The 72,089-nt window shown below is 42.6% G+C and overlaps 5 protein-coding genes and 1 long non-coding RNA gene across 7 annotated transcripts; 5 read left to right on the top strand and 1 right to left on the bottom strand.

Moving 5' to 3' along the window:
• Positions 1-5,257: 5,257 nt before the first annotated feature.
• On the top strand, positions 5,258-8,963 carry LOC131129481 (uncharacterized). The gene is given in 3 exon segments (XM_058073098.1): positions 5,258-7,189; positions 7,191-7,276; positions 7,463-8,963. Coding segments are annotated over 3 exon segments (3,519 nt in total).
• Positions 8,964-26,218: 17,255 nt separating this feature from the next.
• Positions 26,219-32,788, bottom strand: LOC131129888 (uncharacterized). The gene is made up of 6 exons (XR_009129914.1): positions 32,691-32,788; positions 31,456-31,562; positions 30,066-31,367; positions 27,197-27,291; positions 26,706-26,990; positions 26,219-26,529 (listed from the first exon to the last, which is right to left on the bottom strand). It is a non-coding gene; the product is annotated as an uncharacterized LOC131129888 (long non-coding RNA).
• A 355-nt stretch (positions 32,789-33,143) lies between these two features.
• Positions 33,144-38,486, top strand: LOC131129887 (uncharacterized). Of its 2 annotated transcripts, none has more exons than XM_058073825.1 (3): positions 33,144-33,982; positions 34,087-34,197; positions 35,790-37,543. In XM_058073825.1, the coding sequence occupies exon 3, from the start codon at positions 35,790-35,792 to the stop codon at positions 37,107-37,109; it is 1,320 nt and encodes a 439-aa protein (XP_057929808.1). In that variant the 5' UTR covers positions 33,144-33,982; positions 34,087-34,197; the 3' UTR covers positions 37,110-37,543. The 2 variants fall into 2 exon arrangements, with proteins under 2 accessions (XP_057929808.1, XP_057929809.1); XM_058073826.1 differs by having other exon boundaries at positions 33,238-33,982; positions 35,790-38,486.
• A 55-nt stretch (positions 38,487-38,541) lies between these two features.
• On the top strand, positions 38,542-40,279 carry LOC131129886 (uncharacterized). The gene has a single exon (XM_058073824.1). It carries the CDS (start codon positions 38,542-38,544, stop codon positions 40,183-40,185), a length of 1,644 nt encoding a protein of 547 aa, XP_057929807.1. The 3' UTR covers positions 40,186-40,279.
• A 430-nt stretch (positions 40,280-40,709) lies between these two features.
• Positions 40,710-45,084, top strand: LOC131129885 (uncharacterized). Its single transcript, XM_058073822.1, has 3 exons — positions 40,710-44,037; positions 44,071-44,248; positions 44,724-45,084. Exon 1 carries the CDS (start codon positions 41,130-41,132, stop codon positions 43,038-43,040), a length of 1,911 nt encoding a protein of 636 aa, XP_057929805.1. The 5' UTR covers positions 40,710-41,129; the 3' UTR covers positions 43,041-44,037; positions 44,071-44,248; positions 44,724-45,084.
• Positions 45,085-60,516: 15,432 nt separating this feature from the next.
• LOC131129811 (uncharacterized) lies at positions 60,517-63,581 on the top strand. Its single transcript, XM_058073694.1, has 2 exons — positions 60,517-60,888; positions 62,488-63,581. The coding sequence occupies exons 1-2, from the start codon at positions 60,724-60,726 to the stop codon at positions 63,343-63,345; spliced, it is 1,023 nt and encodes a 340-aa protein (XP_057929677.1). The 5' UTR covers positions 60,517-60,723; the 3' UTR covers positions 63,346-63,581.
• Positions 63,582-72,089: the final 8,508 nt, after the last annotated feature.

Raw genomic sequence — 72,089 nt, forward strand, 5'->3', positions numbered from 1 at the left:
TGAAAACTCAAAAACTGACCAACCAGCCACACTCCACACAGAAAGTATCAAATCAGGCATAGACCTTCAAGATGAGGAAATGACCAGACCGGTACAAGACACTGTTTCACTTTCCACTCTTTCTTTAAAACAACCTAAATATTCGTTGATTTCTCTTTTAGAGAATATTCCTCAAACAGTACATGATTTACTTCTAGAACAGATCAGTTTGAAATATAACATACAAAATGTTAAGATAAGAGCGGATGTGGAAATGACCTGCTGGGGACCGGAGGGGATCGATGCAATAAAAATTGCACTCAACACGGGTGAGACAAACACATCGGATAAGACTGATGGTTCTTTGAACAATTTAAAAAATGAAAAAAAATCTGATTCTTTGAACAAGACTGATAAAAATAATAAATCTGAAACAAATGAGAGCGACGAGCCAGAAATATCCATTACAATGTTAAAACCACCTATTTACTCACTTTCCCTCCACACCGATCATATAGAATTAGGAAAACAGAAACTTTTGACTGTTATAGAGAAAATAAAAAATAAGTTTTCTCAATTCAAAGGAAGTAACTTTGAAATGATCAATATTAAGTGTTATGGAATAAAGGATAGGAAATTGGATGAATCATCTGAGGAGGAGGATATGGAGAAATGAAATAAAATAATATATTTTGAATATTTTTAAAAAATAGAATATATTTTTCATCATTTTAAAAAAATAGGCTAATATTTTTTAATTCATTTTAAATAATATATTTTGAATATTTTTGAAATAATTCAAACATTTCAATCATTTAGTATTTCAATATTTTCCTCAGTGATATTTATAACAGTTTCCTCCATTCTCCATACATTAAACTTTTTAATTTTCACAATTTGCTGTTCATAAATATTTAAATCATAAATATTATTTTTAGAGATACATCCTTTTATCAATTTATTCGTGTCAATTTCTTCTAATAATAACAGACAACTATCAATGAAATATTTTGTATTTTTTATTTTTAGGAATATTCTCTCTTTTTTATAACAAACAGCTGTCTGTTTCTCAATTTCTGTTAAGGTTATTGTGCTTATTGGTAAATTTAAATTGGATTGTTTGGTTGAAGGGGTTACTGTAAGGATTATTTCCTCTTTTTCATCACTTGATGTGCTGGAAATATCATTTGAAATATTTTTATTTTTTAAATTATTATTTTTTAACTTATTATTTTTTAAAATATTTTCATACTTGTTCTTATTATACTTTTTTAATTTTTTTTTACTTAAATTATCATTTGTCTCTCTTTCTAAAGAAGATTGTTCATCATTTTCAAAAACAGACGAGCCACTGTAAGAAATTTCCAATTCATGATTTGATTTATTTTTTTCTTCATTTTTTTCTTCATTATTTTCTGATAGATCCTCTAATAATTCAATTATACCATCTGAGAGCAGTGGATCAGTATTAGATTCTTTCAATTTGTTTGATTTATTTTCAGTACCTGATTCCTCCTGTTGCTCCCGTCCGAAAAGTGAAAGAATCTCTGAGTCTCTTGTCATATGAAAATTGTTTATTTTTTTTTTGTGAATTATTTTTTTTTTTATATAGGGGCCTGTGATTGAAGAAAAGTGTTTTTTTTTCTTTATGCGAACAGTATTTTTGAATAAAAATTGTAAAATTTATTTTCATTAAATTTTCATGAATGTGCTGATTTGTTCGACCTGCTGTTTGAACTGCAGGAGCTTCTGTTCGCCAACCAGCAGATCATCGGTCTGATAACTGGCTTGAACAAGGAAAAGTGGCCTTTTCTTCTTTTTTGAAGTGGCAGTCAAATCAGTTAAATAATTTGAATTGATTGAATTGATTGAATTATTCGTATCAGTCAATTGAGTCGTATCATTTAAATTTGATTCAGTCAAATTATTCGTATCAGTCAAAATATTTGAGTCAGTCAAATTATTCATATCAGTCAATTGAGTTGTATCAGTGAATTGAGTAGATGGTATTGCGCTGATCCGTTCATCGTAATTCTCGTGATTGAATCCATAAACAGGCTGCTCGTCTGTGTTGATAAAGGATATTGTCAGATTATCTTTGTTATATTGATGAATAGTTTGTTTGATTTGTTTGTTGAATTTATATCCCAGTTCTATCAAAAGAATTGCTATATCATCTATGGTTTTTTCTGTTATGTTTGATGGTATAGGGCTCAGCTGGTCATCTGACAGGGTGTCCCGGTCATCATTGGAGGAATATGGCTTGGTGTATGTCCGTGCTGTTTTAAGGATATTACACCTTTTTATCTTGTATGCTGTGATCTGACGGGTTCTGTCATGTATAGGACCGCTTTTCTCGGTTAATTGAATGTTTGACAAATCTATTCTGTCTATTTTTGATTCTGAACAGTGATTTGTATACGATGTATAATTTGTACAGAAAGTATAATCATTTGAATTATTTGAACTATTTGAATTATTTGTATTTGAATCTTCTTCGTCCACACACCTTCTCACAGTATTATCACTGATTATCATTGTCGTTCTCTCCATTTTATAAAATTTCTCATTTCTGATAATGTGATATTTTAAAAAACCAGAACTTTTCAAATAATTTATCAGGTCGTCGGTGGATGTGGTTGAAAAAAGGGAGCATTCGAAAAGTGCCATTTCTTTCAGGGTTGGTGTTTCTCTGTGAAATTATCAATTCAAAATTATTTTCTGTAAGTTTAAAAGTGTTTTTTATTTCAAGATTTGAAAACATTCAACTGTTGAATTTAAAACATTCAACTGCTGATTTTAAAAATTGAATTTTTGATGAAATTCTTTTGAAAAAGATATGAGAAATTAAGGAACAGTAAAATGTCTGTTTTGATGCAAAAAGTGAAAAAAAATTATAATTCATTCCAAAAATTCCCTAAAAATTATAATTCAAAAGTGCAAAAAATTCTGAGGTCTCTCAATAATTTTTCTGATACGTTTCACCAAGGATACCGATACGACCGGTTCATACATTTTCACCATTCGTACATTATTTTTTATAAAAGTTAATTGCTCTGTTTCATTAATTATATTTTCGTAATTGAGAGTATGCCAGTGCTTTTTCTTCTTATCAAAAAAATATATCTTTTTATGGTTGTCGCATTCTAAAAAGAAACATCTCATGCGATATTGACCGAAATGTTTGAATTCTTGTACTTTATTCTTTTTTAAATGCAGATTGAGCAATGTTTTTTTGAAAATGATATCAGGTCTTGTTTCCGGTTCAGCAATCTGATCAACATTGAAAAGATCCTGATATAATTTACCATTAACAAAGGATACTTCTGATAAAATTCGATCTTCTTGGGTTAGAAAAATAATTTTTAGATTTTCTACGAGACGAGCATCTGATAAAAAGTTTTTTATGAAATCACTGACATTGCTGTTTTTTCCTGAAATATTTCCTGCCATGTTTCCTGAAATATTTTCTGAAATATTTTCTGTAATATTTCCTGTGTTTTTTATATTTTTGACGGATTGAAAGAAGAAATTATTGAAAAATGCAGTTATTTGTTCTGTTAGATCTTTCGATTCGAGATTCTGATCACATAATTGTATAAAATCGGAAAAAACATTTAAAATGGTATTTTCATTTGAAAGTATCTGTAACTTATTGAAATATTGTAGAAAATGGTCCGATTGACAGAGCATCTTGAAATAAATGGGTGTTCTTGATAAAAATGGCTGTTTTTTACACCAGAAATCAGTTGTAAGAATTTTGCGGTCTTTTTTTAACAAAGAACATTCTTTTTCGTGATCTATAAATTCTTTCGATTGGATATTTATTTTTTCTTTTAATTCACTGAATTTGTCAAAGAACCCGTCCAGAAAATCTGATTTCATTTCATTTGTGTCATTTTTTCTCATTTTAAGAAATTCAAACAATTCCTCAGCAAAACTTCTTGTTTCCTCGTATGTGACCTGATTATTTTTGTTAATTGCGTCTTTTGTAACAAAACCTGATGAATTTGCTGATTCTGTCAAATTAATGAAAAATAATGTGAAAAACATGGATGTTTTTGAAAAAGGACCCTTAAATAATTAATTGTGTGATTTTTATGGAAATAATTTGCATTTTATGACATTTATAACAAATTATGGCAATAATTTGCATGATTGAAGAAATTTTTCAAAGTATTTGAAAGAATATTTCTTTCTTTGATTTCACACTAAAAATTTTTGGAAATGTTTTATATTGTGTGAGATTTTTTTTCAAAAAAGGAAATTTTATGGGAGGACCTGGCAAATCTAAACAATATTGATATTGATTTCATTTGAAATATGGATTTTTATTAATTAGAATATTTCCTTATTCTATTTTTGATAACAAAATCTCTTTTTTAGTAATTATGATGGTTTTATCATAATAAAATCATTTTTTACTCTTTTGAAATAAAATTTCTATACGAGTGAAATGATTTTTTCATCTCGAATATTGAAGTGTTTCACTGAGGAATGAAACATTACATCATCTCTAAAACACTCACATTGCTTTGTAGGCACTTTCTGACTGATAAATCGACTTTTTTCACTTTGTCAAAAAACGCAGCAATAAAGAATGAATGTACATGAAAAATACGCATTTCAAACCATTATTTAAAAACGAATTGCATAAAATTCAAAAATAAATTATTGGAAAATCATTTTTTGCTCAAAAAATTCAGTTTTTAAAATTGAAGTCGTGTTCGAAAATATTTTTTTAATCGAAAGATGACCAGAATTGATGTTTTTAATCTTGGATCTAATGCAGATTAGACTGAAAATTTAAATTTTTGTAATATTGCTGATACAAACGAGGAAATCGTGATAGTATATTCATTGAATACTCAACACTGATCCAAAATTGTTCAATTTACATTAAAAAAATTACATATTTTCACATTTACCACACAATTGAATGAAAATGTCTAGAAATTTCCCAACTATAAATAAAAATTTTGATTTAGCCCCTTGCCTGGGGGGCAGAAACAGAATGTTGAAAAAAAATTGCTTGTTAATGATTGAAATGATGATTATTGTCGCCCCAGTCTGAATTGTGAAGACGATCTTGGCTGATCGATCATTATCAAGCAAAATCTTTTCTTCGGTTGAATGAATAAATATATTTATTTCAACAATTTGATTTTATCTTTTTCTAGCAAAAAAAACATTCGATTTTTTTTTTCTGTTCAAAATTTTCTGAGTCGATATTTTTTCAGAAACAAAACTACAAATTTCTTAATTTTTATAACCCCAGATGACAACCAGTCCATTTGAAGGAACACATCAGTTCATTTCAAATAATGAAAAAGTGCGAGATGAAGATACCTGGTCGGCTATAGATGCACATTTTAATCAAATGGGGTTGGTACGACAACAGTTGGATTCTTTTAATGAATTTATTAACCGTACGATGCAAGAAATTGTTGATGAGGATAATACTGTGACTGTAAGTTCCATTCCCTCTGCTGGTAGAGAATCTTCTAAAAGTATAACACTTAAATTCGGGAATGTTCACGTTTCCAAGCCACCTACCATTACAGAAGCAGATGGAACTACGCGGCATCTTCTCCCTTTAGAAGCACGGTTAAGAGATCTCACTTATAATTGTTCTGTTTTTTTGGATATTACTCGTACTGTCAAAGATGGAAATAGTTCACAAGATTATTTTCATAAAATGACGCCTATCGGAAACATACCAATTATGTTACGATCCAATTTTTGTTGTTTAGATGGTCTAACTGACAGAAACTTGGCACAAGTTGGTGAGTGTCCTTTTGATTCGGGTGGATATTTTATTGTGAATGGTTCAGAAAAAGTGCTTATTGCACAGGAAAGAATGGCAACAAATGTTATTCATGTCTTTGAAAAAAAAGATGCAAATTTCACATACTATTCTGAAATCAGATCCACTCCGCAAAAAGGTAGTAAAACACCGTCTTCTTTGATCATTAAAATAATGCCTAAAACAGAAACAGAATTTCTCATTCGTTGCAATTTGCCTCAAATTAGACAAGATATTCCTGTCATAATTGTTTATAGAGCACTTGGATTTGTATCTGATAAAGAAATTTTAGAACATCTTATTTACGATCCAAATGATAAAGAAATGTTACAAATGATCAGACCATCAATAGAAGAGGCATTTGTCATACAGGACCAGGTCGTTGCCTTGGATTATATCGGTAAAAGATGCTCACCAATTGGTACAACTAAAGAAAAAAGAATTGCAAACGCAAAGGAGCTGTTAATAAAAGAATTTTTGCCTCATATTGGTGACAAACAATTTTGTGAAATGAGAAAGGCGTATTTCTTCGGTTACATGATTCAAAAATTGCTGAAAGTTGCTATGAAAAGAATCGATCCTGATGATCGTGATCATTATGGTAAGAAGAGGATGGATTTGGCCGGTCCTCTGCTTGCACAATTGTTTAAAATGCTGTTCAAGAAAATGGTGAGTGACACTTCCAAATTTTTACAAAAATGTATCGAAAATAATCGTGATTTTAATATTGCTTTGGCAGTCAAGTCAAATATCATTACACAAGGTTTCAAATATTCATTGGCAACAGGTAATTGGGGAGATCAAACACGTGCTATGCAGTCTAAATCTGGGGTGTCACAAGTTCTGAACCGTTACAATTTCATTTCTACTTTGAGTCATTTACGTAGAGTGAACTCTCCATTAGGCCGTGATGGCAAATTGGCCAAACCTAGACAGTTACACAACTCACATTGGGGAATGATCTGTCCAAGTGAAACACCAGAAGGTCAGGCCTGTGGTCTTGTAAAAAAATTGTCACTTCTGGCTTACATATCTGTTAATCAATCTTTTGAGTCTATCATTGAATTGTTGGACGAGTTTGCATTGAGAGCACTTGAAGAAGTTTCGCCTGCAGACGTTAATAAATCAACAAAAGTATTCGTAAATGGCACTTGGGTTGGAATTATAGACGATCCAAACTCAATTTATAACCTATTTAAAAGTTTTCAAAGACATGGCTCATTTGCAAAAGATGTTTCAATTGTTAGGTCATTCAGAGACAAGGAGATCAAAATATTTTGTGATGCAGGCCGGCCTTGTAGACCACTTTTCACTGTTACAAATAGTAAATTGAACTATTCAAAAAATATTGCAGATGGTTTGAGGAATGGCGGTATATTTTGGAATGATCTCGTTCAACAAGGCTACGTATGTGGAATATTTAGATGTTGAAGAGGAGGATCAGGCAATGATTTGTATGGTGCCCGATCAATTAATTGAACAGTCAAAATCAATGGAAAAAATACAAAAAATTGCAGAGAAACGAGCCAATTTTGACGATCTATTCAAATCTTTGTCCTTTGATACACCTGACAATCAAAAAAATTCCAATACAAACATTGCAGATCAAAAAGATTCCCAACCACAGAGAAAGGGTGGATTTTTGTCATTTTTAGACGGTGCAACTGATACTCATGATTTGGTAACAAATTACACTCATTGTGAAATTCATCCAAGTATGATTCTTGGCATATGTGCCTCAATGATACCATTTCCGGATCATAATCAGTCCCCACGTAACACTTATCAATCTGCAATGAGTAAACAGGCCATGGGCATCTACGCCACGAATTTTCTGCTTCGAATGGACACGTTGTCGAATATTCTCTTCTACCCACAAAAACCTCTTGTAACCACACGTGCAATGGAGTATTCTAAATTTAGAGAATTGCCAGCTGGACAAAATGCAATTGTCGCAATAGCTTGCTATTCTGGATACAATCAAGAAGATTCTATTATTATGAATCAATCTGCAATCGACAGGGGCCTGTTCAGATCGTTCCTTTATCGTACATACACTGATCAAGAAAAAATGAACGGTCCAAATTGTAAAGAGTCTTTCAAAAAACCGGTAAAAGGTGAAGTATTAAGGATGAAGAATCTAAATTATTCTAAACTGGACGATGATGGGCTGGTAAGTCCTGGCATTAGAGTAACAGGTGAGGATATTTTGATTGGTAAGGTCTTGCCTATCATTGATAGAAGTAATAGTAATCAGTTTAGCAATGATGATCAAAACACGTCTTCTACCAATCCAGAAACAGCACACTCACGAGATCTGAATATTCAGTATAAAGATGCCTCTACGGCCATGAGACCTACAGACGAAGGTGTCGTAGATTCTGTGATTGTTTCAAACAAGGAAGGATATAAATTTACAAAAGTCAAAGTAAGATCAACTCGTATTCCTGAATTGGGCGATAAATTCGCTAGTCGACACGGTCAAAAAGGTACAATAGGTATAACATTGCGTCAAGAGGATATGCCATTCACTAAAGAAGGAATTGTGCCAGATATTATCATTAATCCTCACTGTATACCTTCTCGAATGACTATCGGTCACTTAATTGAGTGTTTGCTTGGAAAGGTGTCTGCTTTGGTAGGTGAAGAGGGCGATGGAACACCCTTTTCAGATGTTACTGTTGAACAGATTGCCAATCAACTTGAAGAGCAAGGTTATCAAAGACATGGTCTTGAAACAATGTACAATGGTATGACAGGTCAAGAATTGACTGCTAAAATATTTATAGGACCAACTTATTATCAAAGATTGAAACATATGGTAAAAGATAAGCTACATGCCAGAGCAAGAGGTCCATTGCAAATTTTAACAAGACAGCCAGCTGAAGGACGAGCCAGGGATGGTGGCTTGAGATTTGGAGAAATGGAGCGTGATTGCATTATTTCTCATGGCGCATCACTTTTTTTGAGGGAAAGGCTGTTCGAAGTCTCAGATTTCTTTGAAGCAATCGTTTGTGAAGAATGTGGTCTTTTCTGTTTAGAGGACGGGTGTAAAGCATGTGCAAATAGAACAAACATAGCAAAAGTGGAAATGCCATATGCTTTCAAACTTCTTCTACAAGAATTGATGGGAATGAACATTGCACCACGTTTGCGACTTTCCGATGAAACTTATTGAGAAATTAAATTTGTTCTAATCTATATTATATTTATTTTCTGCATGAATTTTCTGCATGAATTAAACAAAAAAATAAATTTAAAAGAAAAAGCGGTTTTCATTATTTTTTGTAGAACAATCTCTTATGACATCTTACGAAACACTTTTTCCATTTTTTATTATCTCTATAAAGGAAGTTTTTGTCTAAAATATTATTTTTACAAAAAAATTCTGCAATCTTAAACGAATTAAGGCTGAATTTGTACATACGATCTTCTTCAATTTCTCCTTTCATATATTTCTTTTCAACTATTCTACGTATTCTCATCGAAAGAAACGAAACTGTTTGAAAATTCATTTTTATAAAAATTTGGAAAAAAGGACCTGAATGGCCTCCTCCTCTTAAATCTCAATTTTTTGATAAAATATGAATAATACATCAAAATCAGATTATAATTGATAATTGAAGGACAAAATCATATTTATAAAAGAAGAAGGTGTAATTTTTATTTTAAAGCAGTTTGCTTTAAATTGAAAAGTCAATTTTTATCTTCAAGATATTATTTTATAGATTTGTTGACGTGATAAAAATCATTTAAAATCCATTATCATTAAACTGAATTGATTTTTTTCGATAAATGTGGAAATGCTGCGCTTCTCAATTAAAATGTGCCTTTTGCGTCATAAATTTCGTCAAAATGTTGATTTCTTTGAAATTCAGTAATAAAAAATATCTATGAGTCATTTTTTTTGACATTTTCTCGAATCATTTTTGAAATTGAACATTCCATTCTTTTTAAAAATTTTATAATTTTTGGATTATGTTCACAATTCTGAGCTGTCATACTCGATGACTCATTCAAAAATGATAAATTGTTTCAAAGGTAGCTGTCAAAAAATCAAAACAAATGATAAATACAAAAGTAAGAAAATTCCTTTTTTGTACAATGAATTCATTTTGTAATTTTTTAAAAAAACGAAATTACATAGAACTTAATTTTTCAAAAAAGTCTCTTTTGATCTGTCAATCAAAAATATTGATCAAAAAGGTTGTTTTGACAGTTCATTTACTGTATTTGAACAAAAAATCTGTTTTTTCTGCCTTACGATTGACTCTAAGCAATCATTTTGTTGCTTCAAGGAAATTTCTGTTGTAATATGAGAATATTATCCCATTTCTTGAGTATTTTATTGAAAAAATGGGTAAGACTTCAACTTATATGAAAATTTAGCCAAGTTTGTGCAAGTTTTTTCAGAAAATACTGAAATTTATGTTTTCTGAACGAAACTATTCTCACGAGGCGCTCATAAGATAATTTGACAAAAGAATCTAACTAAAATCATGAAAACTTGCCTATAGCATGTATTCTAATTTATACAAAATCATTTTATACTATCTGTCTTGAAACAGGACCAAATTTGTTAAAATTGGATCATTAAAATTCAAAAAACTGAGCTCATACAATTATTAGAGTTAAGCACGTTATTAAACCGTCATTCTAAACAGAATGTTGTATTTTTCGAGAAATCTGAAAACTTTGTTTTGGTTATAGATTGAGGTGTCAGCGAAGTGTCTCTCTAGAATATTTGTGAAAACGAGCGTAGCGAATCTGTCAATGAAAAATATGAACAAAAATGCCTATTCGTGAGAAATTTTTCAATTTACTTATGTTTATAAATGATTGATTCGAAAAAGTGTCAAATATCCTGTGAAATCATAGTTTAAATTAAAAACAACAGACTACACAGCTAATTTATTTCTTATCATTCCGAACAAACGGTTTTTGTCTGCCAATTTCTTTTATATGATAAGTTGATAAAATCATATTACGGAAATATCTCCAGTTCCAATCATTTAATAGCCAATTATCCAATGGCTGCTCTTTTTTCTTCTTAGCATAGGCATTGAATGCTTTTTTGAATAAAAGAGCTATCTCTTTTATAGTCTGTGCCCTTTTCAGTAATCGTCTGTCCAAGTATTTTTTTATCACTTTAGCTATCATGAGAGGAAAAGGTGTTCTCATAAAGTGTCAATTGTGTTTTCTTATATAGTTTTAAAATGATAATCAATATAACAATGACGCAATCTCTTCAATTTAAATCATATAGCTCATAATTTTGACAAAAAATGCTAATCTCGTTTAAAATGTGAAAAAATTGTATAAAATAATTTAAATAAGCTATTTAGAACATGTTTATACTCTAATTTTTAGAAAATTTGAAATTTTTAGGATTAAAAACGTAAAAACAGTTTGATCTTCAAATTTGTTGTATATTAAAAGCTGTCATTTTGGTAGAAATTTGGATTTTCAGGATTTTAAATCACACAGAAAACAATATTTATTGGAAAAAGAGTCGTTAAAATTTGAAAAATAGCATCACAAATTTGACGTTTGATTTCAATCAAGTTTGACGGGCATCAAACCAAATTAAAACTTACGTAATTTTCATTCGATAAATTATTCAAAAACCGTTCATATTATCCGTTTTAAAGCCTCTTGAAAACGGACAAGCCGTTTTAAATCATACAAATTGGAAAAAGTTCTGTCTATAGAAATTAAACATATAATCTCTTCGATTCAATTCAGATTTTAATTATCATCGATTATTGTCGTGCACAAAGTCTAAATTTAACGTTTTAGGAAATGTCATTTTGAAATATTTTGATAATTTTATGAATCATCATGACGTAAATCCGCCTTTTGTTGATAATAATTGCGGCAATCTCATTTCTGAATCGTCTTTTCAACAAATTTGACGTACAAAATTTCGATTTTTTAATTAATTTAGCAGATTCTAAAAAACTAATAGATCAGCACTTTAGAAACAAAATTGATCGAGATATCTATTTTTCAACTTGAATATCAGAGACTTATCAAAAATGATATTGTCGTCAAATCGATATTTCAATTAACAAAGTGATACGTTCATAACGTTAAATATTCTAAAAAAACAATGAAATGACTCAAATAATGAAATCGGTTCATTTTTTGGCAAATTGTAAATTCCTAAAATCTCCTTTAACAATTTCTGTGTATCAGTTGTTTCAAGAACTTTAAATGTCAGACTTTCATGAAAATTGAAACATTTTTTGAATATGAGTTGTTTCAGTTACTGTAAGTTTCAAATTAATATGAAAAATTGAATAATTTCTGAGAATCAGTTGTTTTAGGCACTGACAGCTCAAGAATAAAACAAAATATAATGAATAAGATGTATTTTATCAAAATAAATGTTTCAAATGTCAACAAAAAACGAATATTCTTTCTTGAAATGCGAAAAAGTCGGAAACAATAAGTTTATTGCTAAAACCCTCCATTGAACTGTTGTTTGACTTGAAAACGACAGAAGAAAAAACAATTTCGTTTCAAATTTAAATATAAAAGTGAAAACGAGCAGAAAAATTGTCACCGTCCAATGAGGGTACCACGCCAATGGCGGAACCTTCCCTTCTTAGAACATATGAAAAATCAGTGAAAAAATTGGAAAAGTTATTTTTTTAATATATTTTTTCGTTTTTTCACTCTCCGCGTCCCATCATATCTGAGGGGTTGTTGATTTTTCTTTTTTTATAGTTTATTTTCCCGCCATTTTTCTGGAGGGCTTTTGAATTGCTCACAAACATCATATATCAATAATAAAACGCTATATTTTGATATCATTGTCTCTATTTTCTCAATGAGACTTTGGTAATGACTAAAAAAATATTGAAACAAAAAAGGAAAGTTTTAACTACTTTTTCTTTATTATTTAGAATAATCTCCTCAATCTCGATACGTGTATATTTGATCGAATATTTCCATTTTCATCTTCTAAATCAAACAAATCACCATTCATTTTTATTATTTTGAACTCGTCAGTTGAAATGTGATCGTATAAAGCTTTTTTACGTGTATTTGGATTATTATCATTATCCTCTTTTAGTAAGACACGATCATCCGTATTAAAATGTTCTACATCAAATTTCCATTGCCTTTTTTGAGTCATTATTTCTGCTGCTATTTGAGTGTTCATTGCAGCACTTTCTTTTGCCTTTTCGAGACGATCAGCTTCTTCGGGATTGAATGCTGATAAAGAGTTAATTAAGTTTTCATTAGCCTTTTTCGGGAACGTTGTTCCTAAAAAGAGTAATGAGGGAATTTGTTTGGTTGTGGCATGTTTTGTATTGTTATATTCAAATACTATTTGATTTAGAAAGATTTTCCATTTCCCCAATGTTGCATTTGTTGATCCTGTAGAAGATAACCATCTTTTTATTGATTGGTTGAATCTTTCGACTTGTCCTTGAATCCAAGGACATCGGGCTCGACCATATATTTGCTTTATTTGGTATCTTTGACAAATTGAGTCAAGCGTTCCATTTTTGAACTCTTTTCCGTTATCCGTATGCAGTAATATTGGAGGAGAAAAAGAGGTAAAAATTTCATCAAATGCTTCTGCAACCTCATTTGCTGTTTTTGTTTTCAATGGCTTGACCATTCCAAACTTGGTAAATGAGTCAACAACAACAATGATCCAAGAAAAACCACTGTTTTTCGTTTTATATGCACTTAAATCCACAAGGTCAGCAATAAAGCGGTCTCTTGGGTTTTTGGCGATAATCGGATTGATTGGTGCTTTTGTATTCAGATGACGTTTTGACTGGCAATAAATACATTTTTTTACAATATCATCGGCTTCTGCTCTCGTAACATTATAGACTAACTTTCGAGCCTGCTCAAAAAATCGATCACGTCCAAAGTGTGATCTATTGTGAATTTCAAGTAAAAAAAAGATTTTTCAATTCATTTTCTTCGACACAAAAAAATCTTACTTTAAAACCAACACTGTTTATGATATGTGTTGGTTTTCCTGCTTCAAAAACAAAGAGTTCTGCAAGACTTCTAATTTTAAGTCGTGATTTCTTAGAAGATCCGAAAGGATAGCCGCCAGTCTCTTTATAATTGAGAATTTCGTCCAGCTGAGTCTTATTTAGCGAAATATACCTCATGGGCTTAGCTAGATATCTTCTTTTTATAGTTTTATTTGAAAAAAAATATTTTTTGCTGCAAAAAAATAAATTTATTTTTAAATATATCAAATTCTTTTGCTTTTTTTAATTTTATTTTTATTTTTCTATCATTAATTTTTCTCATATTTTCTGCTTTCTTTTGTTTTATTGCCTTTTTTGTTTAATTGGGTTCCGCCATTGGCGTGGTACCCTCATTGGACGGTGACAAAAATTATGCGAAGAAACAAGAAAATCGTAAATTTTAGATGGCAATCCGACAGAGCTGATTTTTTAGAATGTGATCCGCAAAATTCACATGAAGTCAATGAAAGAACGGTTTCTGTTAAGAATGAGTACCCTCCTCATCACAGCGTTAAGCATTGCCAAGAAAACCATTCTTATCAATTGGAAATCCAAAAAAAAACTGAACATAGCCTTTTACAAAAATCTTCTGTTAGATCATATAGCAATTGAGAGAATGTCTGCTGAATCCAAAGAACAACTGTCAGAATTTCAATCTATATGGGCTCCAATAATTAATCTCTTAAATTAATCTCTTTTTGTAATTCTCGAAGGGCTGAGTGTGCCTGTCTCTGCCCCTGGCGGTCTCGTTCCTCTGGCTTGGGGCATGGTCTTGGTCGCCGGGTTGCCCTGGCGTCTGGGGGGTGAGCGGGTGGGTGCCGTGTATCTCTGTCCCTTCCTGCTGGGCTGACCCCCTGGAGGTTCAGGTGGGGGTTGGTGGGGGGCTGTCCGGATCTGGGGATGGGGCGTGGGTGGGGTGGTGGTGGTCGTCCCGGGGGTGGTGCAGGCCGTCCCTCGGGGTGGTGGGTAGACGGGGAGCCGCATCCTGTGGGTGGTGGGCGCCTGCTGCTGCTGGGGGGGGCCTGTGTGCGTCCGGTGGCGCTGGTTCCTCCGCGGCCTCCCTCGCCCCTGGGGGTGGGCCGGGTTTGCCCTGGGTGCTCTGGCCTGGCTACTGTGTGGGACCGTGGGGTGTGGGCATGGGAGGCTTTGGCCCTGCCCTTGGTGTGGGCACGGGTGGTTATACCCCGCTGCCCTTGCAGAGCCTTCCCTCTTAGGTATGTACATGGCTATATATGTGTGTGTGTAGGTATGCATGTATATATTTATTATTATCATATCTAAAATAGTTAAAAGATCTAAATTATTAGAAAATATATTTTATATAAATTATTATATATTAAGTATCAATAGTAGTATCATTATTATACATACATAACTATCAATAAATATTATTATTACTACTATTATTGTTATTACTATTATTGTTATTATTATTGTTATTGTTATTATTATTATTATTATTATTATTATTACTACTATTATTATTATGGTTACTATTATTATTATTATTATCAATTACTTTACTTTATTTTTATTTATTTATTTATTTATTTATTTATTTTTTTTTTTTTTTTTTATTATTTTTATTCTCAATTTTAATTTTTGTGTATGGTAGGTGTATGGCCCCGGGTGGGGCGCCTGGTAAGCTCATACGGGAGGGGGGGTCTCGTTTGTGCAGCTTGGGCTCTGGGTGGGGAGGTGCGGTGCTGGGGTGGGGCATTACCTGCTTCCCTCCCTTCGGTGGAGGGATGGCTGGGTTGTGGTGGATGTGGGGCGGGCGGGTGGGGGGCTGGCTGTGGGTGCGTGGGTAGCGGGGCGGATAGCGGTGGGGGTGGTGCTCTGCGCGGCGTGGGCCGGGATTAGCGGGGGGCTTGCTTGGGGGGCGGGGTGGTGGGCTCTGGGTCGTGGGGGGGCCTCGACCAAGGGTTGGGGGGTGGGGCTGGCCGGTGGCTCACGGGCGGCCCCTGCTATTTGCCGGTGTCTGGTTGGCCCCTTCTGTCTCCGGTCTGGTGGCGGTCTTCCCGCCTCTGGGGTGTCCTACTTGGCGGGTCCGTGGGTGGATGGGAGATGTGGTGGAGACGGGTCGGCGCTGTGGTGGAGGGTGGGACTGGGGGGGGCATTCACTTTTTGCGGCTGTTGGGGTATCGTCTGCCTGGTGGGCTCTGCTGCCTGGTGTGTGTGTCTCTGTCCCGCCCTGGCACTCTTGGCTCACGAGCCCGGGGGGTGGGGTTGGGCTCTTCCCCATGCGGGTCCCGGTTCTCCTGCGGTCTCTGTGGTGTCACTCCCTGGGCTGCCATGGTGACGGATGTGTTGCCGGGGCGCGGTTCCTGCTGTTCTGGTGGTTGTAAAAGCAGCCTCGGGGCGTGTGGTTTGTCCGCGGCTCCTGGTGGCCCGGGGGTGGCATAGCTGGCTCAATCTCTGGTGGGGCCCTCCGGGGGGGAGCTGGCAGGCCGGACTGGCCGCCACGATGGGCTGGGTGGGGCCCGTGGTTGGTCCTGTGGCCCAGGGCTTGCTCCGGGCGGCTGGCTTGCCCGGCTCGGTTGGCCGGTAGTGCGGGGTGGGCGTGTGTGGGGCCCCGATCCTCCCTGCTGCACTGCACCACCTCACATACATGTAGGACTTTGGGGGGTGGCCTGCAACTGGTTTTGCCGGGGGCGAAGGGTTTCCTTGCGGATGCCCTTTTGTCCTCGGCATTCCTCTGGCTGGTCACCCTTCAATTTTAACCGCACCTTAGACACTCAGTTCTGGGGGGGGTCTGGGCAGGCAGGGGACCCACCTTTGCTCAGCTTCCTTCCACACACACACACACACATACACATACACCACACACATAGGTCAGCCCTATGGGACAGGCCTATTTTTAATTTCACTATCTACACAATACCATCTTCACACACACAGGTGTAGCGGGCTGGACCAGAGAGCCTACTGCCTACCCCCGCGATTGGCCCGCTGGCTGCTGGGGCTTGGCGGCTCGCTCGGGGTGCCCTGGGCTGCAGGATATTTTGGTCTGGTCTGCCTGGCCTTCCTGGGGGTCCCGCTGGAACCAGCTGACGCCGGGGCTTGCCCTGGTGTCATGGTTGGCGCTACCTCCCTGGATCTGTCCTGGGTCGCGGGCGCCAACGTGCCCTTGGGGGGGCGTTCACCGGCCTCCAGGCAGTGGGGTCCGCGCTGCTGGTGGCCTGAAGTCTACGGTGGTGGCTTGGGGTTGTTGCGCTGTGGTGGCTGCTGCGGGGACCGGGCTGTGTGTTGGGAGGGGACCTGATCCTGCTCGTGGGTACGGGGGCCTGGGTGGCGTGTGGGGATGGGGAGCATGCTCCTCGGGGTGGGGCCTGCTGGGGGGGCGGTGCTCTTTCGGGCGTTTGGGTGTCTGCTGCCACTGGTCCTATGCTCTGCCGCATCGCTGTCCCTGTCTTTGCCCATCCCCAGTCTTGCCTTAGGGCTCGTCGGGGATGGTTCTCCGGTACGTGGGCGGAGCGCTGCTGGTTCTGGGGGCGGGGGGGGGCTGGCCCTCCCGGTGGATGGTGCGGTCCTTCGGGGGCCTTGCGCTGGTCTTAACTCCTCGGCTCTGGTGCGTGGCCTCCCCGTGACTTGGAGCTATGGCTCTCCCTCACGGGGGTGAGCTGCCCGGTGGATGTCGGCCGGCGCAGTGGAGCGCCTCACCACTCGCCTGCTCGCCCCCTCCGCTTGCTCATGTGCGGGCCTCCTCCCCTCGCCCGCTCCTTTGTCTGCCAAACTGCAGTAGCCCTGATGCCGTGGTCGAGGGGAGTCTGGGGGTGCTATGCCTTGGCGGTCCGTACCTCCCTGGGCTCGGGGCCTGGTTGTGGGTCTGGGACCCCTGGGTCCCCCACCCTGTGATGCCCCGGACGCCCCACCCGGGGACGTCCACAGCATGTGTGTGTATTGAGTGGATGGGGTGTGCATGTGTCTGAGTTTATTTTATGTATTTATTGTTTTAAATACTTAGATAATTAATGATTAGTTTTATTATAATTATATATATATGTATATATATATGTATATGTGTGGATGTGTATGTGGGTATATGGCCATGTGGATATACGGGGGGGGGGGGGGGCTCTGCGGGGGTCTGGCGTAGGGTGTTCCATCTCAACCGCCCGGTCCTCCATGGGGCAGTGTGCCCGGGCCTCTTCTGTCCTGGCCGGGGCGGTCCTATGTCGGTGGTCGGGCCTGGGGTTACCTGGGGCGGGCCGGGTTCTGCTTCCTGGGGGTGTGTGGGGGGCGGGAGGCGGTGCCTCCGGCCGTGGACGGGCTCCCTTCCGGCCGGCAGGGGCGCCCCTGTGCCCACGGGTGTGTGGCCTTCGATGCCCTTCTGCCCTAGTAGGGTATGGTCTCCCGCTGGTCTCGGGGGTGCGGCTCTCCTCCGGCCTGCTGGCGCCTTGTTGCCGGTTGGGATTGCTCCTCCATGGCCTCTTGCTGGTCTCTTCGGGGAGTTGCTTCGGGGGCGGGTCTTGGGGAGTTGGCCCTGGCTTTGCCCACACCCACGGGGCCGGAGGATCTCTGGCGGTGGGGGCTTGACCTGGCTGCGCGGGGCGGGGTTTGCTGGGTGGTAGAAGGCAGTCTCTCTCCTTTTGTCATTCTCAGTGACAATTACACATTCACACACTCGCATTCACATACACAACACACCTCCATATGGGCACTCACAGCACACGGGTGCTTCTCTACACTATCTACCATCGTATCCCAGATGTTTATATAGTATTGGTATGCTATTATTACAGTAATAATGATGTCAAGCAGTGAGATTTTAATTACTGTAACTGTATGGTTGCAATTGTGTTTACTATCATGGGTCATGTCCTCATTGTTACTATTGCTATTGGTAAGTTGGACTGTTTCATTCCACTGATATCATCTCCAGTGTGACCCTTAGCCATCATTGACATTTAACTGTTCTGTTTGTCACTGTTGTTGTTTTGGGAATTCTTGTTGCTGCTGTTTTTGTCTCTCCCTCTACTCCCCCCCCCCCCCGACCCCACCTTTCTCTTCTCTCTTCTTCTTTTCTGTTCTTCTTCTTGCTCCGGTCCGGTCGTCCCAAATGGCATAACAAAGACATCAAATAACGGCAAATAAAATTTCATGGTACAGGGAAGTTGTAGCCAACACCTTTCCTGACACAGAGCAAATCTGTCTAGCATGTAAGGGCATTTAGATCAACAATACTATCTGCCCCAATGGCTGGACGGGACAAAAAAAAAAAAAAAGAAAACAGAATAAGATAAAATATATGAACACATACGGAAAAGTTCACTTCACACATGTAGTGCAATAATACATAATAACAGAGACAGCAGCTTGATTCAATAATGCATTATTTGGAAGCTAATTACTGTAAATTATTTGGGGTTTGTTAGAGGATTTCCAAAGAACAATGTCTTCGATAAAACACAATTTAATCTCACCAGCTAAACCAGATTGGTGTTACAAAGGCTGGTGCCAGCCGTTGTGGCCCCCAGAGCAGAGACGAAGGCGAAGATGGTAAAAAAAAGGGTTAATGGTAACAGAAGGCACTCACAGAGGAGGAAAAAACACGGTACGACAAAAGACGCCGGTAACCAAAGGTCACCGGGGAACGAGAAGTACAACAGAAGGCACAAAGCAGCAAACAAGGAAAAACTAGGAAAAACTAGGAAGCTCAACTACTCACGGGAAAAGAGTAGGCAGCAGGAAATAAAAGCGCTAAGAAGGCCTAATGGAAGATTGACCCCAGGTGTGCTGGCCGGATGAGCCGGGGGTGGAGTCCTCAGCAGGGCTGCAAGGAGACAGCAGAGGACCAAGCAGAGTGAATCATGACAATTGGTTACTCATTAGCTAATAAGTAAGACTTGTGCTAGCATAGCAGTCATAAAAATGTCTACATTATACCCTGTTGCCACTTAACGTACCTTTTAGAGTGTTCGTCGTAACCTCGTCGAGTGTATCTATAGCCAAACAACTTTTTGCAACTTTTTTCCCCCCTTTATGCTATTTTGTGTCTCGATAGCAAGACGAGCGGCAGTGCTACGCAGGCCTTTACGACTCTTCCCGCTCACCCTTGGATTTGAAAACACAGCACTGCGTATTGGGCTAGTCCAGGGGTGCTCACACTTTTTCAGCATGCGAGCTACTTTTAAAATGACCGAGTCAAAATGATCTACCCACTACAAAAATGCAAAACATCTATTTATTTTCAAATGTATTGAGGATTATTTGTACGTACAATGTATGTTGATGTACCTTACATAACCAAATGAGCCAATATTGCAAAACACACATAATTAACTATTAACATTTTTTGTAATTACCTGAGTTTACTTTGATGACTTGCACTGAATTGAACCAGCCAGGGATGCATAGTCCGGACAGTAGCTGCTGATAGCCAGGTTAGCCAGGCAAACGCACTTCGAAAAAGACATTGTGGAAAAAAAAAGTCCACCTCCCATTCCGTATGGAAGTGATATGTTTTTGCCTTTTTACTTGGTCCAGCTCCTTCACTCATTTTAGTGACCATAAACTTTAGCGAGGGCTTAAAATCTCGCAATTCGCCGACTAGCTTAGCACTTTGCATCGTTGTTTACGCATGAGCGGTGACCTAAAGGTCAAAATTCAGTTGTCATCTGACTGGTTGTCCTGTATGTCAATCAAGTAACGGGGATGGATGATATCGGCTGACATCGTAAGTTCTGCTGCACTTAGAGACGTTGTTTGATTTGATTGGTCGCCCGAAGGGCAACATTCAGTTGTCATCTGAATGGCTGCCCTGTACGTATGTCAATCAAGTGACGGCATTGATGCTGGGATGATATTTTTTTAATGTCACGCCGCGATCGACCAGCGATCGACCAGCGATCGACCAGTACCACCTCTGCGATCGACCGGTAGATCGCGATCGACTTAATGAGCACCCCTGGGCTAGTCCATTGCGAGGGGGTGCGGGTCAACAACATAACTTGGTATTTTGATATAATCGTATGAACAAATTTAAACAGATACATATTACTTATTTAATTAAACTATGTGCGATATGTGCAGACAAGCCGAATAAAAAACACTATTTTATTGAACAAACTAAAATGAAGTTGTCAGACCCACTGTACAAAGCATCATGGGTAAATTAGACGCGGGTGAACCACGGCAGGTGTGGATGCAGTCAGAGTGTTAAGGTGTTCTTTTATTTCAATGAATGATTGGCGTTGCGTTATATGTCTGGTGTTCGTTGCTCCAACACTCACACCCGTTCTCCTGGAGGAATCCCACAGCGGGGTTTAACGTGCATCGTAACAATTCGTGGGCCTACAGACCAACTCTTCGGGAACATCCGGAACAGGTTGCCATGGGTGACGCGGCGACGGCAGAGCGACCAGCTGGGCACGCAGCGACGGGTCCAATGGCTATGGGAGGCCGTATTTGGCACATATGCCCCGAAACAGGGCAAAACACATCAAAAATCTGTACACACAAACACAATTCACACATACACTCACTAATAATGGGTACACACGCACGTTAAAAGCCGTGTACACACACCGACAACAGGCACATACACACAAATAAACACGCACACACAGATATAATATTCACACAGGAGTATTAGTTTGTAGCGTGCGTGTGTGCAAAAAGAAATTGTGTGCGCCCGGAAGCTCAGTTCCGTGTAACCGGAAAGCACCTGAAATTGCTTGTTTACAGGAAGCCACTACTACAGCTACTTCCCATTTTGCCACTTCAAAATAATGTTCTCAACCCTTTACATTTTTATGGGCTTTGCTATAAAAACTTCATACTTGGGAGACAAGGACTCATTGTTCATTATTTTGCGTACATTTACAATCAATAAGAACAAACCAGCTCGCCTGCTTGCTAAATGTAAGTTTTAGCATGTTTGAGTGTATTTTATTCTGAAACGCACAACTGTAAGTCATAGTAAGTGCAGACATTTAATCGCAACAATGGCCGGCGGTAGGCAAACGGAGGTAAACTTGCTATTTGAATTATTCCTCCCCCTCCACACAAGGTTGGAACGACTTGTACATAGTATAGTCCTTTAAATGTGGAGGCACATAAGTTGATTCTACTTGCATTTGGAGTTTTGTTTTTTCAGCCATGTTGAGGAAATATATGACGTTTTCGTTGGAGTTGTGCACTGCATCCAGTCTATCCAACAGAACCCAGTAGCCGGACACTTCACCGAGCTGTGGAGCCATACCAGGACTATTGGTGCTATGACTTCTGTGGCTCGTCGTGCTGAACGCTCAGAGTCAAGAGAGTGTGCTGCACTATTAGAGTCACTCCACAGACACTTGTTGCTTATTTTACAGCAAACGTCAGTTCAAGAAGTCATTATTATGACACCAACAACTCAAAGTGGTGCTCCTGGTCGGCCAAGGTACGACCTGACACTGGACTAGATAAACCAGTGTTTGGATATAGGGCTGAACTGGCAGAGAATTTCTCTATTGTATGTGATAGACCGACGAACCTTATTTCGTCACAGACAACGTCTCAATGCCCTATCACGGGATTACACGCCACTGTCTGATGATTGTTTGATGTCAATCATCAGACATATTTTATCAAACACGCCCAATGCTGGTGAAACATATGTCCGCGGCAGCGTTGGAGGGTCCGCCAAGTACTGCGACACATCGACCCAATCGGACGATGCTTTCATCGCAGTCGAGCGATTCATCGAAGAGTCTACCATGTGCGGGGACCTCATGAGTCATGGTAAGTCTGACAGAAAGTCATGTTGGGTGCAGGGCAGTTTTTTTGCACGTTTTCATTAGATTCGTTAATATTACAATTTTTTGGCCTTCCACTTCCAGAAAATATAGCCTGCAAACTTGCTTGCTGGAAGTTAGCTTCTCCTGCAAACGAAAACAGGGGAAACACACAAATGGTTTATTTTCACATTTCTTCCCATCGCTTTGGAGAATGTATCAGCTTTGAGATCCCTTTATGCAGGATGAAAATATACTTGATTCCTTGTCTGAAGTACACATATTTAGCTTGCACTACATTTATTTACCACAGATCCACCACGCACTACGAACTGAGAGACACGGGACACCTCTACAGTTGTGGTATGAAGGTATGCTCACCACCGTTGGACAGAACAGTACAGCTGGAAGGAATGTGTTTACTACTAATGACGCTTCAGTGACTGACAACGGACCCTTACATGAGCTCCAGCTCAATAACAATGTTGAGGTTCCTGAACATTGACTTTCAGGTCAACCATAGCACCATGGAGGAAGTTAGCCAGACAATGAATCAATTTACTGAGGATGGTAACCATGGCATTCATTTATTTGTAACGCTTGTACATTTCCTTGAAAATAAATAGTAGTGGCCTACATGTGAATGGTTGGCTTTCAGTCTCTGCTAAGATTTTATCTGGCTCAACTATGAATACATTATTTACAAAAAAAAAACAAGGTAAGTGACAATGGGATTAATTAATACACACTAAATAATTAAAAAGAGTAACTGAATTGGTAGTTTTCTCTCAAATGTATTACAAGCGTAAGCGTATTACAAGCGTAATTCTTCAGGTGCACGCATTGTACTCCACACAAAATTAAACTCATTTCAAATTTGTGTAATCATTTTGAGATGTGGTGCAAATAATGAAAAACGGCGGACATGTTCTGATACCAAATTTAAATTTCAATCTTAATGCAATACAACCTTCAACACTCAGATTGTTTCAAGAAATGCAACTCGTACTTTTGAAGTGCAAATACTGATGTAAGAAATGTTATACTCCTGTAAAAATAAAGTGCTAATGCAGAAATGACACCCAAACAGGTGTGTGGCACAGCATGGCTTTGAATATGAACGCAAGACTTTCTCACGATGAATGGTAAGAATTTTTACTCCATTCCAAAACCCTGAGTGTTTTGGATTGCAAAGTCCATGTTTCTTTTGAAATCATCATATGACTTATGGCGAGGTGTTTTGAGACAGTTGATACATGTGTTTGCTATTGGGTATCTCCCTCTCTGGAATCCTAGTGATGGTTCTGGACAAAATCCAATAGGGGGTGCCACATGGCATCCTGTTGCAAATGCCAAGATGTCTCCTGGCTTTGCAGGGCCTTCCTCCTCTGAAAACTAAATACAACTAGTGGTGGGAACCACACTCAAAAACAAGGACAAAAGGCAACATTTTTTGCTGGATACACAAATTCAAATCCTATTGTACCCATAGTTCCAGTCAAGTTTGAGCACAAATTCAAAAGCTGGAAAAATACATCAGGCCAGAACCAATTCCCCTGCAGTTATTCACCTTCAACATCCTGCAAGTAGTCCCTCCAATAGGCTACCACCCTGTTTTCATCTGCCCTGTTGTTACTTCCCACCTCTTACCATCTTATGTCAAACAAGTCTTCCTTAATATCAGCAGTCAGAGTACCAGGGCTGTAGCACGACTGGGCGAAAGGCTTCAGGGTGAGATTTCATTTTATTGAGGACTCCAAGTGTTTTCAGTCAATCAGAAAACCTACACAATAATTTGAGATGAAAACTGAATATTACAAATTATTATCAACAAATACAGGCCAAATTCAGTAAATACATGTTGCAAGAATGAATATTAATTCTAATAGTCCGTTGAATGTGTACTATATAGTCAACAGTTAACCTGTGACAGGATGTACCTTTCCAGGGGACCACGGACACGCTGGACCACTTGAAACATGAGGACATCCTCCAGCAGTTTGTCCTTGTCAGCCAGGCTTGTGAGATGTCTCAAGCAGCCAGCATTGGCTAGGTAATCAGTGAGGGGTTCTGCAAACTGTTGCAGCTCCTTCAGTGTTTTGGCTTCAGAGATCTGGCTCACAGAAGGGAGAGCACATTTTAAGCAGCCCAGGGAACAGGAATAATATAAATTAAAACTGCAAGCGGTGATGAGCGGGCTCGAGCACCCCGGCGCGCTCGGGGGTACGCGCGGGTCGGGGGTACGCGCGGGTCGGGGGTACGCGCAGGTCGGGGGCGCAACTGGACGGGCGTGCGGACGCGCCGTACGAAAAACCGCGGTGATGGGATAAGCGGTAAGGGAGTTACGGCACTTGCAATTTTCCGCCAGGAGGGGGCGACGCTGGCGGCGAGGCGGGTGCGCGGTCACGTCCCGTCCGACGCCCCGAACCGCCGTAAAAAAATTTGCGACGATCTGACCGTGCGGTAGGTACTTGTGGCGGATATACGTTTCCACCTGTGGGTGGCGCTATAGAGTCTATGCGCCCACACGGTAACGGACCGGAGGGTACCCCAAACCGACAGAAAAAATTAGGGGCCGATCCGACCATGCGGAAGGAAGTTACGGCAGATATAAATTTCCACCAGTTGGTGGCGCTGTGTTTTGAACATGGGTTCTGGAGCGTTAGGTGCGTCCTGTCATGATAGACGTCTCCACCGAAAATCATAGTGATACGTGCAACGGGTGGCGAGGGATAATGAATGGAAACTTCTAGGTGGCGCTAGTGTGTCAACTTAGATTGGTGTCACATGGGAGCACCACCAGGGCGCTCAGGCCTGGATTCTGACCCCCCTATAAGTTTTCAACCACATGCGACCTTCTGCAGGCTAATTATGACCCTTTGAGGGTCAATGGCGAGGTTTGAGCATTCGCCGCCAGGCCACGCCCACCACGTGTGCTTTATTCAGATCACCGTCCATCAACAGTATTCACCAGGCTGGCAGTCAGTGACCTTGTGACCTTTATGTCCATCTGATCAATCTCCTGCCAGAAGAAGACTAATTGTTAGGCTAGTTGTTGCCAATAGGGGGGCTGCGCCAAAATCAGGAAGTGACCTATGTGGATCGTCGAGGTGGGGCCATGATCACATGACCAAGTATGATGATCTGACCATGTGAAGCCAACTTATTAACGTTTACAGTCTGCTCAGCATGCAAGGCGACCCGCCACGCCCACATTTCATGGATCAACCAAAACTTCCTATCAATTGAACATACCGCACCCCATGCCACTGGGGGTGCGCGAGAGTTGACGGGCACGCGAATCGACGGGCTCGGATCGAGCCCCCGGCATCGGCGTGTCCGGTAGAAAAAAACAGAGGCGCTCGGAGCGGAATTCACCATGCACCATATTTATCCGGAAGGGGGCGATGTGGAGCGCTCCAGCCGCTTCCTGAGACTTTGTTGTGGGTCTTATAATGAGTAACGTCTTTACGTTAACATCCCTTTCCAGCAAATGGGCATATTCAGGTTCTCTCAGTGTTTTTTAACACCCACGAGTACTTCATGGGTGAAGTTCATATGCAAAGTGAGATGTCTGAGCAATGTATTTGTTGGTGTGTTTTGTTTTGTAAAGTCCACTTAAACCTTATTACGTGTGTCAAAATGAATAAAGACCGGCTTTGTCAAATTAACCAACATGTTGTGGAATACCAGATGATGGATGAAAGCTAAAAAGATTTAAACAAAGTCGCGTACGAACAAAACAAAACATGTTTAATTACGTAACATACAAAAATTCAACAATCCAAAGCACGCACCATAACAACAATTTATTAATAATAATACAGACAAAAACCGTTCACACTCACATTCATACCTATGGACAATTTGGAGTCGCCAATTAACCTAACATGTTTGTGGAAGGGGGGATGTTTATTTGTTTTTTTGTCTTTTTTCCGGACGTGGTTTTTCTGGACGTTTATCCTGTCTTCCGGGTTTTTTTCGTCGTCCGTTTGTGTCGCACAGTCACGGGTGTCTGTTTAGAAGAAATAACACATGAGTGACATCTAGCGGTGAAACACTATAACATCCACCGCATTAACAACTACAATATATCATCAGAATCATACATAATGTTACGCATAAACATGACAATATTGCAACATCAACACAATATATAACTTGTCATCAATGAAATATGAAATATCTCACCATCACAGGGCACATATAGACAACCATGCACTTTAAGGGAGCCAGGCAACAACATTTCGTTGGCAAAGTCTTTGAAAGGTTTCCATAAATCCAGATCCAGCAGTACTTTCTGGAACACCATAAAACTGGATGACAGGGTCTTGGGGAACCGCAGGTCTCGTGCATACGTCAGTCCCATCAGATAGTAGCAGGCCTTGCTAAGATCCCCAAGAGTGCTGTGGACGGTGCTGCTCTCAATCACTATGCCATCTTTTCTTGAATGCTGGTTGATCCATCCCCGGCACCCTGCAGACATTGTAAAGACAGCTGTTAGGAGTTCACGTTCAACTTGCACCTCACAAGAGAAGTAGCACGTACTCTGGCATACAAAAAGCAGCTCCATCTTTGTGTGCAGTAAAGAAAAATAACTGTACTGCAGTTGTGCACTTGAGATTACATTTGCTAAAATGTTAAAACCTTGAAAAGCATGAGAAGTACAGTAGTATACCAACCTCAAAGTCCTGGAATAGGGCACTGGCATGTCCTGCAAGATAGTCAATAAGGCATCGGATGACAACGTCCCTTGTCTGCCCACGTTGGATTCAATCTGCCGGACAGAAAGTGTTTAAAGTAATAAAAAGCAACACTACACATTAAAGCAGTGCTTTGATTTACTAGAAAAACTTAAGTCTCAAACATGTCTATAGAAATTACATGAGAGGGAAGTTTGTAAGTAGTGATGGCAGCAAAAAAAACCTCAGACCTAAAATTTTGCCAGGCGCATGAATATAAGTGGATATTGTGGTGCGGTGTGCAAAGGATGTGAGAGATTGGAAACAGAAAACTAAGGAAGAAAAACCAAAAACTGTTCAAGGGGCTGTATGTAAGATTGTGGCTATTGTGGCTGTTGCTGGAGTGAAATAAAAAAATCTGTATTGCAACTAGCAGCAGGAATGAAGCGGCAGTATCTGTTGTCACAGTGATATCTATTCAGGCTTCTGTGGCTTAAGCGGGTAGGATGGACGGGTATTTAGCTTCTTACTATCAGTCACAGTAACTAAAAGCAGAGGTCATGTCAGTCAGGTGCTCTGCTGGTTATTGTTCCACTTTCACCGCCCCACACTGGTCCAGATTCACGAAAAAGTCGATCAAAACTAATTTTTGAGTGAATTCATTGTAAATCAGCATGAAAATGATCTATAAGCAAAAACATGACCGTATCTCTTCATTTTACCTCAAAAACCGAAAATAACGAATGACTTTAGTTGGCCAACTTTCACAAAAACACTGACTTGTACCAAAACTTTATAAGTCACATCATAAAACACACTGAAAGTTGGTAACTTAACGCCTTCCACTTCACATCATATCACACACTAAAAGTTTATCCCCCGCGACCTGAAAGACAACCACCACCATCACCCAGGGTCTACAGCTCTACCGATGGAGCTCGAAGGAGGGCCAGGACCTCTGGCGGAAACTGGTCCGTGGCCTTGTTCGTCGGAGTCTTCAGCTTCCGCATCCGGAGGGGGCTGATCAAGGGGTCAGAACTCTCAAGAAGACGGTGGAACAGGTCGGTGTTCGACTGAACCCGGGACATCTGGCGCGAATGGTGCTCCCGGATGGCCTTGAAGTCCTTGTTTCTTGCTTCTTGGGCTTCCTCTGACATCGCCCCCAGGGGAAGGAGCATGCCGGCGGAGACAGCGGGAGCATGGATCAGGAGCTTGTGGACCGACTGTGGCATCCTGAACCACCCATATAGGCTGACCAACATCCTGGCCGTCTCAACCGCGTACACGCCGAACCGCTCCTCGTCGAGGTTGAAGTTGGAGGACGCAGCGCGGAGGAGGTGGCTGAAGCGGCGGATCAGGGTGGAATCAAGGCCCAGAATGTCCGCAGACGTTTCGTGCTCCAAGAAGAAGCGGCGGGCAGAGTTCCCATTGTTGGTTGTTCCAGATCCGCCAGGAAGGGGTTGGTCGATTAGGAGCCCCAAACGCTGACGAAACTCGGTCTTGATCCGCTGCTTCTGTTCCTTGACAATCCGCTGCTTCTCCTCTCCACGGGCCTGCCACTCGCAGAACGGGAGTCTGTACGCGATGTGAAGGAGCATCTCCATCGACCGGATCCAGCAGTGGAGGGTGGAGATTCCGTGCTGGGTCCGGTCTCCAGTGGGCCGGGCCAGAACTCCGTCGATATCGTTCATCTCGGTAGGCTTGGCCAGGCAGATGCTGCAGACCTGTTGCGACCGGATGTCCTGGATGGCGTTGTGGACCTTGCCGTCAATCATGGTTAATGCCATGTCGTGGCGGACGGAGATGGTGGCGTCGTTGGTGAGTTGGACGGTTGACGGCGTGAGTGACTCCACCTCCTGCTTGAGTTGGACGTAGGTGGAGGTGGTCAACTCCCTGGACTCCTTTTCGAAGATGAAGCTGATCGGACGACAGAAGAAAGTGGAGTTTGGCTTCGGGTTTGCCCAGATCACTCGGCCATCCTCGGTCCGGAGCCGCAGAGGGACCATACTCGCCAGGAACATGGTAGAGTCGGGAAAGTCGGGAAAATCCAGTTTACTCCTAAAGTTGCAAAAAGTGGCAAAACCTTTTCCAACCAAGTAAAGAGTGATGTCGTAGGTATCACATGATGTTGATTTGAGTCTGTGCTTGGCCCTTCTTCTGTATTATATGACCCATTGAACAAACACTAAATGACTGCTCGACAACATGTGATTCAAACCAAAGGGAATTCTCCCAGTATTGGCTCAAAAGGAGAAACGACCACCTGGTTGGGCAGTTGCCATCCTTGGGTGACTGGAGGTACCACAAAAACTTGGAAACACGCACGTTCACTAGTGAGCACAAGTGCCCAACATTTCACTTGCTGGGAAGCGGTACAAAGAGGAAACTGAAAACCTTACTTTTGAACGCGCACTGCTCCTAATCAGGGGGCTCGGGGACCAAAGTAAAAGCACACCCCAGTTCCTCATGAACTAAAAAAAGGAAAAATACCCCTTTTTTCGAAAATCGGAGAGATCAGTTTTGATCGACTTTTTCGTGATTCTGGACCAGTGTGCGCCCTGACATTGTGTCTGTGCGCTGTGCACCTACAGAAGGCTTGTTGTCACATCTTTATTTCAAATTAACATGTTTTCTTAGTCTCTGATGACAGACATATTGTGCGATATTTTGTGTACTTCGTACATACATAGAGTTCCTTTGAGAAAGACTGGAGGAAAGGATGAGTAATAAATAGGAGAGAGAGTCAGACAAGATAAATGACAGCTGTATGATGTGAACAGAGAATGGAGAGAAATGTGAATGAGACAGGTGGAATGATGACTATTGCAGGTAAGGTACAAATTTAATAGGTGGAGGATGGTTTTAATACCTGAAGTAGAATGTTGGTCTGTGCTTGAATTGTTGCTCTGACAACGCTTTTCCTTGCTGGAAACAAGGACATCAGTTTTGGTGTCCTTTCACCTCCCTTCTGGCACCTTCCTCTCCTGAAAGAGAGATATGAAAGAAGAGACAAAAGAACCAGTGACAACAAAAAGTGAAGTGCATACTTAAGTATAACTGTGAAACATACAGTAGTTGTTTACAGTCCATAATGTGTTTAACACAAAAGATCCAAATACTCACCTGTGAGACATTAAACAAGGTAGGCCACCTGTGCTTCATGTCACTGATGCTCATTTGCAGGGCTCTACATTAAAAACCAAAATGACTTGCCCATAGGGAATCCTTAAGGTGAGAACTACTTGCCCGAACTTGCCCCATGTAAAATGAAAAGACTGCCATAATGATATCATGTATTTTTTTGTGGCATCACATGAGAATCTCAAATAAATACAATAATATAATAAATAATACCTTACACATGGTAGTCGTAGTAAGCAGTGATATTTATAAGTTGTGCACCACAATGAAACATTATTGAATAGACACATTTGTGTACTAGTAAAGTGTTTTTAATCCAGAAAAAAAATGCTCAATGGTCAAACAATAATTTGTGAAGCAAAGGTGAGAAAAATCCACAGAGAAATGGAAGCGCTAGATTTTGTAGCTTGTGCAAAATCAGCACTTGGTATTGGATCTAATGGGTGGTGTTTCATTGTGACCACTTCAAATTGTCACAGCAATGTGATTCACTCACCTGTGCCATCATTTGATTTGCTGCCGCTAATAAAATACTTGTTTAGGAGGCACTGCTTCATCACTTTTTTCGTTTCCTTCAGAATTAGACGATGTTGGCAGCGACGCCATGATGGATGTTTTCATAGTCAAACGATCGCTGATTGGTTGATCGCGAACAACGGGTGTGGGTAAAACGCGGACTGTGGATTACGGACCGCGGTCTAAATAAACGATTCTGATTGGTCCATTGCAAGGATTGCTTTGCAAATTACCACCGGAATTACGCATTCCGTGTTTTACCAACACCCAACAAGAACCGCTTTAAAAAATACCTCTTGGCAGTAGTGCACTTGCCCGACGGGAATATCACTGATTAGATTTACTTGCCCGAATTTTGTTTTAACTTGCCCCGGGCCATCGGTACATCGTTATTGTCGAGCCCTGATTTGTATGTTGTATGTTCCTCTATGTGCAAAAGTTCTCCACATCAAGTCCTTAATGACTGGGCTGTCTCTCTTCTTTAATTGGTGATTAGTTGGTTTTGGTTCAGCTCCTGGAGGATAGCGAGGAAGAATACCACTTCACCACTGTTCCATGTTTTAAGGGAGCAAGGACATCTTAAATGAAGACAGGGTACTTACAGCCACATCCATAAATACTGTGCTTGACTTGGTATTGCTTGAGAAGCTCCCCTTTTGAAGTATCTTCCAATGTGCAGCGCCTACATTGTCAGGCCACGGGCCGCCACCTTAAAAAGGAGCATAAACAGTGTTAGGATGGTTTGTTTTTAAAAGTGCTGTCTAATTTCATGTACATCGTTTTTGGATTGCGTTTTAAATCCACAGTTCTAAAGAAATAATTATAATGCACATTCATTCATGCATTCATTTTCGATTGCTCATCCTCACAAGGGTCGCAAGGGGTGCTGGAGCCTATCTCAGCTGTCTTCGGGCGTGATGCGGGGGCCTCCCTGGACTGGTGGCCAGCCAATCCCAGGGCACATATAGACAAACAACCATTACCACTCACATTCATACCTATGGACAATTTGAAGTGGCCAATTAACTTAGCATGTTTTTGGAATGTGGGAGGAAACCGTAGTACCCGGAGAAAACCCACGCATGCACGGGGAGAACATGCAAACTCCACACAGAGATGGCCGAGGGTGGAATTGAACTGGCATCTTTTAGCTGTGAGGTCTGCACGCTAATCACTCGCCTGCCAAAAATGCACATTGACATTAATTATATCTCCAAATATAATTACAGGAAAACATGCAGTAATTCATAATTCGAATTAATATTTCTTATATAAAACCATGAATAAATAATTTTAATGAATACTGTTGCCCATCTCTGTGTGGAGTTTGCATGTTCTCCCCGTGCATGCGTGGGTTTTCTCCGGGTACTCCGGTTTCCTCCCACATTCCAAAAACATGCAAATTTAATTCTAAGTAGACTCCAGCACCCCGCGCGACCTTCGTGGGGGTGAGCGGTAGAAAACGAATGTTGAATACTCTTGTACTATAATTGTAATGAGCTCCGGAAGTACCTTGGCTGTTCCCACAAGAGCTTCCCATCGGAGCATATCGACATCACGTCATGTTACAAAAACAATGTAGAACTAAGCAAAACACGGCGTACACACATAAAGAGAGCGCGGTTAAAAGCTTAACTTTTCCGGTTCGATGGTCCGTTACCTGTTAAAGTATGTTCGCCCAACGAACCATGTTAGCTGAGCAATTTGGTGGCTAGCAAACATAGCTAAAGTTAGCTTACGCACAACAGAATAGCGGTGACATTAAAAAACAACACCCAGCGCATTTGAAGGAAGACGGGGTCGCTATTAGTTTAAAAATTGCAAGTGCTGTACTTACCGATGTGTTCTCGTCCATATAACTTGCCGTGTTTTGATACCTTCGGGCTGTTGTTGTGTTGCCGGAAACTGTACCATAGACCTATCATAACTCCACCCCTTTGGCCGCGAAGGGGGCACGTCATGACGGTCTACGTCACCAAGCTTAAGCTCTGGACTTAAGCATTTATTTATGTAAGCGATTAAATGATTTTCAGAGATTTTACAAAGTTAGTAAACTTTATTATTGTTATATTTAATAAGGCTCTGGGTCATTTTCTGAGTGTAGTATTTTGTATATCATTCTAATCGGTCAGATCCTTTCGACAACCATTTGTTTACGTTTTATTCTGAAGCAGTGCGTTGCGGTGTGTGGAATGCATTGGAACATTTTGCTCTTTATGGAAAAGTGGTTGGCTCTTAAAAGAGCCGTTGTGGTGAATCTACTGCAGATTTGCAGCGATTTCTCGGCGGAAGTTGAGGTAGAGCGCCTCATTTCCCCTCTCGTTGAGATGGCAACCGTCGGAAAGCAAGTCGTGGACAGAGATGTTGGAATGCGGGATGCGCTTCATGCCGCGTTGTCGGAGGAAGCCGCCAAGGACTCGGTTAATCCTTTTCCTCGCATTGTCCAGTCCACGTCCTGTGGGTGTCGTCTGGTAACGCCAGTTCCAACGAGGCAAGATATCCGAAAACATCACCACTGTGCCGGGTAGCAAGTGGATGATGTAGTCGAGATCCGCAATCATCTTGAGGAGAAGCTGGCAGCAATGTTGGCCGCCGTAGCCAAAACTATTGCCACCAAGGTGTATGAGCAGCAACTGTGGAGGTGTCGCTCCTGTTTGCAACTTCTGGCGTATAAAAGGCACCAGATGCTCCCACCTCCTGCCGCCTTGTCCATGCCAGGTGACTTGGCAAGGGAGCCCGAAATTGGGGTCCCGCCGATATCGCCTGACGTGTCTTTCCAGCCGGGTCACAATGGAGCTGCCGATGAGCCACAACGTTGTCCTCTGAGTCCCGTTCATCGTTATGGCGATAGTCGCACTTCCGCTTATTTATACAGTGAGCACGCAATGCCATTGGCTAGTTTTCCCTCAGTTCGTCCACGTAAACATTGTTTGGTTTAATGCGCCCAATTTCAAATTACATTCATTCCGCCAATAGCTGATCGATTGATAGGTGAGTGAGGCACGATTGGTCAATTTAAAAAATATTGACCCGCCCAACTTTCACATTACATTCAATCAGACGATCGCTGATAGGTTGTTTGTTTGGTGACTTACGATTGGTCATTTATCCAAAGGCGGAGCCTGACAGGTTGGTTTTGTGAGCTACGATTGGTCAGTTCTTCCACGGTGTGGTGCATGGTGCTATAAATGCTGCTTCGCGTGCCCCCCCCCCCTTTCTGCTCGACCGAACAGAAAACTTTTCGAGAGAGAACGCTTTTTGCATTGCCTAAAAAAGACAAAGGACCTACATTCGCCGGAAACTGCAGTTTGCCATTGTGTTGGACTTCATCTGCTGACATAGAGGTGAGTTTTTTTAATAGACTTAGTAAACTGAAATATATTCATTTGTAAGAATGAGCACCGAGCGCGATCCGCAGGAATACACATCCGGTTGGAGCTTAACTCCATTTTGTTTTTTCTGTTTTTTTCTCTATATGTGTAATTTTATGTATTTGTATGTTGTCGTTGGTGCCGCCGCAAGGTAACTGCATGTTTGGGATACACTAACGGTCGGAACTTAACTCCATATAGCTCAAGTTATATTTGGTGGTGCTGCACGTAGGCCGCTTGTTCAGGATACACGAACGGTCGGAGCTTAACGCTGTATAGCTAAAATTGTATTCGTTGTTGCCGCACCTTAAACGAGCCGTTAGCCTAAAGGTAACGATTCTGTGACCTGTGCTAAATGGAGATAGCGTACCATAAAAGCATTATCGCGATTCACCAGCACCTGGGATTTGCTTGTGTGGAGAAGCCACCGCACCGTAGGTTTTCAACTTTTTAGCTTTCTCTGTTTCCAATGATTTTAACCCCGTCACTCATCTAAACCACTACCGCGTTGCACCGGGAGATGCTGTTGTGGAGGAGAAGACGCCCACCTTACGTTTTCTTCATTTTTCTTGTTTGCAATGATTAATCCGTCATTCATCCAAAGGGCCACACCCAAGTGTGCATGTGCCCACTCAAACGCACACAATATGAGGGGGGTGGGGGAAGATGGTGCTCTTGCAGTAAAACACACAGCTGGTGTTTATTTATTTATGTTTTCTGCATAATAGTTGTATTTATTGACAAAGTTTGATTTATCATTTTATCTCTGTGTGGAGTTTGCATTTATTCTGTGTGTGTGTTTCACCGTGTACCCCCTCCCCCACTGGCGACTCCAAATTGTCCATAGGCATTAATGTGACTGTCAATGGTTGTCTCTGTGACCCATGCTTGGCTGGTGAGCAGTGTGTAGTCCACCTCTTGCCAGCTGGGGTAGGCTCCAGCATTCCCACGACCCTTGTGAGGATAAGCAGCACAGAAAATAAATGGATTTATTCATTCATTTTCTACCGCTGCTGCAGGAGCCTATCCCAGTTGTATTCAGGCGAGAGGCGGGTACATCCTGGTTGTCAACCAATCACAGGGCACATAGAGACAACCATTTATACTCACTTTCATTTGACCCCCACCCCACACACACACTCCATATTGTCTGTGGCCATGAATGTGACTGTGAATGGTTGTCTATGTGCCCTGTGTTTTGCTGGTGACCAGGATGTAGTCCACCTCTCGCCTGAATATAGCTGGGGTAGGCTCCAGCATGCCCGCGACCCTTGTGAGGATAGGCAGTACGTAAAATGTATGGATATGTTCATTCATTTTCTACTGCTGCTGCTGGAGTCTATCCCAGTTGTATTCGGGCGAGAGGAGGGGTACATCCTGGTTGTCAGCCAATCACAGGGCACGTATAGACAACCATTCACACCCACTTTCTTGCCTATGGACAATATGGCATCGCAAAAAAAATCCCACGCACACACGGGGTAACCAGAGAGCATGGAAAAGAGCATTTAGAAGCTTAAGTACATGGCGTGTGAACTGACATTGATTTCATTGTTTTCTTTTAGATGCCACGAAAGAAGGGTTTCCGTATGCGACGCACACCCAGGGCTGCCCAAGCTGTTGATTGTGCAGTTGCAACAAAAGGTAGGGACGAAGTATCTTCACTGTCACCAGTGGAGGTACCAACAGGTGGGTTACAAAAGGTGGTCAAAGGGTCATTTCATCAAGGCAATACAAGGTTTAAGTATGCAGGAACACAGTGTATGGCGATTGCCTTTTGTGCCACTGCTTTACACAGTATTAAAAATGTCTTGTTGTGGGATACTGCTGATCTTGACATGGCTGTTGTTGAAGGCGATCAGTTGTATACCACTCTAAGGGAACGTCACGTAATTTGTCACCAATCCCACTTTTTGTGTGCCACAGAATTGCCCAAACAGGAGGTGATTGCTGGACACAAATTTGAGTTTTGTGTGAAGGATGATTATGCTTTAGGTGATGTCAATGTAGTTTCCAGCTATTATATTGAAAACGGGATTCATGTCACTTTGCATGATGCTTTGCACACAATGTTTGGCAAGTACAGCACATGCATTCTTACAGTTTGCCAAAGTAGTTGTGTCATCATTTGTGTTGCTGGTCAGTATTGTCTGGTGGATTCGCACTCGCGCAGCTGTAATGGCATGGTGTGCAGTGATGGAACCAGTGTTGTTCTGTGTTTTGGTGGTCTTGATGCCCTTGCTAATCACATTAGCAATTTGGCTGCAGGGTTTGGAGGAGCAGAGAAACTTTTTGAAATAGCTGGTGTTGTTGTGACTGTTGTGGCTGACAGGAAACGTCACTTGGAGATGACGACTGGTGATGATGGCAAAAAGTTTAAAATGGCTGACATTTCTAGTACATGTGCATCTGATGTTGAGGTCATCAGTGTTGTTACCACACAGCATGCCTTTTGTCCAATGCTTCAAAATGACTCCAAAGATGTGTGCCAACTTTTGAATATAGATTGTGAAGTCAAAACTGTGCCTGTCAATTTGCGTGTTGGACCCTTGGGAGCTCCCTGTAAAAAGGAGAGCATTGTTGCTGATGGCAACTGTTTTTTCCGTGCCATATCACAAGCGGTGAGTGGCACACAGAAAAATCACAGGAGAATTAGACTCCATGTGGTTAAACATATGGAAAAGCACTGTGAAGATTATGAGAAGCTTCTCAGGAGTGAGTACAGTTGTTTGACAGAGTATATTAGTGTTTCCAAAATGAAATATGTCAATAGCTGGGCAACTGAGGTGGAAATTCAGGCTGCAGCGGATAGTTTAGGAATAAATATCTTTACTTTTTACGGTGGTCGTTGGACAACTCGAGTGGTAATCACTACGAGTGTGTGACATGTGTCAATGAGGGTCAGTTAGGAAGTTGCTTTGGCATTTGTCAGAATGGTACATCTCAGGTCAGTCAGTATGGTACCAGGTCACATCGGCATCAAGTAATTTGCGCTGATAGTGAAGTAGCAGTTGGTTTGAATGATGTTGTTGAAACAGGCAAAGAAAAACATCAGTCCATGGTTCCACGTGTAAGCCCGTCCAAATATCTAAAAAGGAAAAGGGCCCTGGACAACAGATGTAAATATGTCGCTGACATGAGCATAAGGGAGACAAAGAAGGTAATGACTATGAAGAATTACAGAGAACAAGCAGTCTTTAGGCAGAGAAAGAAGACGAGGAGTGTTGAAAAGTATAGAAATGATGTCATTCATAAAAATAGAGTTAAAACATCTAGCATCTATAAGTATAGGAATGACAGCTTGCATCGGGACAGGGTCAAGATGTGTAGTGTGAGTAAGTATAGAAGTGACAGCTTGCATCAGGACAGGGTCAAGATGTGTAGTGCGAGTAAGTATAGAAGTGACAGCTTGCATCGGGCCAGGGTCATTATGCAGGGCGTCAAAAAATATAAAATGGATACAAGGCACCGGGCCAGTGTCAAACTAGCCAGTATGAAGAAATATCACAGTAATTTAGAACGCAAAATGCGTGTCATTGCAGATGTGAAGGCACGAAGGCATGCTGCAAAGTTGCGAGAGGAAGAATTTGATGTTGTTGTTGAGAATTTTTTAGAGAAAGTGAAGAATGGGCCCCAATTTGTCTGCTGTGTGTGCCATAGGTTGATGTTTAAACATCAGGTCCTGCAGTGTCACAGAGAGCATTACAGCAAAAGTGCAAGTGCTTCTCTTGTGAACACGTGCATTAATGAGGATTATTTGCACAAATGTAGTGCAGAGTGCACGGTGCCTTGTTTGTTGTTGGAGTCTGGTAGAGGGCAGCTGTGGGTTTGCTACACTTGCCATTACAAGATTAGCAAAGGGGAACTCCCACCAGAATGTGTGGCAAATAATTTGGGGGTGGACCCGATTCCTCCTGAGCTGGCTTGCTTAAACAGCTTAGAGCAACACTTAATTGCACTAAATATCCCCTTCATGAAAATGCTAGCTTTGCCTAAAGGGGGGCAAAATGGTGTCCATGGGCCTGTGACTTGTGTTCCAGCCAATGTAGTAGAAACGACAAATTTGTTGCCACGGTCCAATATGGAAGGCTCTATGCTCCGTGTCAAACTCAAAAGGAAGCTGACTTACAAAGGACACTACGAGTACCATTTTGTTGACAGCATGCACATTCGTGAAGCCTTGAGGTATCTGAAAGAGTCTAATGTGCATTATGAAGATATAGAGTACAACGAGGAGTGGGTCAATGACTTGTAGGGAACCTGATGCCTCTCAGGTGGAGGACAGTGTTCCTGCAGTAGATGTCACACCACCTCTAGATGCAGAAGATGAGCTTCTCCATGATAGACAGCAACACTGCATGTTTCAGGACACGTTTAATGCCAGTTGACATTGGTCAGGAAGCGCTAGATCAGTATTACGACAATATATTGAATGTGGCTCCGGCAGAAGGCAATAATCCTGTGAGGTTGCTTTCTGACCATTCGAATGAAGCTAGATGTTTCCCAGTGATGTTTCCACGCGGCCGTTTCACGTTTCATGACACTCGACAATATAGGCTGACGGCGTCGCGGTATTTCAATAATCGTATCATGCATGCTGATAAGCGGTTTGGGCAGAATGTGGAATACATATTCTATGCTCAGTACTTGTGTGAACTTGTGCAGGTGGTGTCGAGCATTTCCATTGCTTTACGCAAAGGAATTGCTGGTTTGGTGGCAAAAATGGCCAAGGATTTGTTGACCAACGATGAGTCGTTAAAGACATTGTTGGAATGTGACCAGGGCTATCGTTTTCTGAAGCCCATCAGAGGCACTCCAGCCTTTTGGCAGAGTACGCAGCGCAATATCTTGGCTTGTGTGCGTCAGCTTGGTGTTCCCACGTGGTTTTGCTCTTTTTCGTCTGCTGATTTACGGTGGCAAAACTTGGTAGACTGTGTTTTGAGGCAAGAGGGTAGAACGCAAACGGCTGCAGAGTTGGAGTGGGCTGACAGGTGTGATTTGTTGAGACGGAATCCTGTGACTGCTGCACGGATGTTTGATTTCCGGTGGCATGTCTTTCTCAGAGGGGTGATAATGTCTTCGAACCAACCGATTGGCAAAGTTGTAGACTATTTTTACCGGGTGGAATTTCAGCAGCGTGGTTCCCCGCATGTACATTGTTTGTTCTGGGTCGAGAATGCCCCACGCATTGAAGTGAACTCAGATGAAGAAGTCACAAAGTTTATTGATAGATATGTTACTTGTGAATTGCAGCCACAGGATGAAGGATTGACAGAGACAGTGTCTTCCGTACAGCAGCATTCTAAGAGACACTCTAAAACGTGCAAAAAGAAAAACACAGTGTGTCGTTTCGGTTTTCCCAAACCTGTGTCAGGACGAACATTTATTAGCCATCAGTTTGACGGACAGGGACAAAAAACATGCACTTGTCAGGTTAGCCAATCAACCGGTGTTAAAACATGCACATGTCCAAAAGCATCCCAAAATGCCGTAAACATGAAAGCAGAAGAGGCGTCGGAAATCATAAAATCCATTAAAACAGCCCTGGCTGACGAGAACCACGCATATCAAAGCGTGGAACATTTGTTCCATAGTCTCGGTATAACACAAAATACTTTTGAGGCCGCACATCGCCGCTTGGGTCGTCGTACGGAAGTCATAATGAAGCGTCAAATCAATGAGGTTTGGATCAATCCATACAGCAAACCTCTGCTTAAATGCTGGAATGCTAATATGGACATCCAGTATGTCGTTGATGCGTATGCGTGCGTGGTTTATATAATCTCGTATATTTCCAAAGCTGAGAGGGAGATTGGATTGCTGCTGAGTAATGCCCAGAAAGAAGCATCCAAACAGGCAAACGTCAGTGCCAAAGAGGCCTTAAAAAGTCTTGGCAGTGTGTACTTGCACAAACGTGTGTGCACAAGAGGCCGTTTACCGGGTGACAAATATGCATCTTAAGGAATGCTCGCGCAAAGTAGTTTTTGTTCCAACAGGGGACAATGTGGTCAAAATGAGTTTGCCTGTGAGTGTTTTGCGACAAAAAGCTTCATCGGCCGAATTAACAACGGAAGACATGTGGATGACCAGCATTGTCGACCGTTATAAAAACAGACCAAACGACGACACGTTCAATGACATGTGCTTGGCACAATTGGCTTCCGAATACCGCATCATCAGCAAAAACGAAAGGTCGGCATCCAAAATTGAACCTAAAAACAGCTACGGACATGTGACAAAACGTACACGAACCAAACCTGCCGTAGTACGCTCTGCGCACTTTTCACAAACAAAAACCCAGAGTTGTATTATCGTAGCCTTTTGCAGTTGTATCTGCCATACCGAGTGGATTTGCAGTTAAGACCTGCCAACTGCCCAACATTTGAAGAGTTTTATGACAATGGTGCGGTCCGATTAGATGATGGGTCGATGCATTCTGTTGGATCCATAGTGGAAACAAATAAACAACATTTCGACAACGACGGGGATGAACTGGATAGCATCCAAAGATCTATTGATCACAGCGGTATTGCTGAGGATGCGTGGTGTCTGCTTTGTCCAGAACAAGAGTTGGAAAGGCTACAGTGCGAAGAAGAACGTCGGAAAAAAACAGCAGTTGGTCGAAGAAGAGGCAGAAGTAATACCTGACTTGGCAAATGAAAACAGAACCGCTCTAAACTTACAAAAGCAAAAGTCAATGAGTCGAAATGATGGCTTGGCATTGATCCGCTCCCTAAATAACACTCAAATGGACATTTTTTTACAAAATTAGACAGTGGTGCCTTGATAAAGTAGGTGGGAGAAAACCCGAGCCATTACATTTATTCATCACAGGTGGTGCCGGGACAGGAAAAAGCCACCTAATTAAAGCCATCCAATATGAGGCTACCAGGTTGTTGTCAACAATGTGTCGGCAACCGGACAATATTTCTGTCTGTCTAGCTGCACCAACAGGGATTGCTGCTTACAATTTGAATGCCACAACAATACACAGCACCTTGAGCATTGGCAAGGATACCCGTTTGCCTTACACACCACTGGGTGAGGAAACGGTGAATTCCTTGCGTGCCAAGTTTGCGGACCTCCAAATTTTGATTATTGATGAAATATCGATGGTTGATCACAAGTTGTTGACGTACATTCATGGTAGACTCCGACAAATTAAGCAAACCGGTGACTATGCTGCATTTGGCAACGTCAGCATCATCGCCGTCGGGGATTTTTACCAGTTACCGCCAGTCAAAGGAAAGCCTCTTTATGTCGAAGACGCCACTTTCAACTTGTGGACAAATCTTTTCAGTGTTGTCGAACTGACAACGATAGTCCGGCAAAAAGATAATCAGTTTGCAGCCTTGCTAAATAGACTCCGCAAACATCCAAAAGGTGCGGCGTTGTTGGAAACAGACATAGAACTTTTGAAACAGCGCGAAACGGGTGAGGTCAGCTCCGCGTTACATGTGTTTCCAACCAATCAACAAGTAAACGAATACAATCTAAAACAGCTTTTCAGGATCTGTCCGGAGTACACAACAATAAAAGCTGAGGATTTCAGCCAAAACAAAAAATCTGGTAAATTAGAAAGAAAAGTAGGGCACCACAGCAAGGTTTACAACACGTGTTTAGAGGAAACTCTGCACATCGCTAAAGATGCACGTGTAATGCTTTGCAAAAACATCGATATTGACGACGGCTTAGTTAACGGGGTTAGTGGCACTGTCTCTGATGTTCTTTTCCAAAAGGATGACACATTTCCGAGTAAGATCTATATAAAGTTTGATGATGCCAAAGTAGGTCAACAAAGGCGCGCACAAACTGCTGAGTCTGTCACGCTAAAAGACAGTACATTTATTCTGCCAGAGGAAGAAAAAGTAACTAAAAGCGGTGGCATGCGTCGCCAGTTCCCTCTGAAGCTCGCTTGGGCTTGCACGGTACATAAAGTCCAGGGTGTTACCGTGAGCAATGTAGTTGTGTCTCTAGACAGGGTGTTTTCCGCAGGGCAGGCGTATGTTGCATTGAGTCGGGTCACAGCTTTAGACGGTTTGATTATTGAAAAGTTTAATGCCGAAAAGATTTACTGTAATGATGCCATTAAGAATGCTGTAGGTAGGATGCCAGCATTTTTGACAGAAAGTGAACCAACACAAACAAATGTACAACCACCACATTTCACAATTTATTTGATGAATGTCCAAAATTTGACAAAACATGCGTCAGATTTGGCAGCATGTACACAGCACCTGCAGCCTAACTGCATCGCTGTGACAGAAACGTGGCTGCCAACACCCAGGAGTGTAACCATTCCTGGGTACCATTTCCATAGCCAACCACGATGTTTGTCTTACTCCAGCAGTAACCCTGCTTTGGTAGAATTACAAGGGCAACAGCATGGCGGAGTTGGCATGTACATTGCAGACCACCTGCACTGTAGTGTTGTCTCCGCCCCAAACTTCAACTTGGAAGTTTTACTGGTGAACTGCTCCTCACCCAGTGTGTTAATAGCAGTTGTGTATCGACCACCCTCCTATCCAATGGCGTTGTTTCAAGGTCACCTTGGCACGCTGCTGGATTGGTTGCACCAGAAGTACGCCAGCATTGTCGTACTGGGAGATTTTAATGAAAATTTGTTAAAATCTTCCACTATCAGCACATTCATGGCTAGGAAAGGGTTCTGCCAGTCAGTCAAACATCCTACCACAGAAAAGGGTACATTAATTGACCATGTATATGTCAAAACATCACACTTTGATGTAGAATCGGTTGTGATGCCCACTTATTTCAGTGATCATGAAGGGATTTTGTGCTCTTTTAAACACTAAATTTAAAACGCACACACATACACATTCCACTTCAGCATTCTTCTGGCAGTCTTATAGTGTAAGTGTATTGTATAGTGTAAAATAGGTTTAGGTTCAACCAGTGGACAATTTACAATCCACGAGTTTACTTGCCCACGAGAACGGTGGATTGTATTTGTCAATCACGGAATAAAAGTGAAATCACTGGTCATAGTTAAGATCCCAGTTTCTGTCAAACCAGTAAATTAACATGTACATAATGTAAACATGTAAATATTGTAAACATGTAAATATTGTAAACATGTAAATATTGTAACATCTGCATGTATTTTAAATAGTGTAAATATGTATATATGTAAATATGTATATATGTAAATATGTATATATGTAAATATGTAAATGTGTATATATGTAAATAGTACCTGATGAAATGATCCCAGTGCTGCCTCACTCACCTGTCCTCTTGTCTTGATAGTTACCGCCTGTCTGCCTTAAAGTAAAATACTAAAGGGATTCAAACCTTTTTCAACAGTTATTTTTCTAACCAAATTGTATTAGTCAATCACTGGCGCAAAATTCAACCACTGCCCAAAATTAAGAATCAAAGGGATTAAAACTAAGACTTTTCTGAACACGTTGGTATTTTTCTAACCAGTGGACATTTTCCAATCCGCGAGTTTACTCTTCCGAGAACGGTGGATTGTGTTTGTCAATCACTGGCGAAAAATACGTTTTTTCAGACACGGTAATGAAGACAATGAGGGCAATGTAAATATGTAAATGAATATGTGAATATGTGAATATGTGAATATGTGAATATGTAAATATGTAAATATGTAAACATGTAAACATGTAAACATGTAAATATGTAAACATGTAAACATGTAAACATGTAAACATGTAAATATGTAAATATGTGAATGTATATTGTGACTAACCTCTGCTCTTGTCTTTCCAGTTGCCGGCTGTCTTCAGTTCCACGCACATGATCTTTATATTAAACATAGTAGCAGTAGAAGTGCATGCGTATGTTAACATAGTAGCAGTAGAGGTACATGCGTAGATTTAACATAGTAGCAGTAGAATAGCATAGAAGTAAAACTAATCCCATAAGTGCATCATACCAACTATTATAATAGCAATGTAGTCGTTTGCATGCATGTGAGTTTTCATCAACAGGACAAGACCCCTCTGACGGTGTGAGTGTCCTCTGACAACTGCTGCATGTGGTAAGATATGGAGCTGTTTTCACTATTCATATTGGTCAAATTCTGTTCATGTGTGAAACACTTGACTTTTTTGCCACTTGACATTATACTCATGTGATTTCTCCCGATACGTAAACCGGGCTCCAGACCACAAGTTAAACTTTGCTTAGTAAATAAAATACATCTTGAAATGTTGCCAGTCACATAAAAACACTTTCTTTTTGACCAACTAGCTTTAATTAGCTGGAAGTTGGAAACACCTCCACTATGCTAAATGGGACACAGAATCTTAGATGAGTTTATGTTCTGCAGGGGAAAAATGTTAACCTGTTAACCAAAATGTATGGGGGCCTTGTGCTTGTGCTACTAAAATTATACATAGAATGCCATGGTACTTGTAGTACAAAAAACCTTCCTCATGCTGTCTTCTTTGACTTTTTATATGATCATAGCAAGTTTACTAACGCATTTGTTTCACGCTTTGTCTGACCTGTAGTGAATGCTGGCTGCTTCCAGAGGAGCACCCACCGTTGCACCTTGACATCCACCCATTGATGACTGGATAGGATACTGGTGATTCCGGGAACTGGTCATCGTGGGACTGCAACTGCTGATCTTTTCCTCCACCCATTCTTAACCCTCTGTTCTTTCTTCACCGCTGTCTACCTACCATCTCTCCATGTCATCCCTCTCAACCCAACCGGTCGAGACAGAAGGCCGCCCCATAGAGCCTGGGTTCTGTCCAAGGTTTCTCAAAGAGTTTTTCCTTGCCTCCGTTGCCAAGTGCTTGCTCGTGTGGGGTTCAGTTGGTTCTCTTTCTAGATAACTTCCATATGATGATTAGAATTGGCACTAAATAAAATAAATTGGCTTGACATAACTGCTTTTGTCATTTCTGCATGTTTAGTACATAACCCCACACGTGTTCATTCATAGTTTAGACAATCTACAATGTCAACTCTGTCTCTGCTGCTATCCTGCAAAACACTCCACCCACTTTGACCCTGGGTAGACCACAGAGATGCTTCACAGACCAAGGACCCAACCAGCAATCGTGATGGAGTCCACCAGCATGGCACATCAAGATATAGCTGGGATTGGTTCCAGCACACCTATGACCCATGTGGAGGATGAACAGCATAGAAGATGGATGGTATAATGATGAATGTCAGCATAATTGTGTCCATAATTGACTGTGTGGCAGGGTGCTATGACAGATATTGACAACTCTTTCAAAGGTGGGTATGTGCTCATGTCCTGTTTGATGTCACAACTCCCTAAAAGTCTTGGGACAGACTATGTAGAATGTAGTTCTACTTTTCCGGAGGTTGGTGGCGCTATACAGTCTAAGGTGGGTACATGGTCATGTCCTGTCTGCCACCATAGAAAAAATCAGACCATATAGGATGGAGTTATACAATTCAAACAGTTGGTGGCGCTATATGTACACAGACTGATTTGGAGACGATCCGACCATGTGGAAGGAAGTTGCGGCAGATATACATTTCAACCAGTTGGTGGCGCTATAGTGTATGTACACACAGTATAACAAACTAGAGATTGACCCAACACACCAAAAAAAATTTCAAGACAATCTGACCATGAATCAGGAAGTTACGGCAGATGTACATCTCTGCCTGTTGGTGGCGCTATACAGTATGTGCACACACAGTCATAGACCAGAGTGTACCCCAGACCACCAGAAAAAATTTGAGGCATATCCGACCATGTGGAAGGAAGTTACAGCTGATATACATTTCCACCAGTTGGTAGCGCTATACAGTCTATGTACACACAGTATAACAGACCAGAGATTGACCCAACACACCAAAAAAAAATTTCAAGAGAATCTGACCATGACTCAGGAAGTTACGGCAGATATACATTTCCACCAGTTGGTGGCGCTGTGTTTTGAACATGGGTTCTGGAGCGTTAGGTGCGTCCTGTCATGATAGACGTCTCCACCGAAAATCATAGTGATACGTGCAACGGGTGGCGAGGGATAATGAATTGAAACTTCTAGGTGGCGCTAGTGTGTCAATTTAGATTGGTGTCACATGGGAGCACCACCAGGGCGCTCAGGCCTGGATTCTGACCTTACGTGTAAGATTTCAGCAGCCTGTGACCTTCTGCGGGCGAAATATGAGCCTTCGATGGTCAATGGCGAAGGCTGACCATTCGCCGTGGCCACGCCCACCACATGTGCTTTACACACATCACAGTCCATCGACTGACATCATCAGTCTGTCAGTCAAACTGTGTATTGACTTTGATGTACATTGCTTCAAGGCAAGGCCAGACACCAGGCAGGGCCAGATAAGGTAAAAGTTAAGGTTAAGGTAAAAGTTTGGTGGCGTGCCACGCCCACATCCTAAGTAGCAGCCCAAAATCCTTCGCAATTTAACGTGGGCCATCCGTCTAGTGTCCGTTGATGCTACAACGGACTCATTTAGACAAACCCCCTAGGAGGAGTTCGTCGAGATACGACCTCTACTGCCGCCCCCAAATGGCCGCCGCCACCTAAAATGGCCGACTTCCTGTTGGTTTTTGAACATGGGTTCTTGAGACTTTTTTGTGCGTCCTGTCACGAGTGATGTCTCTTCCGAAAATCATGCCCATACGTGCAACGGGAGGCGTTAATTACGGGAGGGGAGGGGGATAATTATTTTAAAACTTCTAGGTGGCGCTAGTGAGTCAATTTGGCTTGGTTTCAAATGGGGGCCCCACCAGGGCCCTCAGGCCTGGAATCTGCCCCCCCGTATGAGTTTTCAAGCACATGCGACCTTCTGCGGGCGAATGATGACCCTTTCTTTGTAAACGGCGAGGCCTGAGCATTCGCCGCCAGGCCACGCCCACCACGTGCGCTTTTCCTGCATCATGGTCCATCAACAGGCTTCACCAGGCTGTCAGGCAGTGACCTTGTGACCTCGGTGTTCATCTGATGAATCTCCTGGCAGAAAAGGCCTCATGTAGATCACACGCATTTAGCCTGTCGCCAATAGGTGGCGCTGCGACGAAATCAGGAAGTGTCCTACGGGGACCTTCGGGGCGGGGCCATGATCACATGTACCAAGTATGATGAAGATCTGACCACGTGGAGCCAAGTTATTCACGTCTACAGTTACGCTCAGCGTGCAAGGCCCAGGCAGATGAAAAAGGGCAAAATTTGGGGGCGTGCCACGCCCACATCGTATGGAATATCCCAAAATTCTTCGCAATTTAACGTGGGCCAGCCGTCTAGTGTCCGTTGATGCAACAACGGACTCATTCGGTCAAACCCCCTAGGAGGAGTTCGTCGAGATACGACCCCAACTTCTGGCCCGAAAAAGGCCGGCGCCATCCAAAATGGCCGACTTCCTGTTCGTTTTACAATATGGGTTCTTGAGACTTTTTGGTCCGTCCTGTCACGATAGACGTCTCCACCAAGTTTCGTGACGATCGATGAAACTGGTGTCGGGGGCCAATTTTTTTTTAATTTCAAGGTGGCGCTAGAGAGTCAATTTTGGAACATTGTTTTCGGGACCCCCACCCGATCGAAATTTTCGGCAGACCTGACGCGCTTGCAAAATTTGGTGAGTTTTCGGGCATGTTCAGGCCCTCAAAATGGCCGTCGAATCGGCAGAATAATAATAATAATAATAATAATAATAATAATAATAATAATAATAATAATTAAAACTGCAAGCAGTGATGAGCGGGCTCGAGCACCCCGACGCGGTCGGGGGTACGCGCGGGTGGGGGGTACGCGTGGGTCGGGGGCGCGCGCGTGTCCGGACGGGCGCGCGGACGCGCCGTTCGAAAAACTGTGGCGATGGGATAAGCGGTAAGGGAGTTACGGCACTTGCAATTTTCCGCCAGGAGGGGGCGACGCCGGCGGCGAGGCGGGTGCGCGGTCACGTCCCGTCCGACGCCCCGAACCGCCATAAGAAAATTTGCGACAATCGGACCGTGCGGTAGGTACTTGCGGCGGATATACGTTTCCGCCTGTGGGTGGCGCTATACTGTCTATGCGCCCACACGGTAACGGACCGGAGGGTACCCCGAACCACCAGAAAAAATTAGGTGCCGATCCGACCGTGCGGAAGGAAGTTACGGCTGATATACATTTCCACCAGTTGGTGGCGCTATAGCGTATGTACACACACTGTCATAGACCAGAGGGTACCCCGAACCACCGGGAAAAAATTCGGGCAGATCCGACCATGTGGGAGGAAGTTACGGCAGATATACATTTCCACCAGTTGGTGGCGCTATAGAGTCTATGTACACACACAGTCATAGACCAGAGGGTACCCCAAACCACCAGAAAAAATTTGGGGCCGATACGACCATGTGGAAGTTACAGCTGATATACATTTCTACCAGTTGGTGGCGCTATAGCGTATGTACACACACTGCCATAGACCAGAGGGTACCCCGAACCACCGGAAAAAAATTCGGGCAGATCCAACCATGTGGGAGGAAGTTACGGCAGATATACATTTCCACCAGTTGGTGGCGCTATAGAGTCTATGGACACGCAGATTCAAAGAGTGAAGGGTGACCCGACTGACCAAAAAAAATTTAGAGACGATCAGACCATGTGGAAGGAAGTTACAGCTATATACATTTCCACCAGTTGGTGGCGCTATAGAGTCTATGTACACACACAGTCATAGACCGGAGGGTACCCCAAACCACCAGAAAAAATTTGGGGCAGATCCGACCATGTGGAAGGAAGTTACAGCTGATATACATTTCCACCAGTTGGTGGCGCTGTGTTTTGAACATGGGTTCTGGAGCGTTAGGTGCGTCCTGTCATGATAGACGTCTCCACCGAAAATCATAGTGATACGTGCCACGGGTGGCGAGGGATAATGAATTGAAACTTCTAGGTGGCGCTAGTGTGTTAATTTAGATTGGTGTCACATGGGAGCACCACCAGGGCGCTCAGGCCTGGATTCTGACCTTACGTGTAAGATTTCAGCAGCCTGTGACCTTCTGCGGGCAAAATATGAGCCTTCGATGGTCAATGGCGAAGGCTGACCATTCGCCGTGGCCACGCCCACCACATGTGCTTTACACACATCACAGTCCATCGACTGACATCATCAGTCTGTCAGTCAAACTGTGTATTGACTTTGATGTACATTGCTTCAAGGCAAGGCCAGACACCAGGCAGGGCCAGATAAGGTAAAAGTTAAGGTTAAAGTAAGAGTTTGGTGGCGTGCCACGCCCACATCCTAAGTAGCAGCCCAAAATCCTTCGCAATTTAACGTGGGCCATCCGTCGGGTCGCGGGGTACGCGCGGGTCGGGGACGCGCGCGTGACCGGACGGGCGTGCGGACGCGCCGTACGAAAAACCGCAGCGATCGGATAAGCGGTAAGGGAGTTACACATACTGTCATAGACCAGAGGGTACCCCGAACCACCAGAAAAAAATTTGGGCAGATCCGACCATGTGGAAGGAAGTTACGGCAGATATACATTTCCACCAGTTGGTGGCGCTATAGAGTCTATGGACACGCAGATTCAAAGAGTGGTGGGTGACCCGACCGACCAAAAAAAATTTAGAGACGATCCGACCATGTGGAAGGAAGCTATGGCTATATACATTTCCGCCAGTTGGTGGCGCTATAGAGTGTATGTACACACACAGTCATAGACCAGAGGGTACCCCAAACCACCAGAAAAAATTTGGGGCCGATCCGACCATGTGGAAGGAAGTTACAGCTGATGTACATTTCCACCAGTTGGTGGCGCTATACAGTCTATGTACACACAGTATAACAGACCAGAGATTGACCCAACAAACCAAAAAAAAATTTCAAGACAATCTGACCATGAATCAAGAAGTTACGGCAGATATACATTTCCACCAGTTGGTGGCGCTGTGTTTTGAACATGGGTTCTGGAGCGTTAGGTGCGTCCCGTCATGATAGACGTCTCCACCGAAAATCATAGTGATACGTGCCACGGGTGGCGAGGGATAATGAATTGAAAGTTCTAGGTGGCGCTAGTGTGTCAATTTAGATTGGTGTCACATGGGAGCACCACCAGGGCGCTCAGGCCTGGATTCTGACCTTACGTGTAAGATTTCAGCAGCCTGTGACCTTCTGCGGGCAAAATATGAGCCTTCGATGGTCAATGGCGAAGGCTGACCATTCGCCGTGGCCACGCCCACCAAATGTGCTTTACACACATCATAGTCCATCGAATGACATCATCAGTCTGTCAGTCAAACTGTGTATTGACTTTGATGTACATTGCTTCAAGGCAAGGCCAGACACCAGGCAGGGCCAGATAAGGTAAAAGTTAAGGTTAAAGTAAAGGTTTGGTGGCGTGCCACGCCCACATCCTAAGTAGCAGCCCAAAATCCTTCGCAATTTAACGTGGGCCATCCGTCTAGTGTCCGTTGATGCTACAACGGACTCATTCGGTCAAACCCCCTAGGAGGAGTTCGTCGAGATACGACCCCTACATCCTCCCCCAAATGGCCGCCGCCACCTAAAATGGCCGACTTCCTGTTGGTTTTTGAACATGGGTTCTTGAGACTTTTGTGTGCGTCCTGTCACGAGTGATGTCTCCTCCGAAAATCATGCCCATACGTGCAACGGGAGGCGAGGGATAATTATTTTAAAACTTGTAGGTGGCGCTAGTGAGTCAATTTGGCTTGGTTTCAAATGGGGGCCCCACCAGGGCCCTCAGGACTGGAATCTGCCCCCCCTTATGAGTTTTCAAGCACATGCGACCTTCTGCGGGCGAATGATGACCCTTTCTTTGTAAACGGCGAGGCCTGAGCATTCGCCGCCAGGCCACGCCCACCACGTGCGCTTTTCCTGCATCGTGGTCCATCAACAGGCTTCACCAGGCTGTCAGGCAGTGACCTTGTGACCTCGGTGTTCATCTGATGAATCTCCTGCCAGAAAAGGCCTCATGTAGATCACACGCCTTTAGCCTGTCGCCAATAGGTGGCGCTGCGACGGAATCAGGAAGTGACCTACGGGGACGTTCGGGGCGGGGCCATGATCACATGTACCAAGTATGAAGAAGATATGACCACGTGGAGCCAAGTTATTCACGTCTACAGTTACGCTCAGCGTGCAAGGCCCGGACAGATGAAAAAGGGCAAAATTTGGGGGCGTGCCACGCCCACATCGTATGGAATATCCCAAAATCCTTCGCAATTTAACGTCGGCCATCCGTCTAGTGTCCGTTGATGCAAGAACTGACTCATTCGGTCAAACCCCCTAGGAGGAGTTCGTCGAGATACGACCCCAACTTCTGGCCCGAAAAAGGCCGGCGCCATCCAAAATGGCCGACTTCCTGTTCGTTTTCCAATATGGGTTCTTGAGACTTTTTGGTCCGTCCTGTCACGATAGACGTCTCCACCAAGTTTCGTGACGATCGGTGAAAGTGGTGGCGGGGGCTAATTTTTTTTAAAATTCAAGGTGGCGCTAGAGAGCCAATTTTGGAACATTATATTTGAAACCCATAAAATATAAAATTTTTCGCCAGACCTGATGCGCTCACCAAATTTGGTGAGTTTTCGGGCATGTTGAGGCCCTCAAAAAGGCCGACGGTTGGCAGAATAATAATAATAATAATTAAAACTGCAAGCAGTGATGAGCGGGCTCGAGCACCCCGACGCGGTCGGGGGTACGCGCGGGTCGGGGGTATGCGCGGGTCGGGGGCGCGCGCGTGACCGGACGGGCGTGCGGACGCGCCGTACGAAAAACCGCGGCGATCAGATAAGCGGTAAGGGAGTTACACACACTGTCATAGACCAGAGGGTACCCCGAACCACCAGAAAAAAATTTGGGCAGATCCGACCATGTGGGAGGAAGTTACGGCAGATATACATTTCCACCAGTTGGTGGCGCTATAGAGTCTATGGACACGCAGATTCAAAGAGTGGTGGGTGACCCGACCGACCAAAAAAATTTTAGAGACGATCCGACCATGTGGAAGGAAGCTATGGCTATATACATTTCCGCCAGTTGGTGGCGCTATAGAGTGTATGTACACACACAGTAATAGACCAGAGGGTACCCCAAACCACCAGAAAAAATTTGGGACCGATCCGACCATGTGGAAGGAAGTTACAGCAGATATACATATCCACCAGTTGGTGGCGCTATACAGTCTATGTACACACAGTATAACAGACCAGAGATTGACCCAAAAATGTGGAGACGACCCGACCATGCATAAGGAAGTTACGGCAGATATACTTTTTCGCCAGTTGGTGGCGCTATACAGTCTATGTACACACACAGTCATAGACCAGAGGGTACCCCAAACCACCAGAAAAAAATTGGGGCCGATCCGACCATGTGGAAGGAAGTTACAGCTGATGTACATTTCCACCAGTTGGTGGCGCTATACAGTCTATGTACACACAGTATAACAGACCAGAGATTGACCCAACACACCAAAAAAAATTTCAAGACAATCTGACCATGACTCAGGAAGTTACGGCAGATATACATTTCCACCAGTTGGTGGCGCTGTGTTTTGAACATGGGTTCTGGAGGGTTAGGTGCGTCCTGTCATGATAGACGTCTCCACCGAAAATCATAGTGATACGTGCAACGGGTGGCGAGGGATAATGAATTGAAACTTCTAGGTGGCGCTAGTGTGTCAATTTAGATTGGTGTCACATGGGAGCACCACCAGGGCGCTCAGGCCTGGATTCTGACCTTACGTGTAAGATTTCAGCAGCCTGTGACCTTCTGCGGGCAAAATATGAGCCTTCGATGGTCAATGGCGAAGGCTGACCATTCGCCGTGGCCACGCCCACCACATGTGCTTTACACACATCATAGTCCATCGAGTGACATCATCAGTCTGTCAGTCAAACTGTGTATTGACTTTGATGTACATTGCTTCAAGGCAAGGCCAGACACCAGGCAGGGCCAGATAAGGTAAAAGTTAAGGTTAAAGTAAAGGTTTGGTGGCGTGCCACGCCCACATCCTAAGTAGCAGCCCAAAATCCTTCGCAATTTAACGTGGGCCATCCGTCTAGTGTCCGTTGATGCTACAACGGACTCATTCGGTCAAACCCCCTAGGAGGAGTTCGTCGAGATACGACCCCTACATCCTCCCCCAAATGGCCGCCGCCACCTAAAATGGCCGACTTCCTGTTGGTTTTAGAACATGGGTTCTTGAGACTTTTTTGTGCGTCCTGTCACGAGTGATGTCTCCTCCGAAAATCATGCCCATACGTGCAACGGGTGGCGAGGGATAATTATTTTAAAACTTGTAGGTGGCGCTAGTGAGTCAATTTGGCTTGGTTTCAAATGGGGGCCCCACCAGGGCCCTCAGGCCTGGAATCTGCCCCCCCTTATGAGTTTTCAAGCACATGCGATCTTCTGCGGGCGAATGATGACCCTTTCTTTGTAAACGGCGAGGCCTGAGCATTCACCGCCAGGCCACGCCCACCACGTGCGCTTTTCCTGCATCATGGTCCATCAACAGGCTTCACCAGGCTGTCAGGCAGTGACCTTGTGACCTCGGTGTTCATCTGATGAATCTCCTGCCAGAAAAGGCCTCATGTAGATGACACGCCTTTAGCCTGTCGCCAATAGGTGGCGCTGCGACGAAATCAGGAAGTGACCTACGGGGACCTTCGGGGCGGGGCCATGATCACATGTACCAAGTATGATGAAGTCATACTTGTGCGCCAGTTGGTGGTGCTATAGAGTGTAAGACACGCAGTATAACAGACCAGAGATTGGGTCACCCGGGCAAAAAAAAATTGAGAACATATGCTACTTAAACCTTATTAAGTGTGTGAAATAGAAAAAAGACTGGGTTTGTCAAATTAACCATGTTGTGGAATATCTAATGATGGATGCAAGCTAAAAACATTTAAACAAAGTCATGTACAAACAAAATAAAAAGTTTAATTATGTAAATTGAAATAACCATCAAAGTGAACAAATACAAAAGGCAAGAACACTATGATTTATCATTCAACAAACTTTTTTCCTGTTTATCCTCACAAGGGTTGCGGGGGCATGTACATACAGTCAAACAACCATTCACACACATTCATACCTATGGACAATTTGGAGTGGCCAATTAACCTAGCATGTTTTTGGAATGGGGGGGGGGGTTATTTCTGCCTTGGTCTCTTCTCCGGACGGGGTTTTTCGGGACATCTTCGCTGTCTTCCTGTTGTCGTTTCGTCGCCAGTCTGAGTCTCTGAGTCCCGCATGTCTGTTTATAGGAGAATTGATGAAATAACAGATGAGTGACATCTACTGGTGAAACGCTGGAACAACCATTGCATGAACGGCCATCAATCACGTAAATAACATCATCAGAATCATATGTTTTACTACACATAAAATGACAATATTGCAACATCAACACAATACATAAAATTTAATCTATTAAATATGAAATATCTCACCATTTCGTTCTTTCCCCTCCGCTGCGTCAACTCGTTGGTTGGCCTCTGCCAAGGCTTCTTTGAGTTGGCTGATGGTGTTTTTTTGTTTTTTTAATAGTTCAGCCCTTCTTTGCCTCTCGTCGACCTGTCTGGCAGCGAAACCCAGAAAAGTCTCGGCCAGCACGCAGCTTTGCGAAAATAGGTCCTCGCGGGACACACACTGGTCCTGGGACGAGTACTGTTAAAACAAACATATTATTAACAGTCATTGATAGTAACGCATGGTAACATGCAACACAATGTTTCATATGACAAAATGAAGTGTACATGGAGATCCACATGTACAATATCAAATGTTATTGTTAATATTATTGAACCGTAAAACTATAGAAACAATAAAATATAGTCTAGCTTCAGAATAATAATGATATTGAAAAGTAAAATCACAGAAATACTTACACACATCAGCCGGCATTTGGTTCTCAGAGCTTGCACCTGAGGGTTTGTGGCTCTGGGCGATTTCGCCGGGGAAGAAAAGTTTGCCATTCTAGAAACAAAAAGAGATGCATAATATGTGACGATGTCCACATTTACTTAAACATGAATTGCATTCATGGTCAAAATATGGGGAAAAATAGGAAAGCGCTTACCTTTCAGCTGCGTTCACGGTGATAGACAGAGGTAGGAAAAAATGATCGAATGACCTCTTTTATACGTGATTCTACGACGATGTGATGGGCGTGGAATTCTTGGACACTGGACAGTTGTCATGTATTATTGGATGCTCCAAATGTGGGCATGGCACAGCGGCAAACTGTTGTATTTGATTCTGGCGTTGTTTGAAGGTTCAAACGATGCATTCATGGCCCTTTGATCATCTGTTGGAATCTCAGAATGAAACACCTGTGCAGGCCGTCCGTTGCAGCAAAGACACCCGACAGTGTATAAATGGACATTTTGTCATACTGTCGAGACAGTTACATCGATATTACTGCTGCGAAGTAAGTACTTGATTATTTTCCTTTCTAATTAATTTATGTCTCAAATGAAGTGCATTTTACACGAATGCACGTAATGTTTGAGCAAATGTGGGTATATAACATGTGATGTATTTCTTTATAGAATGGCACATTTCTCGTCTCCTGCAAGGTTTATCAGCATAGATGACCCCGAGGTGGACTCCATCAGGAGCCAGTGCCAGGTGTTGAGTGTAAGTATTTGTAATTGCAATCGTAAATGTTTGTATTGTATTGACTGTTAACATGATAAAAATAAGAAACAATGTTATTTATATTGCATAACAAGATCGTGGTATTATATAAGAGCCAAATACGATGTCACTTGAATGAAGTGAGCATGTACCATTTTTGCATATGTGTATAAATTGTAGTAATGTATGAATCTTACAAAAATGTTGTTACTAAAACCAATTGCAAACAGTGTACTGTTACACAGTTAAGTATCATGCTCATTTGTTAATGTCTTCAGGTAAAGGTTGTAATAAGCTATTTAAAACACTGTCGTTAATGATAGCGTCTAGTATTGCAAATAATCTAATTTTTATTGTATTTGTGCAGTATTCATGCAGAGATCGCAGTGTGCCCAGGGTTGAATTAAATCAACAATGTGTGGAGGTGAGCCATGACATTATGGCCTATGTGACCAGGGAGATGGAGCAGAAGGAACGGGAGGAACTCGTGAGCAGGAGACAAAGGGCTGAAATTGCCAAATATAAATTTGGTCTCCAACAAGCTCTGCTAAGAGCTGAGGTGGCTGAGGCAACGTGTCTTTTTGTTGAAGATGGTGAGAAAGTTCATGCATAAATGTATTGTTTTCAATTTCTGATCTATTAATGTGGATTTGTGTGTATCACTAAAACTTGTGATGTTTTCAATATACAGAAAAAAGAGAATGTGGCACCCAAACCGGAGAAGAGGAGACAAGTGCCTCCCCCTAGATGTAAAGTGTGTATTTTTGTAAATTTTTTCATCGGTGTTTGTAAATTTGTTGGAAGTTATCGAAATAAATTATATATTAGACAATTTCTCTTGTTTTTTTTGCTCATCAACTACTACACAAACCTGCACACATAATATTCCACCTTTTAAAGGGAGACACTGGTGCCCACGTAATTCTGTAAAAATGGAAGTAAACACACACACACACACATATATATATATACAGTGTAATGGTGTTCCAAAACTACAATTTCAGCAAGTAGAAAATGAGATTATTGTTGAACAAAACAAATATGCAATATTTACTTGATGTCTTTAATGTCATAATGGACTATCAAATATAGAAAATATATAAAAATGAGTATCTAAAATGTATTTTCTCTTTAATCTACTTCAGTACTTCCTGTCAATATATGAAACAAGAGTGAATGCAGAGTTTCAGCACACCTGAAGATACACAGGTGCGTAGGAAGCAGGTGTAGCCAACAAAGTGTTCAAAAAGAGGTTCCTGCACACTGTGTTGCTCTCATTCATTAGTTTATTTAGGTAACGTTTCAGTCCGTTTGACCTTCATCAGAAATATTAGCTAGACCTAATATGTCTGATGAAGGTAGACCTAATATGCTAGACTTAATATGTCTGATGAAGGTAGCCCTAGTATGCTAGACTTAATATGTCTGATGAAGGTAGACCTAATATGCTAGACTTAATATGTCTGATGAAGATCCAACGGACCGAAACGTTACCTAACTAAAGTAATGAATGAGAGCCACACAGTGTGTGGGAACCTCTTGTTGTATATAATATATGAAACAAACCATGAAAAATTTTTTGACAAAAATATAAAATATAATATATCTACTAACAGAGTCTGAGAAATCTCTATTTGAAATATATAACCTCAGGGTACATCAACATGAGCATATGAGTATATGGCTGAAATGGATGCAGCATGTGGCTCAAATGCACAAAGAAGGACATTTTGATGACATTCTGACACTTATGGAAACATCAACACATGAACTTCTACACTTAGGGGGCTGTATGTAAGATTGTGGCTATTGTGGCTGTTGCTGTGCCTGCTCATCACATCTGTGCTTGAATTGTTGCTCTGACATCGCTTTTCCTTGCTGGAAACAAGGACATCAGTTTTGGTGTCCTTTCACCTCCCTTCTGGCACCTTCCTCTCCTGAAAGAGAGATATGAAAGAAGAGACAAAAGAACCAGTGACAACAAAAACTGAAGTGCATACTTAAGTATAACTGTGAAACATACAGTAGTTGTTTACAGTCCTTAATGTGTTTAACACAAAAAATCCAAATACTCACCTGTGAGACATTAAACAAGGTAGGCCACCTGTGCTTCATGTCACTGATGCTCATTTGTATGTCGTATGTTCCTCTATGTGCAAAAGTTCTCCACATCAAGTCCTTAATGACTGGGCTGTCTCTCTTCTTTAATTGGTGATTAGTTGGTTTTGGTTCAGCTCCTGGAGGATAGCGAGGAAGAATACCGCTTCACCACTGTTCCATGTTTTAAGGGAGCAAGGACATCTTAAATGAAGACAGGGTACTTACAGCCACATCCATAAATACTGTGCTTGACTTGGTAATGCTTGAGAAGCTCCCCTTTTGAAGTATCCTCCAATGTGCAGCGCCTACATTGCCAGGCCACGGGCCGCCACCTTAAAAAGGAGCATAAACAGTGTTAGGATGGTTTGTTTTTAAAAGTGCTGTCTAATTTCATGTACATCGTTTTTGGATTGTGTTTTAAATCCACAGTTCTAAAGAAAGAATTATAATGCACATTCATTCATGCATTCATTTTCGATTGCTCATCCTCACAAGGGTCGCGAGGGGTGCTGGAGCCTATCCCAGCTGTCTTCGGGCGTGATGCAGGGTACACCCTGGACTGGTGGCCAGCCAATCCCAGGGCACATATAGACAAACAACCATTCACACTCACATTCATACCTATGGACAATTTGGAGTGGCTAATTAACCTAGCATGTTTTTGGAATGTGGGAGGAAACCGTAGTACCCGGAGAAAACCCACGCATGCACGGGGAGAACATGCAAACTCCACACAGAGATGGCCGAGTGTAGAATTGAACTGGCATCTTTTAGCTGTGAGGTCTGCACGCTAATCACTCGCCTGCCAAAAATGCACATTGACATTAATTATATCTCCAAATATAATTACAGGAAAACATGCAGTAATTCATAATTCGAATTAATATTTCGTATATAAAACCATGAATAAATAATTTTAATGAATACTGTTGCCCATCTCTGTGTGGAGTTTGCATGTTCTCCGCGTGCATGCATGGGTTTTCTCCGGGTACTCCGGTTTCCTCCCACATTCCAAAAACATGCAAATTTAATTCTAAGTAGACTCCAGCACCCCCCGCGACCGTCGTGGGGGTGAGCGGTAGAAAACGAATGTTGAATACTCTTGTACTATAATTGTAATGAGCTCCGGAAGTACCTCGGCTGTTCCCACAAGAGCTTCCCATCGGAGCATATCGACATCACGTCATGTTACAAAAACAATGTAGAACTAAGCAAAACACGGCGTACACACATAAAGAGAGCGCGGTTAAAAGCTTAACTTTTCCGGTTCGATGGTCCGTTACCTGTTAAAGTATGTTCGCCCAACGAACCATGTTAGCTGAGCAATTTGGTGGCTAGCAAACATAGCTAAAGTTAGCTTACGCACAACAGAATAGCGGTGACATTAAAAAACAACACCCAGCGTATTTGAAGGAAGACGGGGTCGCTATTAGTTTAAAAATTGCAAGTGCTATACTTACTGATGTATTGTCGTCCATATAACTTGCCGTGTTTCGATACCTTCGGGCTGTTGTTGTGTTGCCGGAAACTGTACCATAGACCTCTCATAACTCCACCCCTTTGGCCGCGAAGGGGGCACGTCATGACGGTCTACGTCACCAAGCTTAAGCGCTGGACTTAAGCATTTATTTATGTAAGCGATTAAATGATTTTCAGAGATTTTACAAAGTTAGTAAACTTTATTATTGTTATATTTAATAAGGCTCTGGGTCATTTTCTGAGTGTAGTATTTTGTATATCATTCTAATCGGTCAGATCCTTTCGACAACCATTTGTTTACGTTTTATTCTGAAGCAGTGCGTTGCGGTGTGTGGAATGCATTGGAACATTTTGCTCTTTATGGAAAAGTGGTTGGCTCTTAAAAGAGCCGTTGTGGTGAATCTACTGCAGATTTGCAGCGATTTCTCGGCGGAAGTTGAGGTAGAGCGCCTCATTTCCCCTCTCGTTGAGATGGCAACCGTCGGCAAGCAAGTCGTGGACAGAGACGTTCGAGTGCGGGATGCGCTTCATGCCGCGTTGTCGTAGGAAGCCGCCAAGGACTCGGTTAATCCTTTTCCTCGCATTGTCCAGTCCACGTCCTGTGGGTGCCGTCTGGTAACGCCAGTTCCAACGAGGCAAGATATCCGAAAACATCACCACCGTGCCGGGTAGCAAGTGGATGATGTAGTCGAGATCCGCCATCATTTTAAGGAGAAGCCGGCGGCAATTTTGGCCGCCGAAGCCAAAACTATTGCCACCAAGGTGTATGAGCAGCAACTGTGGAGGTGTCGCTCCCGTTTGCAGCTTCTGGCGTATAAAAGGCACCAGATGTTCCCACCTCCTGCCGCCTTGTCCATGCCAGGTGACTTGGCAAGGGAGGCCGAAATTCGGATCTCGGCGGTGCAGCCTGACGTGTCTTTCCAGCCGGGTCACAATGGCGCTGCCGATGAGCCACAACGTTGTCCTCTGCGTCCCGTTCATCGTTATGCCGATAGTTGCACTTGCAGCTTATTTATACAGTGAGCACGCAATGCCATTGGTTAGTTTTCCCTCTGTTCGTCCACGTAAACATTGTTTGGTTTAATTCAATTTCAAATTACATTCATTCCGCCAATAGCTGATCGATTGATAGGTGAGTGAGGCACGATTGGTCAATTTAAAAAATATTGACCCGCCCAACTTTCACATTACATTCAATCAGACGATCGCTGATAGGTTGTTTGTTTGGTGACTTACGATTGGTCATTTATCCAAAGGCGGAGCCTGACAGGTTGGTTTTGTGAGCTACGATTGGTCAGTTCTTCCACGGTGTGGTGCATGGTGCTATAAATGCTGCTTCGCGTGCCCGCTTCCCCCCCTTTCTGCTCGACCGAACAGAAAACTTTTCGAGAGAACGCTTTTTGCATTGCCTCAGACAAAGACAAAGACAAAGGACCTAAATTCGACGGAAACTGCAGTTTGCCATTGTGTTGGACTTCATCTGCTGACATAGAGGTGAGTTTTTTTTTAATAGACTTAGTAAACTGAAATATATTCATTTGTAAGAATGAGCGCCATCGCAGGAATGCACGTCCGGTTGGAGCTTAACTCCATTTTGTTTTTTCTGTTTTTTTCTCTATATGTATAATTTTATGTATTTGTATGTTGTCGTTGGTGCCGCCGCAAGGTAACTGCATGTTTGGGATACACTAACGGTCGGAACTTAACTCCATATAGCTCAAGTTATATTTGGCGGTGCTGCACGTAGGCCGCTTGTTCAGGATACACGAACGGTCGGAGCTTAACGCTGTATAGCTAAAATTGTATTCGTTGTTGCCGCACCTTAAACGAGCCGTTAGCCTAAAGGTAACGATTCTGTGACCTGTGCTAAATGGAGATAGCGTACCATAAAAGCATTATCGCGATTCACCAGCACCTGGGATTTGCTTGTGTGGAGAAGCCACCGCACCGTAGGTTTTCAACTTTTTAGCTTTCTCTGTTTCCAATGATTTTAACCCCGTCACTCATCTAAACCACTACCGCGTTGCACCGGGAGATGCTGTTGTGGAGGAGAAGACGCCCACCTTACGTTTTCTTCATTTTTCTTGTTTGCAATGATTAATCAGTCATTCATCCAAAGGGCCACACCCAAGTGTGCATGTGCCCACTCAAACGCACACAATATGAGGGGGGTGGGGGAAGATGGTGCTCTTGCAGTAAAACACACAGCTGGTGTTTATTTATGTTGTTTTCTGCATAATAGTTGTATTTATTGACAAAGTTTGATTTATCATTTTATCTCTGTGTGGAGTTTGCATGTATTCTGTGTGTGTGTTTCACCGTGTACCCCCTCCCCCACTGGCGACTCCAAATTGTCCATAGGCATTAATGTGACTGTCAATGGTTGTCTCTGTGACCCATACTTGGCTGGTGAGCAGGGTGTAGTCCACCTCTTGCCAGAATACAGCTGGGGTAGGCTCCAGCATGCCCACAACCCTTGTGAGGATAAGCAGCACAGAAAATAAATGGATTTATTCATTCATTTTCTGCCGCTGCTGCAGGAGTCTATCCCAGTTGTATTCAGGTGAGAGGCGGGTACATCCTGGTTGTCAACCAATCACAGGGCACATAGAGACAACCATTTATACTCACTTTCATTTGACCCCCACCCCACACACACACTCCATATTGTCTGTGGCCATGAATGTGACTTTGAATGGTTGTCTATGTGCCCTGTGTTTTGCTGGTGACCGGGATGTAGTCCACCTCTCGCCTGAATATAGCTGGGGTAGGCTCCAGCATGCCGGCGACCCGTGAGGATAGGCAGTACGTAAAATGTATGGCTATGTTCATTCATTTTCTACTGCTGCTGCTGGAGTCTATCCCAGTTGTATTCGGGCGAGAGGGGTACATCCTGGTTGTCAGCCAATCACAGGGCACGTATAGACAACCATTCACACCCACTTTCTTGCCTATGGACAATATGGCATCGCCAATGGGGGGCACGGAGAAAACCCACGCACACACGGGGTAACCAGAGAGCATGGAAAAGAGCATTTAGAAGCTTAAGTACATGGCGTGTGAACTGACATTGATTTCATTGTTTTCTTTTAGATGCCACGAAAGAAGGGTTTCCGTATGCGACGCACACCCAGGGCTGCCCAAGCTGTTGACTGTGCAGTTGCAACAAAAGGTAGGGAAGAAGTATCTTCACTGTCACCAGTGGAGGTACCAACAGGTGGGTTACAAAAGGTGGTTAAAGGGTCATTTCATCAAGGCAATACAAGGTTTAAGTATGCAGGAACACAGTGTATGGCGATTGCCTTTTGTGCCACTGCTTTACACAGTATTAAAAATGTCTTGTTGTGGGATACTGCTGATCTTGACATGGCTGTTGTTGAAGGCGATCAGTTGTATACTACACTAAGGGAACGTCACGTAATTCGTGACACATCCCACTTTTTTCAGTCCATGGTTCCACTTGTAAGCCCGTTCAAATATCTAAAAAGGAAAAGGGCCCTGGACAAAAAATGTAAATATGTCGCTGACATGTGCATAAGGGAGACAAAGAAACTAATGACTATGAAGAATTGCAGAGAACAAGCAGTCTTTAGGCAGAGAAAGAAGATGAGTGTTGAAAAATATAGAAATTATGTCATTCATAAAAATAGAGTTAAAACATCTAGCATCTATAAGTATAGAAATGACAGCTTGCATCGGGACAGGGTCAAGATGTGTAGTGTGAGTAAGTATAGAAGTGACAGCTTGCATCGGGACAGGGTCAAGATGCAGAGCATAAAAAAATATAAAATGGATACAAGGCACCGGGCCAGTGTCAAACTAGCCAGTATGAAGAAATATCTCAGTAATGTAGAACACAAAATGCGTGTCATTGCAGATGTCAAGGCACGAAGGCATGCTGCAAAGTTGCCAGAGGAAGAATTTGATGTTGTTGTTGAGCAGATTTTATAGAACGTGAAGAATGGGCCCCAATTTGTCTGCTGTGTGTGCCATAGGTTGATGTTTAAACATCAGGTCCTGCAGTGTCACAGAGAGCATTACAGCAGAAGTAGTGCAAGTGCTTCTCTTGTGAACACGTGCATTAATGAGGAGTATTTGCACCAATGTAATGCAGAGTGCACGGTACCATGTGTGTTGTTGGAGTCTGGTAGAGGGCAGCTGTGGATTTGCTACACTTGCCATTACAAGATTAGCAAAGGGGAATTCACACCTGAAACTGTGGCAAATAATTTGAGAGTGGACCCGATTCCTCCTGAGCTGGATTGTCTGAACAGTTTAGAGCAGCATTTAATTGCACTAAATATCCCCTTCATGAAAATGCTTGCATTGCCTAAAGGGGGGCAAAATGGTGTCCATGGGCCTGTGACTTGTGTTCCGGCCAATGTTGTTGAAACGACAAATTTGTTGCCACGGTCCAATATGGAAGGCTCTATGCTCCGTGTCAAGCTCAAAAGGAAGCTGACTTACAAAGGACACTATGAGTACCATTTTGTAGACAGCATGCACAATCGAGAAGCCTTGAGGTATTTAAAAGTGTCAAATGTGCATTATGAAGATATCGAGTACAACGAGGAGTGGGTCAATGACTTTTGTAGGGAACCTGATGCCTCTCAGGTGGAGGACAGTGTTCCTGCTGTAGATGTCACACCACCTCTAGATGCAGAAGATGAACTTCTCCATGATAGACAGCAACACTGCATGTTTCAGGACACTTGTTTAATGCCAGTTGACATTGGTCAGGAAGCGCTAGATCAGTATTACGACAATATATTGAATGTGGCTCCGGCAGAAGGCAATAATCCTGTAAGGTTGCTTTCTGACCATTCGAATGAAGCTAGATGTTTCCCTGTGTTGTTTCCACATGGTCGTTTCACGTTTCATGATACTCGAAAATATAGGCTGACGGCGTCGCGATATTTCAATAATCGTATCATGCATGCTGATAAGAGATTTGGGCAGAATGTGGAATACATATTCTATGCTCAGTACTTGTGTGAACTTGTGCAGGTGGTGTCGAGCATTTCCATTGCTTTACGCAAAGGAATTGCTGGTTTGGTGGCAAAAATGGCCAAGGATTTGTTGACCAACGATGAGTCGTTAAAGACATTGTTGGAATGTGACCAGGGCTATCGTTTTCTGAAGCCCATCAGAGGCACTCCAGCCTTTTGGCAGAGTACGCAGCGCAATATTTTGGCTTGTGTGCGTCAGCTTGGTGTTCCCACGTGGTTTTGCTCTTTTTCATCTGCTGATTTACGGTGGAAAAACTTGTTGGACTGCATTTTGAGAGAAGAAGAACACAAACGGCTGCACATTTGGAGTGGGCTGACAGGTGTGATATGTTGCGACGGAATCCTGTGACTGCTGCACGGATGTTTGATTTCCGGTGGCATGTCTTTCTAAGAGAGGTGATAATGTCTTCGAGCCAACCGTTCGAGCCAAGTTGTAGACTATTTTTACCGGGTGGAATTTCAGCAGCGTGGTTCCCCGCATGTACATTGTTTGTTCTGGGTAGAGAATGCCCCACGGATTGACGTTAACTCGGATGAAGAAGTCGCAAATTTTATTGATAGATATGTTACTTGTGAATTGCAGACACAGGATGAAGGATTGACAGAGACAACAGTGTCTTCTGTGCAGCAGCATTCTAAGCGACATTCTAAAACATGCAAAAAGAAAAACACTGTGTGCCGTTTCGGTTTTCCCAAACCTGTGTCAGGACGAACATTTATTAGCCATCAGTTTGACGGACAGGGACAAAAAACATGTACTTGTCAGGATAGCCAATCAACCGGTGTTAAAACATGCACATGTCCAAAAGCATCCAAAAATGCCGCAAACATGAAAGCAGAAGACGCGTCCGCAATTGTGACATCCATTAAAAAAGTGCTTGCTGACGAGAACCACGCGTATCAAAGTGTGGAACATTTCTTCATTAGTCTCGGTATAACACAAAATACTTTCGAGTCCGCACACCGCCGCTTGGGTCATCGTACGGAAGTGCTAATGAAGCGTCAAATCAATGAGATTGAATGAGCAAACCTCTGCTGAAATGCTGGAATGCTAATATGGACATCCAGTATGTCGTTGATGCGTGTGCGTGCGTGGTTTATATAATCTCGTATATTTCCAAAGCTGAGAGGGAGATTGGATTGCTGCTGAGTAATGCCCAGAAAGAAGCATCCAAACAGGCAAACGTCAGTGCCAAAGAGGCCTTAAAAAGTCTTGGCAGTGTGTACTTGCACAATAGAGACGTGTGTGCACAAGAGGCCGTTTACCGGGTGACAAATATGCATCTTAAGGAATGCTCGCGCAAAGTAGTTTTTGTTCCAACAGGGGACAATGTGGTCAAAATGAGTTTGCCTTTGAGTGTTTTGCGACAAAAAGCTTCATCAGCCGAATTAACAACGGAAGACATGTGGATGACCAGCATTTTCGACCGTTATAAAAACAGACCAAACGACGACACGTTCAATGACATGTGCTTGGCACAATTGGCTTCCGAATACCGCATCATCAGCAAAAACCAAAGGTCGGCATCCAAAATTGAACCTAAAAACAGCTACGGACATGTGACAAAACGTACACGAACCAAACCTGCCGTAGTACGCTCTGCGCACTTTTCACAAACAAAAATCCCGAGTTGTATTATTGTAGCCTTTTGCAGTTGTATCTGCCATACCGGGTGGATTTGCAGTTAAGACCTGCCAACTGCCCAACATTTGAAGAGTTTTATGACAATGGTGCGGTCCGATTAAATGATGGGTAGATGCATTCTGTTCGATCCATAGTGGATACAAATAAACAACATTTCGACAACGACGGGGATGAACTGGACAGCATCCAAAGATCTATTGATCACAGCGGTATTGCTGAGGATGCGTGGTGTCTGCTGTGTCCAGAACAAGAGTTGGAAAGGCTACAGTGCAAAGAAGAACATCGGAAAAAAACAGCAGTTGGTCGAAGAAGAGGCAGAAGTAATACCTGACTTGAAAACAGAACCGCTCTAAACTTACAAAAGTCAATGAGTCGAAATGATGGCTTGGCATTGATCCGCTCCCTAAATAACACTCAAATGGACATTTTTTACAAAATTAGACAGTGGTGCCTTGATAAAGTAGGTGGGAGAAAACCCGAGCCATTACATTTATTCATCACAGGTGGTGCCGGGACAGGAAAAAGCCACCTAATTAAAGCCATCCAATATGAGGCTACCAGGTTGTTGTCAACAATGTGTCGGCAACCAGACAATATTTCTGTCTGTCTAGCTGCACCAACAGGGATTGCTGCTTACAATTTGAATGCCACAACCATCCACAGCACCTTGAGCATTGGCAAGGATACCCGTTTGCCTTACACACCACTGGGTGAGGAAACGGTGAATTCCTTGCGTGCCAAGTTCGCGGACCTCCAAATTTTGATAATCGATGAAATATCAATTGTTGATCACAAGTTGTTGACATACATTCATGGTGGTAGGCTCCGACAAATTAAGCAAACCGGTGACTATGCTGCATTTGTCAACGTCAGCATCATCGCCGTCTGTGATTTTTACCAGTTACCGCCAGTCAAAGGAAAGCCTCTCTATGTCAAAGACGCCACTTTCAACTTGTGGACAAAGCTTTTCCGTGTGGTCGAACTGACAACGATAGTCCGTCAAAAAGATAATCAATTTGCAGCATTGCTAAATAGACTCCGCAAACATCCGAAAGGCGCGGCGTTGTTGGAAACAGACATAGAACTTCTGAAACAGCGCGAAACGGGTGAGGTCAGCTCCGCGTTACATGTGTTTCCAACCAATCAACAAGTAAACGAGTACAACCTAAAACAGCTTTTCAGGATCTGTCCGGAGTACACAATAATAAAAGCTCAGGATTACAGCCAAAACAAAAAATCCGGTAAATTAGAAAAAAAAAGTTGGGCACCACAGCAAAGTTTACAACACGTGTTTAGAGGAAACTCTGCACATCGCTAAAGATGCTCGTGTAATGCTTTGCAAAAACATTGATATTGAGGACGGCTTAGTTAACAGGGTTTGTGGCACCGTCTCTGACATTCTTTTCCAGCAGGATGACAGATTTCCCAGTAGGATCTATGTAAAATTTGATGATGCCCAAGTAGGTAAACAAAGGCACGCACAAACTACTAATGAGTCCGTCACGCTAAAAGACAGTACATTTATTCTGCCAAAGGAAGAAAAGGTAACTAAAAGTGGTGGCATGCGTCACCAGTTCCCTCTGAAGCTCGCTTGGGCTTGCACGGTGCATAAAGTCCAGGGTGTTACCGTGAGCAATGCAGTTGTGTGTCTGGACAGGGTGTTCTCCGCAGGGCAGGCATACGTATGTAGCCTTGAGTCGGGTCACAGGTTTAACTGGTTTGATTATTCAGGACTTTGATGCAGCAAAAATATATTGTAATGATGCCATTAAGGATGCTGTAGGAAGGATGTCACCATTTTTGAGCAAAAATGTACCACCACAACATGTGCAACCACAATTCACGATTTATTTGATGAATGTCCAAAATTTGACAAAACATGCGTCAGATTTGGCAGCATGTACACAGCACCTGCAGCCTAACTGCATCGCTGTGACGGAAACGTGGCTGCCAACGGCATGTACACCCAGGAGTGTAACCATTCCTGGGTATCATTTCCATAGCCAACCACGATGTTTGTCTTACTCCAGCAGTAACCCTGCTTTGGTAGAATTACAAGGGCAACAGCATGGCGGAGTTGGCATGTACATTGCAGACCACCTGCACTGTAGTGTTGTCTCCGCCCCAAACTTCAACTTGGAAGTTTTACTGGTGAACTGCTCCGCACCCAGTGTGTTAATAGCAGTTGTGTATCGACCACCCTCCTATCCAATGGCGTTGTTTCAAGGTCACCTTGGCACGCTGCTGGGTTGGTTGCACCAGAAGTACACCAGCATTGTCGTACTGGGAGATTTTAATAAAAATTTGTTAAAATCTTCCACTATCAGCACATTCATTGCTAGGAAAGGGTTCTGCCAGTCAGTCCAACATCCAACCACAGAAAAGGGTACACTAATTGACCATGTTTATGTCAAAACATCACACTTTGATGTAGAATCGGTTGTGATGCCCACCTATTTCAGTAACCATGAAGGGATTTTGTGCTCTTTTAAACACCAAATTTAAAATGCACACACACACACGCACACACACATTCCACTTCAGCATCTTATAGTGTGTAAAATAGGTTCAGGTTCGACCAGTGGACAATTTACAATCCACGAGTTTACTTGCCCACGAGAACGGTGGATTGTATTTGTCAATCACTGAATAAAAGTGAAACCACTGGCCAAAATTAAGATCCCAGTTTCTGTTTAGGATGGTAACTATTTTCCTTATTTGTCAAACCAGAAAATTAACATTGTACATATTGTAAACATGTACATTTTGTGAACATGTACATATTGTAAACATGTACATATTGTAAATATGTAAATATTGTAACCTCTGCATATATTTTAAATAGTATACATATTGTAAAAATGTATATATGTAAATAGTACCTGATGAAATGATCCCAGCGCTGCCTCACTCACCTGTCCTCTTGTCTTGGTAGTTACCGCATGTCTGCCTTAAAATTAAATACTAAAGGGATTCAAACCTTTTTGAACACAAAGAGTTGATATTTTTCTAACCAGATTGTATTAGTCAATCACTGGCGCAAAATTCAACCACTGCCCAAAATTAAGATTCAAAGGGATTAAAACTATGGACTTTTCTGAACACATAGTTGGTATTTTTCTTACCAGTGGACAATTTACAATCCACGAGTTTACTCAACCACAAGAATGGTGGATTGTGTTTGTCAATCACTGATGAAAAAATACGTTTTTTCAGACACGGTAATGAAGACAATGAGGGCAATGTAAATATGTAAAAATGTAAATATGTGAATACTGTGAATGTATATTGTGATGTATATTGTGACTAACCTCTGCTCTTGTCTTTCTAGTTGCCGCCTGTCTTCAGTTCCACGCACATCATCTTTATATTAACATAGTAGCAGTAGAATAGCATAGAAGTAAAACTAATCCCATAAGTGCATCATACCAACTATTATAATAGCAATGTAGTCGTTTGCATGCATGTGAGTTTTCATCAACAGGACAAGACCCCTCTGACGGTGTGAGTGTCCTCTGACAACTGCTGCATGTGGTAAGATATGGAGCTGTTTTCACTATTCATATTGGTCAAATTCTGTTCATGTGTGAAACACTTGACTTTTTTGCCACTTGACATTATACTCATGTGATTTCTCCCGATACGTAAACCGAGCTCCAGACCACAAGTTAAACTTTGTTTAGTAAATAAAATACATCTTGAAATGTTGCCAGTCACATAAAACATTTTCTTTTTGACCAAGTAGCTTTAATTAGCTGGAAGTTGGAAACACCTCCACTATGCTAAATGGGACACAGAATCTTACATGAGTTTATGTTCTGCAGGGGAAAAATGTTAACCTGTTAACCAAAATGTATGGGGGCCTTGTGCTTGTGCTACTAAAATTATACATAAAATGCCATGGTACTTGTAGTACAAAAAAAAACCTTCCTCATGCTGTCTTCTTTGACCTTTTTATATGATCATAGCAAGTTTACTAACGTATTTGCTTTCCCGCTTTCTCTGACCTGTAGTGAATGCTGGCTGCTTCCAGAGGAGCTCCCACCATTGCACCTTGACATCCACCCATTGCTGACGGGATAGGATACTGGTGATTCCGGGAACTGGTCATCGTGGGACTGCAACTGCTGATCCTTTCCTCCACCCATTCTTAACCCTCTGTCCTTTCTTCACCACTGTCTACCTACCATCTCACCATGTCATCCCTCTCAACCCAACCGGTCGAGACAGAAGGCCGCCCCATAGAGCCTGGGTTCTGTCCAAGGTTTCTCAAAGAGTTTTTCCTTGCCTCCGTTGCCAAGTGCTTGTTTGTGTGGGGTTCAGTTGGTTCCCTTTCTCGAGCCTGTGATTCTAGAAAACTTCCATATGATGATTTGTATTGACACTATATGAAATAAATTGGCTTGACATAACTGCTTTTGTCATATCTGCATGTTTAGTACATAACCCCACACGTGTTCATTCATAGTTTAGACAATCTACAATGTCAACTCAGTCTCTGCTGCTATCCTGCAAAAGACTCCACCCACTTTGACCCTGGGTGGACCACAGAGATGCTTCACAGACCAAGGACCCAACCAGCAATCGTGATCGAGTCCACCATCATGGCACACAGGCTGCCCGCTAACCAACATTCGTAATCCAGTCCACCAGCACAGCATACTGGCTGCCCACTGATAAATTAGTGAAAATAGAAATGATACAAAATGCAATAATTTGTATATTCCAAAGCTTTCTGGCTACTTCGATATGTGTCACCTCCCCAAATAAAAGTAAGTAACCGTAAGATAAATTGTAGGATCACACTTGCTCCAACCCACTAACAACTGTTGTCTTGAGGAAAAAACACCTTATTGCCACTTTAATCCCCACTAATTTAATAAATAGGTGGACACCACTCCTTAAGGGGATTGGTTTTTACTGTACATGTAAGTTACATACTTCTCTCATGCACACACCAACAATTATGAAAAATGTCATGTCCAATTTATTAACTACATATAGTATCCAGACCTCTTTGATGCAAATGTGCGCTGTTAAAGTAATTATTAAAAAATTACATTTGTGTGTATTTATATTTGCAATGTAAAATTGATGTTGATGAAAAATTGACTGTAAATGGTTGTCTATATGTGCCCTGCCATGGGCTGGGACCAGTCCAGGATGTACCCCACCTCTCATCGAAATATAGCTGGGATATAGATTTGTCCATAATTGACTGTGTCGCAGGGTGTTATGACATATATTGACAACTCTGCTTCACCGTCGCCGCGTCAGGGCCGGACGCCGCCTGCTTCACCGTCGCCGCGTCAGGGCCGGACGCCGCCTGCTTCTAGACTTTCTGCCGGAGCCCAGGTTCTACACCCAGGGCGCCCCCCTGAGGATGCCTACCTCGCGCTTGGTCAAGGGGGCCCGCCGGAGGGTGTTTACCACGACTGCCGACCCAACCATTCCCTCCATCACTTGGAGGGGTCTTGCTGGCCTGCCGCCCCGGCCGACTCCCTGAGGGGTCCGTCGGCGACCCACCTCCGGTCCCCCACCACCCATCGCTCTGACTTTGAACTGTTTCGGACGTCTGGGATCCGTCCTTGAGGGGGTGTACTGTCACGCTCTGTGTGGGTTTGCACGTGACATGTTGAGTTTGGGTTACCTTCTTGGGCTTTGGTTTCCGTTTTGGACACTTATTTTGTATTGGACTTCCTGTTTTGCCTCGTCTGCCTTCGTTGCCATGGCCACCCACACCTGTCCCTAATTTGTCCTCTATTTAGTTCAGGTGTGCGCTTCACCCTTTGTGGGATCATTGTTAGTTTGTCCGTCAGCTAGTTGAGTTGTGTTTTCTTCTGCTGCTATTATAGCTAAAATAAATATTATTTTACCTCCATTTGGTCCTGCTCTCTGCATCCTGGGGTCGCACCGCAACACAGACCGTGACACTGCCCAGATATTTATCCCGTATTTAGCTGGTTTGGAAGGCATGTATTGCCTAAATGGGCAGCGACCTCTGAATGCCACCAGCCTTTCATCCACTGTGATATTAGGGC

Source organism: Doryrhamphus excisus, chromosome 5 (genome assembly GCF_030265055.1).
Source record: "Doryrhamphus excisus isolate RoL2022-K1 chromosome 5, RoL_Dexc_1.0, whole genome shotgun sequence".
Classification (NCBI taxonomy): domain Eukaryota; kingdom Metazoa; phylum Chordata; class Actinopteri; order Syngnathiformes; family Syngnathidae; genus Doryrhamphus; species Doryrhamphus excisus.

Coding starts and splice junctions, on each gene's coding strand:
- LOC131129887 (XM_058073825.1), top strand. CDS start 35,790: ATGCCACGAAAGAAGGGTTTCCGTATGCGACGCACACCCAGGGCTGCC.
- LOC131129886 (XM_058073824.1), top strand. CDS start 38,542: ATGCAGAAGATGAGCTTCTCCATGATAGACAGCAACACTGCATGTTTC.
- LOC131129885 (XM_058073822.1), top strand. CDS start 41,130: ATGTGTCGGCAACCGGACAATATTTCTGTCTGTCTAGCTGCACCAACA.
- LOC131129811 (XM_058073694.1), top strand. CDS start 60,724: ATGCTGCTTCGCGTGCCCGCTTCCCCCCCTTTCTGCTCGACCGAACAG. Junction 60,889..62,487: donor CTTCATCTGCTGACATAGAG/GTGAGTTTTTTT, acceptor GTTTTCTTTTAG/ATGCCACGAAAGAAGGGTTT.